The 72,089-nt window shown below is 43.2% G+C and overlaps 1 protein-coding gene across 1 annotated transcript; it reads left to right on the top strand.

Annotated features, from left to right (window-relative positions):
- Positions 1-18,982: 18,982 nt before the first annotated feature.
- On the top strand, positions 18,983-56,065 carry TNFSF11 (TNF superfamily member 11). The gene is made up of 5 exons (XM_047756387.1): positions 18,983-19,350; positions 26,256-26,423; positions 48,629-48,674; positions 48,760-48,858; positions 54,599-56,065. The coding sequence occupies exons 1-5, from the start codon at positions 19,120-19,122 to the stop codon at positions 55,018-55,020; spliced, it is 966 nt and encodes a 321-aa protein (XP_047612343.1). The 5' UTR covers positions 18,983-19,119; the 3' UTR covers positions 55,021-56,065.
- The last annotated feature ends 16,024 nt before the right edge of the window (positions 56,066-72,089 follow it).

The following is a 72,089-nucleotide window of genomic DNA, read 5'->3' as shown; positions in this document are numbered from 1 at the left end:
TATTCTGTTCCACTGTCTTTGTATGTACATTTATATATAATCATACTAGTTTTTTGGTTTAGTCAATAGAGTCTGTTTTCTCTTTTTTTTTTATTATTGAAAGAGGGATGGAGGAGTTCCCGTTATGGCGCAGTGCTAACGAATCTGACTAGGAACCATGAGGTTGCAGGTTTGATCCCTGGCCTCGCTCAGTGGGTTAAGGATCCAGTGTTGCCATGAGCTGTGGTGTAGGTCATAGACACGGCTCGGGTCCTGTGTTGCTGTGGCTGTGGGTATAGGCTGGCAGGCGTAGCTCCAATTTGACCCCTAGCCTGGGAACTTCTATATGCCGCGGGTGAGGCCCTAAAAAGCAGGGGGAAAAAAAAAAAGAAAGGAAGAAAAAAGAAAAGAAAAGAAAGAGGGTGGCAGCCTTCCAAAGGCCAGGGGGAAATACATCTGAGAGCAGCCTGTGATTTCCTGGGAGAATGGACTCCAAAGACTCCTCTGTCATAGTTGGAGAGCCTTAAAGTGTGCAAGCTTCTCCATCCAAGATAGATTAGAGATTCCTTGGGAGTCTAGAATCTTATCACTCCCCTGAGAGGAGCTTAAAGTTTAAAGAAGAATGGGGTCTGATGAGCAAGACTTGGAATCGTGCACTTTAAGATTATGAAAGGTTATGCGCTTTGAAGATGACGTTGGCGGCAGGAATATAAATTACAGCTTAAAAAGTCTTAACATTTTACCTTCTCACCTAATAATTCTTCTAGGCCGATAGCCTAGAGGTATAATATGGAAATCAGCAAAATATTCATCACCTCATCACATAGGAGAGCCAAAATCTGGAAACAGTTTTAAAGTCCAGCAATGGCAATGCCCAAAGAAATAATGGGGGTGTGGTCATTTAAGTGGAAAATAGGACACTTTGTTGTGTATGTGTTGATACCATGGATATTTTCTGTCCCCAAAGAATGAACTATTCCATTCCCGACTTGAAAAAAAAAAAAAAGCGATGTATTTAACGCTCCACCTCTGGAAGCCTCCTTCTTCCACCTTTGACTCTACACCCAAGACTTCAGTGATTCCATAGGCTGAGTCTATGTGATATACAGATAATCTGTCATTTAAACTCAAAAGCTTAGCGATGTATTTTTCATGCCACCAAGTCACTGTGGATGTGAAAAGACAAGACAACCAAGAAAAGAGGGTGAAACCTTCACTTACACAAGCTATTTATCAAGAGTAGTTATTGATATTTATAACAATATCAAGTTAAAAAAACAGGACACACGTGCATGTACAGTGCAATGTAAATAATATAAACATATTCATATGACCATATAGGATATTCCTGTGCTAAATTATCTACATGGAAGTCACTAGTGGGAGATGATGCGTGATTACTGTTTTCTTAATATTTTTATATGTTTTTTCACATAGTGCTTATTGCTCTCATACTAAAGCTGTATGATAAAATTGTTAAAAGTAACTAAATGACAGTGTGTTGAATTGCGTTAACTACAAAGGAGAGCATATTGATGGCTTTTTTTTTTTTTTTTGTTTGCTTTTCAGGGCCACACTCATGGCATAGGGAAGCTGCCAGGCTAGGGGTCGAATTGGAGCTGCAGCTGCTGGCCTGTGCCACAGTCACAATCACACCAGATCCCAGCCGCATCTATGACCTACATCTGTGATCCTTAACCCACTAGGCAAGGCCAGGGCTGGAACCCATGTCCTCATGGATACTAGTCAGGTTCTTAACCTGCTGAGCCACACTGAGAACTCCGAAAACATTTTTAAATGCTTGAAATGAGATCCTTGGGCAAAATGCATGGCTACTTTCTCCCTGAGGGTTATATGAGCAGTTCACTTTTCTCCCTGAAGGGTCAGTGGATCTGAGGGATGGGGAAATCTGGACCACTGATATCTCTCATGGTCTCGATATCTGTTAAATTACAGAGACAGAGCAAGGATAATTTCATGGCATAAAATGGCCATATTTTTTTTTTTTTCTGGCAAGTGCATTACCAGTGAGGTGGCTTGAGTACCTGTCCCAGGGGTCCAGCTCTATTCATATGTTCCCTGTCCCATTCAAGTCCCTTTTCCGTATAAGCCCCTATTATAGAGAGCGGAACCCTTGAGGCTGGAAGTCATCCATCTCTCCTGAGGCCTCTTCTGTATTGTGCAGTGCTAGGGGCTGATGGAGCCCATGACAGCTTCAGAGACCAAAGCCAGAGGCAGCTTAGGCTTCCTGACCTTGCAACTGGCTTTGACCTCCACTCTCAAACTCTGAGGTCCAGCTCGCTCAAGGATATAGTCCAGACTAGTATCGGCAGCAGGAGAGGGCTGAAGTCTCCTGTGCTGTGGTCTTCAGCCTTTGGGGTTCTCAAAATACAGCCAACTCTCTCATACAGTGCTGGGAACGGGATTACTAAGTAGCAAAAGAATCACGTGCTCATACTGGGCAAGAAAATAAAGACATCCTCAGAGTAAAATTAAAGTCCATATCATTCATTTCATTAATAATTTTGACTATGGCGGGGCAGGGGGTGGAAGAGAGTATTTTATGGAGCGGGCATTTTATTCCCATGGATCCTGACAAAATACTACATGGACCAGCAGCCTCAAGTAAGAGCGACTTTCTGTGGCAGCCTTGGTTTTCCGAAGGCCAACATGGGGAGAAGTGGCCTGAATTCAGAGAACCCCTCAGAGCTTCCTTGATCTCCCTGGGGACAGGTTGGATTCTGAAGATGTTTCCTGGGGCTCTTGGGCTCTTAAGACTAATGTATTCTGGGTGATGGGAAAAGAAGGAAAGAAGGGAGACAGGAAATGAATGAATTGCCATAACTTTCTTGCTGCCTTTTGGATAAAGGTATCCAGGGGAGGGAAAAAACTCCCATTTGGGGGCAAAGTGCTCTTTTGTTTCTTCTGGCTATGTGTTTGAGATTATAAAGGGAGGAGTTCTTGTTGTGGCTCAGCAGGTGAAGGATCTGTGAGGATGCAGGTTTGATTCCTGGCCTCGTTCAGTAGGTTAAGGATCCAGTGTCCCGGCGAGCTGTGGTGTAGGTCGCAGATGCAGCTGGGATCCCTCGTTGCTGTGGCTGTGGTGTAGGCTGGCAGCTGCAGCTCCAATTTGACCCCTAGCCTGGGAACCTCCATATGCCATGGGTGTGGCCATAAAAAGGGGGGGGGAAGAAGACTGTAAAGGAAAATACAAAGGCAAAGAAATCCTATCCTTACTAAGAAGTTTCTGGTCCTATAGAAATGGAGCTGGAAGAATCCTGTATTATTTGCTGGGGCTGCCATAACAAGGTACCATGGCCTCGGTGGCTTAGGTAACAGGAATACATTTTCTCCCAGTTCCAGAGTCTAGAAGTCTAAGGGCAGGGTGTCAGTAGGACTGGCTGGTTCCTTCTGAGGCTCTGACAGTGGGATCTGCTCCTGGACTCTCTCCTTGGCTGATAGGTGACCATCTTCTCTCTGTGTTTTTATATCATCTTCCCTTTATATGTATCTGTGTCCAAAATTCCTTTTTTTTTTTTTTAAGGGGCCCACCCGCCGCATATGGAGGTCCCCAGGCTAGGGGGCAAATCAGAGCTGTAGCTGCTGGTCTACACCACAGCCACAGCAATGCTGGATCCAAGGCGAGTCTGCGACCTACACCACAGCTCGTGGCAATGCTGGATCCTTAACCCACTGACCGAGGCCAGGGAGTGAACCCATGTCCTCATGGATACTAGTTGGGTTCGTCAGCCACTGAGCCACAATGGGAACTACCAAAATTTCTCTTCTTATAAGGACGCCAGTCATATCAGATGAGTCCACCCTAATGATTCTGTGTTAATTTAATTTCCTCTCTAAAGACCTTATCTCTAGATATGATCACATTCTGAGGTAACACGGGAGTTAGGGCTTCAAAGAATATGACTTTGGGGTGATACACCATAGAGCCCCAAACAAAGCCCATTCATTTTTGGCGATGGTACATTCTGATGTAGGAGTTTTTCTCAGTCTTTAGTGTCTACAGGTCTGGGGGCCTCCCCCCTTTATACTAGGGGGTAGGGGGGGAGAAAACCAGCCCAGCAGACACGCTGCACACAAGATTTCAATCTTAGAGCAGATACTGCATGAAACACCCACTCAAACCCAGCCTGGATTGGACCTGCTCCCTTTCTAAATGGAGCAGTTGCCGAAAAAGCAAAGTTTTCTGGTGAATCCAAAATAGTCTGAAACTATGAAGCCAGGGTAGTTGGGCTGTGTGGTGGAGCCCATTAATTATAGTGTGTCCTGACCTCGTTTATTTGTCTAAACTCTTCTTGGTGTTGTACAACTGCCCCCATTGCACATGAAGCAGCAAAGGTGTGAGAGCCCATGTTTCGACAGTCATCCCCTGTGGCTGCAGGTCTGTGGAGGGGAGATGCAGGGAGGCAGCCTGCATCTCACTGGGCTGGGGTCCTTCCTGAGTTCACCTGGGTCCCGTGGAGAAAGATGCTCCCGAGCACATCTGTGGGTTGCCTGGCGTGGTCTCCAGGACCGGCTGCCATCTTGCGTATCATGAGCCAAATGCTTGGCTGGTGAAACCCACGTGTTGGGAACAAGGAGGATGGGTGATGAGGTGAAAGAAACATAGATCCCTTCCTAAGTGCCTTTTGTCCCCATCCCAGACTGTGGTAAAAGAGAGCAAGGTCCAGCTGGCCAGCCTTGTTTGTTTAAGCTGTTGACTAATCCCTGAGTTCATGTGCTGAGCTGGTTCATGAAGTTCTTGCACTTTTATTATCCTTGGACTTTCAGCACAGTAAAAATGAAATAAGAAACGGGTGCCGTCTTTAAAAGAAACCTATGAGATTGAGGAAATTAAATGTTTGAAAGAAGAGATCCAAGGAATTCAAAGAAAATTTGCATTGACATTTTTTTGGGGACGGCTACTTGGTGCTGGGCATGGGGCTTGAACATGGAATTAGGGTAAAGTTGAATGTTCTTCTCAGCTCCATCAAGGACCCTTCTCACCTAGGCTGCCTCTAGAGTCATTGGGTCATACTGATCCTCGGTTTCCATGAAATGACAGTTTAAGTGCAAAATACTAAGGGGCATTTATAAATCAGAGTTAAAGAAAAGTGACTATAGATCTGTGGTTTCCAATATGGTAGCCACCAGTCTCAGTGGCTGGTGAGAAGCTGAGGAGCTGAGGAAATTCCCTTCCTCAGTTGCACTAGCCGTGTTTCAAGTGTGGCATAGCTACCTAATGGCTGCCATACTGGACAGCGTGAATCTAGAACATTCCGAATGGCAGAATGTTCTATTGGGAAGCACTGATATGGGCTCAAGGAAATATGGGCTCATACAGAATATCTTTCATTTCAAAACATTTTGCAAACCACTGCCTATGAAACCTGCAAGGGCCAGTTAAGATTTCAAATTTACATCTCAGGACTTGGAAACAACCTTAAAGATTACCCAGATTAACTACCATCTGATGATTAATCCATGCTACCACATTTTCACCAATCCTATGTCTATTTTGGGGTTGAAAATTCTGAGAATAGACATTTGCTTTTCAAGGGAGTGGACTTTATCAGTGAATTCCTCCTGAGTCCAAAATGGTTGGTGTATTCAAGACGAGGCTCTTAGAAATGCTAATTTTTCTTTGAAAATATTAAGCCCATATTCTTATTAAAATCTTTACAGGGAGTTCCCGTCGTGGCGCAGTGGTTAACGAATCCGACTAGGAACCATGAGGTTGCGGGTTCGGTCCCTGCCCTTGCTCAGTGGGTTAACGATCCGGCGTTGCCGTGAGCTGTGGTGTAGGTTGCAGACGCGGCTCGGATCCCGCGTTGCTGTGGCTCTGGTATAGGCCGGTGGCTACAGTTCCGATTCAACCCCTAGCCTGGGAACCTCCATATGCCGCGGGAGCAGCCCAAGAAATAGCAACAACAACAACAACAACAAAAGACAAAAAAAAAATCTTTACAGATGAGTCACAAATTTCATTACAATTGTGAATAGGAAGAATAAATGTCAAATGCAAATGTCAATGTCAAAAATAAAATGAGGTTGGAAGCTCCCTTTGTGGCTCAATGGTTAACGATCAGGACTAGGATCCACGAGGATGTTGGTTTGATCCCTGGCCTTGATCAGTGGGTTAAGCATCTGGCGTTGCTGTGATTGTGGTGTAGGCCGGCAGCTACAGCTCTGATTCCACCCCTGCTCTGGAAACTTCCATATGCCATGGGTGTGGTGCAGCCCTAAAAGAAAGCAAAAAATAAATTAAAAAACCTAAATAAAAAAATAAAATGAGGTTATGCTGTGATCTGCCCTGTGTCCTATGATACGCTGGTAATAATGTGAAAATTAGGTTTGGATGTATGAACACAGCCCAATGGATGACTTACTACTAAAAATGATTGTATACATTTCTCAGTAATTTTCCTTCTCAAAAATATTTTGCCGTGGGAAAAAATCAGTGAATCTTCCAGATTAAAAAAAAAATTGGTTTACCTTTGGCAACACCCACATCACAAGAAGAAAAAAAAAATCAAGCATGATAGGGCGTTCCCATTGTGGCGCATCAGAAACCAATCTGACTAGCATCCATGAGGATGTGGGTTCAATCCCTGGCCTTGATCAGTGGGTTAAGGATCCTGCATTGTTGTGGCTGTGGCATTGCAGGTGCAGCCCTAAACTCCCCCCCCCCCAAAAAAAGTGATGCGTGATAGACACATTTCCATAGAACATTTCTGCTTGAGTAAGCAGGGCATCCTGACACATTCAACTTTTTCTGAGGGTCTTGTCTTCAACCCTGTGGGCCTGAGCCTGGCCACTGCATCACTGAGGTCCCCCTGCTGCTCAAACCTGCAGCCCCTCGGCTGTGAGCACCTTCCATACTGAGTAACTCTTTCAACTCTGCCACTGCTCTCACCAATGTTTTTTTCTTTTTTGGTCTTTTTAGGGCCACACTTCAGCATATGGAGGTTCCCAGGCTAGGCGTTGAATCAGAGCTGCAGCCTCCAGCCAATGCCTCAGGCACAGCAATGCCGGATCTGAGCTACATCTGCAACCTAGTTCACAGCTCATGGCAACATTGGATCCTAAACCCACTGATCGAGGCCAGGAATCAAACCTGCATCCTCATGGATGCGAGTCGTATTCATTTCCGCTGAGCCACGACGGGAACGCCTCACCCGTCATTTCTAACTGCGCTTGGCTCTCTTTTACTAGACAGGAGATTTTATTGCTTCAGCTCTTCTCTATCTTTTCACACACACTGGATTTATCTTTAAAGATAAGAACCCGAAATGACTATTCCTCTAAGGGTCCTCATTACAGCCGCTAAATAAAGTGCATAGACCTTGGGACAGTTCTTTTCCCCAGTGCTGTTCGTTCCTCTTACCTCCAGTACTGCCTGATGTTGACAGAAATCTCACGGGCTGAAAAATGATGCTCTGTAGTATTCACAGCGATAATAAAAAAAAAAATTAAAAAAAAGGAGGACGAGGAGGAGGAGAGGCGGGAGGGGAAGAGAGGGAGAGAAATACGTAACTTGCATCTATCGAGCCATGATCTAACCACTGGGGCTATGTTTATTCATACTGAATTCATAACAACTCCATAAGGTACATTTTGCTTGGTTTCTTTTCCAAAGGAGTTAACCAAGGCCATAGAAACAGGCCATCCGGCTAGTAAGGGGCAAAGCCTGGATTTCATCACAGGACAGACGGCCCCAGTGTTACTATTGCTAACCATTTTGCTTTCCGATCGATTTTTCAAGTTTCCACGCTGTAAAAAAAATAAAATAAAATAAAATAAAATAAAATAAAATAAAATAAAATAAAATAAAATAAAATAAAATAAAATAAAATAAAAAGTTAAAAGGAGTTCCCGTCGGGGCGCAGTGGAAATGAATCTGACCAGGAACCATGAGGTTGTGGGTTCGATCCCTGGCCTCACTCAGTGGGTTAAGGATCCAGCATTGCTGTGAGCTGTGGTGTAGGCTGGCAGCTGTAGCTCCAATTTGACCCCTAGCCTGGGAACCTCCATATGCAGGGGGTGTGGCCTTAAAAAGCAAAATAAATAAATAAATAATAATAAAAATATATATATATATAAAGTGCATAGATTTTGGGACAGTCCTTGGCCATTTGTTCAGGCATTCAATACGTATTAGCTTAGGGAGTTCCCATTGTAGCTCATTGGTAATGAACCTGACTAGTATCTCTGAGGATGAAGGTTCAACCCCTGGGCTGGCTCAGTGGGTTAAGGATCCAGCGTTGCTGTGGCTGTGGTACAGGCCACCAGCTGCAGTTCCGATTCGACCCCTAGCCTGGAAACAAAACTATGTATTAGTTTGAACAAACTCCTCAGTACCTTTACTTTTCAGATGTTTTCGTCTAGTTTTTCTAGGAGGCTAAGAGTGCCTTGTTTGCACATGAGGGTGTAATATGTGTTTATTGTGGTGGTGGTGATATCTGCCATCCTGGTTATTTCTGAAATAATCAGTGTTTGCTCAAAAATATCATGCATATTTTGCATTTGCATTGCTACTTCGCTATTTTAAGATTTAAAAGAACTCACTTTCTTCAACCACCTTAATTAATGTGTGTGCCAGGCATTTTGCTAGGTGATGAGAATGAATGATGCGTGATAAAGATGCCATGTCCTCAAGGCTCTTACATCTACTGGGGAAGACCCTCGTATAAAGAGAGAAAAGTCACTATAATGAAGAAAGTGATGGGATAAAGGCGAGGAAGGTTCTGAGAAAAATCTAAGGTTTAGAGCAAGGGGAAAGCCTAAGAGGAGTTGTCACCTGCTCTGAGACTTGAAGGTTGAAGAAGAATTAAAGAAATAGAAGGTGGGGAGTTCCCGCTATGGCTCAGTGGAAACAAACCCTACCAGCGTCCATGAGGTTGTGGGTTTGATCCCTGGCCTTGCTCAGTGGGTTAAGGATCCAGTGTTGCCGTGAGCTGTGGTGTAGGTCACAGATGCAGTTTGGATCCTGCATGGCCATGGCTGCAGCTTAGGCCGGCAGGTGTAGTTCTGATTCAACCCCTATCCTGGGAATTTCCTTATGCCTTGGGTGGGGCCCTAAAAAGACAAGGAAAAAAAAAGAAAAGAAAAAAAAACCCTGAAAAAACCAGAAGGTGTACCTCAGACCTTCAAGTGCAAAGTCAAGTGCATCTACCTGGCCTTCCGCCAGGGTTCCCTCAGTGGACGGCATTGAGGGGCTACAGAAGATGGAACCGGGAGGATATTTACCTCCATCCTCTTCCTCACCCTCATCAGCCAGTCAGTCACCAAACCCAGTGCATATTCCACTTCCTAAGTGGCTTCGGAACCCATCACTTCTCTCTACCGGTTTTGTCACCATGTGGTCATATCTTGCCTGTAGTTGACAATGGTCTAAGTACCAGCCCCCAGCCTCAAGGCCTGCTCTGCCCATCATTCCCCACCACCCTCCCCTAAACGCACTCTCCACTCTGTAGCCAAAGTGCTTTCATGTGGAACTCTCCTATTGAATGCCCTTTGAATTCATTGATTCCATTTTTAATTTAAAAAAAGTGTGTTTTGGGGGGGTTTGTTTTTTGTCTTTTTAGGGCCATACCTGCAGCACATGGATGTTCCCAGGCTAGGGGTCAAATCAGAGCTGCAGCGTCCGGCCCATGCCACAACCACAGCAATGTTCTGTGACCTACACCACAGCTCATGGCAATGCCAGATCCTTAACCCACTGATCGAGGCCAGGGATCGAACCCGCGTCCTCATGGAGACTAGGTAGGTTCGTTACCATGGAGCCACGATAGGAACTCCTTGATTCCATTTCTTAAATGCAGTCTGCTATGTTGCTAATCTAATGAATTCTTAATTTCTGGTATTTTAGTTTTATTTTCTAGACTATCCATTTGATTATTTTTAAACCATCCTAGTTCTCTGCTGAAATTCTCTCTTTTCACTTACTTTATCTTTTCTTCTATTTTCTTTACCATACTAAAAGACTATATTTAAAGCCTTGCCTACTATTTTCAATTCATAAATCAACTGATGGTTGGCTTCTATTGGATGTATTTTTTCCTTTTAACGATGAACCACAGGTTTAGCTTCCTATCATGTCATATAAATTTTTTAAATTACGCACCAGACATTGTAGATAAGAGGATTGGTGTAGATATTTTGCAGTTAAGGTAAGGAGGACTTCAATCCAATCAGAAAGTGAGCTAGGCTGTAACTTTAATTAGTTTCTTTCTTTTTTTTTTTTTGTCTTCTAAGGTCACACCCGCAGCATGTGGAAGTTCCCAGGCTAGAGGTCAGATCGGAGCTGTAGCTGCCAGTCTACACCACAGCCCCAGCAACTCCAGATCTGAGCTGCATCTGTGACCTACACCACAGCTCACTGCAACGCCGGATCTTTAACCCACTGAGGGAGGTCAGGGATCAAACCCGCGTCCTCATGGACACTAGTCATGGTGGTTGCCACTGAGCCACAATGGGAACTCCTTAATTAGTTTCAGTACAAATTTTGTTCCAAATATCTTGAAGGCTATCCTTATTATTATTAGTGCTTATTATAAATTTTTCCAGCAGTATTCTTTATCATACAATGTGAGACTTTGGGGCGATTGCTCCCTACCTTCCCAACCCAGTCCCTAAGTTGCCCAGTACTCAGGAAAAGTCCCAGTTCTCGGAGAGAGGAAACCACCCGGGCATCCTGACCTCTGCCAGATTCCAATATGTCACATCTTTTCTGGTAGCAGGCTTGACCCTACACTTGCCTGTGTCTGCTTGGCAGGAAAGTGGCTATCTATTGATATTTTCCCCCAAGGAAGGTTTTTTTCATATAAAATTCAGCCTCTTTACAAAAAAAAAAAAAAAAAAGGAGTTCCCGTTGTGGAGCAGCAAAAACAAATCTGACTAGGAACCATGAGGTTGCAGGTTCAATTCCTGGCCTCGCTCAGTGGGTTAAGGATCCGGCGTTGCTCTGAGCTGTGGTATAGGTTGCAGATGCAGCTCAGATCCTGTGTTGCTGTGGCTGTGGTGTAGGCAGGCAGCAACAGCTCCGACTGGACCCCTAGCCTGAGAACTTCCATATGCCTCAGGTTCAGCCCTATAAATACAAAAAGACACACACACACAAAATTCCCTTTAGATTTCCTTTCATCATGTCCATCTTTGCAGCTTTTTGATACCTGTTTAAAAGGCATCTTTAAAAAAAAGTTTATGTGACTTTGGAGTTCTTGTGTCTCAAGTGGATTAAGGACCTGACATAGCCTCCGTGATGATTCAGGTTCAATCCCTGGTCTCACTTAGTGGGTTGAAGATCCGGCATTGCCTCAGGCTGCAGTGTAGGTTGAAGATGCAGCTTGGATCTGGTGTTGCTGTGGCTGTGGTGTAGGCTGGCTGCTGCAGCTCCGACTGGACTCCATTTCCTGGGAACTTCCATATGCCTCAGGTGCAGACCTAAAAAGAAAAAGTTGATCTGGCTTTGTCTATTGGTTATGGTGCTGGCGCTAGCAATGTCCTAAGATCTTCTACCCATAAATAAATAAAAGCAGAGTTACCTGAGTGGTTTTTTAAAGTCCCATTGCAGGGGAAAGTAATGCATATACTTTTCTCTTTGAATTTAAGTTTTCGTTCTTTTAGGGTGAAAGTGACATTTGTCTTAGAGTATAAGCTCTGTGGAGACAGTGATGAGTTCCTAGGCTCATCACTGGAGTTCAGGAAATGTTTGAATAAATTATCAGCACGAACAAAGACACAGGGGTTTGAAATAAATAGCGCAGTGCCTAGGGAAATATTAAATGATTCTCTATGTTCTAAAACTAGAACATTAAGGACAAAGCAGAGAGAGATGGAGGATGGGGCTAAAGATATAGATGGGGAAAAGGAAGAAGCGTTTGTAAAGAGCTCAGACTTTGAGTGATCATCGGCCACTGACTGGTTTCAAAAGGGAAATTGATACAGCCAGCAGCACAGGATAAATGGATCATTCTGGAAACAGGCTTTAGTAGGAGAAGACTGTTGACCAAAAGGACAATAGGGAAGCCATTTTTTGGAACTCCCCGCAAGAAAGGACAAAAGACTGATTTAGAGACAGGGAGGAGGGAACAAGTATTTGGGGAAGCTGGTGGCATCAGCAAATACCTTTGTCACTCTCTCACTCTCATGGCAAAGAAGAAAGCCCATAGGATGTGGGGACGGGAGGTGTGCCTGAAGCTTCAGGTCCTAAGGATTCAGTAGAGAAAGAGAAAAGCCCAGGCTAATTTCAGGACAAAATCATTTACAGCAACGAGTAGACCTAAGCATGAATAGACCCTGGAAAATCAGAACACACACTCGATCTCATGGTTTAATGAGAGGCTCTGGCCAGTGATTCCCCTGCATCCTGAGAGACAAATGGAATTGCCTGAAATTGCCAGCCCTGAGAGAATCCCATTGCCCTGCCTGAAGTCAGCCTCCTGGTGAGGAAGTACCTTCTACCTCTCACTTCCTGTTTGTTTTTCATTGCCTAGGACACCTCCCCTAACCCGACGTTGTACACAGGTGCCACGGGGACTCATACCAGTAGACACTGGTGCGAAGAGAAAGCTCAAAAGGTCAGATATCATGGAGTTCCCGCTGTGGCTCAGCAGCAGTGGACCCGACTAGTATCCATGAAGACTCGGGTCCCATCACTGGCCTTGCTCAGGGGATTAAGGATCTGGCATTGCAGCGAGCTGTGGTGTAGGTCACAGATGCAGCTTGGATCCTGCATTGCTGAGGCTGTGGTGTAGGCGAGCAACTATAGCTCAGATTCCACCCCTAGCCTGGGAACTTCCCTATGCCTCACGTATGGCCCTAAAAAGCAAAAAAAAAAAAAAAAAAAAGAAGTCAGGGGAGTTCCTATTATGGCTCAGCAGAAATGAATCTGACTAGCATCCATAAGGATGCAGGCTCAATCCCTGGCCTCACTCAGTGAGTTAAGGATCCGGCGTTGCCATGAGCTGTGGAGTAGGTCGCAGATGCCGCTCGGATCCTGCATTGCTGTGGCTGTGGCGTAGGCCGCAGCTGTAACTCCAATGGAACCCCTAGCCTGGAAACCTCCATATGCCTCGGGTGCGGCCCTAAAAAGACCAAAAAAAAAAAAAAAAAGTCAGATGTCATTGAAAGGATCTCAGAAGATTGAAAGAGGAATCCGGCCCAAGTAAACAGAACAGCTGCCTTACAGAGGGGGTTTAGCAAAGGAGTAGAGGTGAATTTTAAAATGATTGTAAGGAGACTTTTTAAGGAGACATAAGAAAGTGCTGTAAAAGATCAATTGGGGAGAAAAAAAAAAGATTTCTGAAAATAAAAATGCATTCTGCATTTTAAAATCCAACAGATGACCTGAATAACAGCACTGAAACTGCTGAAAATGAAATAACCATCTAGAGGATCAGATGAAAGAACATAATCATGGTGAAAAGCAAAAATAAAATAAATGGAAATTACCAGTTAAATGATAGGGATCATGAGAGACACACCTGGGAGACTTAATATGGTGAAAATAGGAATTTTAAAGTGGAGAAAAGAAGAAGAAAGAACAATAATCATATACTAATAATAATTTCCTGTGCAAAATTGGCAAGATTCAGAAATCATTTAGAAGATAAATACAGTATAGCTCTTTGATATCACTAATACCATTCGACTATGTTTTCAGAAACAACTCCAGTTTCTCTAATTAATGTCTGTATTTCCCCAAATTTTATTTAAAAGGTCTAATACTTCGGATGGTTTTATTTTAAGAATAAGTCTGATAGGCGTTCCCGTCATGGCTCAGCTGGAACGAATCCAACTAGCATCCGTGAGGACGCAGGTTTGATCCCTGGCCTCGATCGGTGGGTTAAGGATCCGGCGTTGCGGTGAGCTGTAGCGTAGGTTGCAGACGCGGCTCGGATCCTGTGTGGCTGTGACTGTGGTGTAGGCTGGTGGCTACAGCTCCGATTGGACCCCTAGCCTGGGAACCTCCATATGCTGTGGGAGCAGCCCTAAAAAGCAAAAGAAGAAAAGAAAAAGTTTGATCAAATTAATTAATTAAAAAGGACTTATCAAACATAGTTGCTTCCTGGAAAGCTGGGGGTAAAATTACATTAGATAGCCCCAACATTGTGCTTAGAATACACACGCAGCTGTGGACAGGGATACTTCCCTCATACTTGACCAAGATACTTTTTCCACCCCCACCTCTCATTCAGGATTTCCTGCGGTTTCATAATTTACCATTAGAAATGCACTTCTTTAGGTATAAGGCAGTATATTTTATTTTATTTTCTTGCTTTTTTAGGGCCACACCCGCAACATATGGAAGTTCCCAGGTTAGGGGCTGAATCAAGCTACAGCTGCCGGCTTACAAGCCACAGCAACGTGGGATCCAAGCCGGGTCTGTGACCTACACCACAGCTCCTGGCAATGCTGGATCCCCAACCCCCTGAGCGAGGCCAGGGATCCTCATGGATACAAGCCAGGTTCATTACTGCTGAGCCACGACAGGAACTCCAGCAAAATGCATTCTTCAGCGTCATCAGTACGAAAGAATACATAGCAATTTTATAATATCTCAGCTTGTCTTACCTTACCTAGCAAAAGGAATTCTGAAGGTGCAATTAAGAATCTTAGATGGGGATATTATCCTGATTACCCAGGTGAACCCAAGGTAATCACAAGAGTCTTTGTGACAGAGTGGCAACAGAGAGAAGTGACAGAGCTAGAGTCAGGGCAGCGTAGGTTAATGCAATCCCCTGGCTCAAGGGAAAGACATCTGATTCAGGCCTATATCCAGCCATGCCTGAATCCAGCCCTATTCCTACATTCTCCAACTACAGAACCAATAAATTGTCAATTGACTCCAAAGAATTCCATCTTCACATATAAGGGTTCTAGAAAAGACGGTTTGAGAAATAATGATTGAATCACTGTGTTGTTTACAGCTGAGTGTTGATGCAAACTTGAATTTTCAATTATGTTCTTGGTCTTAGTGTCTCTATTATTTACTAGATTATTATTATTATTAGTTTATTATTTTTAGTTTTAGGGTTTGGCTTAAGAATTTTATGATTTTGGTAACAACTGATATATTAATGTATTAATTGATATCTTAATATAGCAATCAATACATTAATATATTAACTGATATATTAATATCAATCGATATATTGATACACATATAAATATTAAGTTGGAGCTGCAGGTGCCAGCCTATGCCACAACCACATCAACTTGGGATCCAAGATCCAAGCCACGTCTGCAACCTACACCACAGTTCACGGCAACGCTGGATCCCCAATCCCCTGAGCGAGGCCAGGGATCAAACCCACAACTTCATGGACACTAGTCAGTGGCTGTGGCTGCACCACAACGGGAACTCCCTCATTTTTTAGTTAACACATATTTACGGTGTAACTATTATGTACCAGGCAACAATCTAGCAAATGGGGAGAGAGAGGTGAGTAATACAAAGTCCATGAATGAGTAGGGTTTGCATATTAATTGGAGAGTGAAAGGCTGATAAATGAATCTGTAAACTAAACGGCCAGAAACTTTCATTATCCTTGAAGAAGCAATCTGTGGGCTGACAGTAGAGTTTAACCCAGTCCGTGGATGTGGGAACACAGTTTGATGCCAGCTTTAGGGCACAAAAGGAAAATCCCTGCCACACAGTAGGAACATCACATCAGAACTCTGTAGAAATGTAATATGCATGAAGCAACGTGTCCCATACATGAAGCAACTGGGTTAAACATACCTGAACATGGTTCAGAGATTTGAGGGAACTACTTATAATCTGAGGATCAAGATGTCAAGGAATTAAAAAACATGTGTGAGGAATTCCCGTCCTGGCGCGGCGGAAATGAATCCGACTAGGAACCATGAGTTTGCGGGTTCGAACCCTGGCCTTGCTCAGTGGGTTAAGGATGCGGCGTTGCCATGAGCTGTGGTGTAGGTCGCAGACACAGCTCAGATCTGGAGTTGTTGTGGCTGTGGTGTAGGCCGGCGGCAACAGCTCCGAATGGACCCCTAGACTGGGAACCTCCATGTGCCGTAGGTGTGGCCCTCAAAAGACAAAAAGACAAAAAAAAAAAAAAAGAATGTGTGAAACACTGAGAAAGAATGGGAAGGACTATAGCAAAGTCACTGTGGATTTAGTTGTTATAACAGATAAAACAAAATTTTTTTAAAGTAAAATCACTGTGGGTTTAGATGTTATAACAGATAAATTTTTTTTGATCTTTGTAAAGATTTATGAAAAGGATGAAACATATTGTTTCCAAAAAGAAGAAAAAGAAGAGAAGGAAGACAACCCTTATTTCCTAAAGTTGACAAACAAAAATAGGAAGAGGCCCAGAATTGCAAGGCCTAGAAGATGAATGTTTGTTGTTTCTCTATTGGAAACTTGAAAATTGCTTTTTCCCTCTTTCCCCATCAGACTTGAGATAGATACACATATAAAAGCTAAAAGCTTTTTTTTAAATTTTTTTTTTTTATTTTTTAGGGCCGCACTCCTGGCATATGGAGGTTCCCAGGCTAAGGGTTGAATCAGAGCCGGCTTATACCACAGCTCTTGGCAATGCCAGATCCTCAACCCACTGAGTGAGGTCAGGGATTGAACCTGTGTCCTCATGCGTCCTAGTCAAATTCATTTCAGGTGAGACATGACAGGAACTCGTAAGAGCATTTTTAAATTTGAAGACATCATTTCATTTGTTTGGGTGGTTTTTGTTGTTATTGTTGTTTATTTTATTTCTTTCTTTTTAGAGCTGAACCAGAGGCATATGGAAGTTCCCAGGCTAAAGGTCAAATCAGAACTGCAGCTGCCGACCTACACCACAGCCACAGCAACGCCAGATCCTTAACCCACTGAGCAAGGCCAGGGGTAGGACCCGAATCCTCATGGATACTAGTAGGGTTCATTATCACTGAGCCACAATGGGAACTCCTGTTTGGGTGGTTTATTTATTTATTTATTTATATTTGTTGTTGTTGTTGTTGTTGTTATTGTTGTTGTTGCTGTTGCTATTTCTTGGGCCGCTCCCACGGCATATGGAGGTTCCCAGGCCAGAGCCACAGCAACTCGGGATCCGAGCCGCGTCTGCAACCTACACCACAGCTCACGGCAACGCCGGATCATTAACCCACTGAGCAAGGGCAGGGACCGAACCTGCAACCTCATGGTTCCTAGTCGGATTCGTTAACCACTGCGCCACGACGGGAACTCCTATTTATTTATTTTTTTAACTCAGCCTGATTATTCTTCCTTAAAGTGTGCTCAGGTCTAGGGGTTCAACTGAGAACACAAGCTTTAGGAACTCAGAGATGTGCATTTGTGAAAAATCCTCCTTATGGAAATGCCCTTTAGAGAACTATGCCGGAAGAAGACATAAAATTAAAATATATTAACAAAAAGTGAAAACATCCAACATTTTTATAGGTGTTTAAATAGGCTAGTACCTCCATTCTTTCTTGCTGAAGATGCATCAGAATCTGAGAGCAACATTTGTATTTTCATTTTCTTTTTTTATGTGTTTTTTTCTTTCTTCTTCTTTACTGCCATACCTGTGGCATATGAAAGTTCCCAGGCTAGGGGTCAAATCAGAGCCAAATCTGAGCTGCATTGGCAGACCTTCTCCAAAGCTTGCAGTAAGGCCTGATCTTTAACCCACTGAGCCAGGCCAGGGCTTCAACCCACATCCTCGCTGACACTAAGTTGGGTTCTTAACACACTGGGCCATAATGGGAACTCCCATGTTTTCATGTGCTTACCAAGGGGCAGGATTCTGAAGAGAGTCTTAAAAAGTCCTAGAAAGTTTTCCTTAGCAAGGAAACCAACACTTAACTCCACCTCAGCTTTGGGTAACCTCCTTCTTTTCTGATTGACAGCTGGATGAGCCCTCCTGGGTGGTCTACCTCTGTGCAGGCCCCTTTTATTTTTAGGACACTAAAGGAAAATAACTGCCCAGCAGTGGGACTGGCCTATGACCTAAGTCTCTGGGAATGTGATATATGGCCCTGTATGTGAAGTTACTGGCCCTCTTTCTGCACATTTTTTCTTTTCTTTCTTTCTTTTTCTTTGTTGTTGTTGTTTTAGAGCTAGGCCTATGGCATATGAAAGTTCCCAGGCCAGGGGTCCAATCTGAGCTAGCTGCTGGCCTATACCACAGCCACAGCAGTGTGGGATCCCAGCTGGGTCTGCAATCTACACTGAAGCTCACTGTCAACGCTGGATCCTTATCCCACTGAGCAAGGCCAGGGATCACACCTGCATTGTCATGGATCCTAGTGGGGTTTGTTAGCACTGAGCCACAACAGGGAACTCCTACAATTTCTTTTTTAAAGTCAGAGTTGGTGCCTAAAGGCTCCCTGCTGCCACATTCAAAATCTGCTTCACTCAAAGCCCCTTTGAGGCTGCCGTAACAGGGATTTGGAAGAGGGTTCTGGTTTTCTAAGCCTGCCAAAATATTTAATTCGGGACCTATATTTGGAACCATGAAGAAGGCTGTACCCTCAGGATCCCTGAGGATGTCGAGTGCTGGGAAAAAAAAAATTGGGGGGAATAAGGGGGAAGGAAGAGGAAGAGAGACAGTCAGGAAAGGTCTTCAGACATCACCAAGTTCAACTTTCTAAATCCTATGGGGAAACTGAGGCTCGGGGATGCGAACTGGGCCAGGACTGTCTGTGATGGTACCTTCATCCTTGACCAAGGCATCCATCTGCATCTCCCCCAGCCCACGTCTTGGACCTACGGAAAGGCAGCTGAGGACGGGCAAGTGGCTTCTGGAACCGCTGGAACAACCCACAGCCTCCTCTGAGGGCCCCGATGGGGAGGGAGGAGGCCTTTCTGTGAGAGTGAGCGAGGGAGGGCGAAAGGAAGGAAGGGGAGCCAGAGGTGGGAGTGGAAGAGGCAGCCTCGCCCGGGGCTGATTGGCTCCCGGGGCCAGCCCTCCCGAAGCGGTTTATAAGAGTTGGGGCGTCGGGGCGCCCTGCCCGCTCGCCCGCGCGCCCCAGGAGCAGCGCCCGGCTCTGAGCGCCGCACGTCGAGGCCCGCCTGGCCGCGCGCCGGCTCCGCGCCGCCTTTGGACTTGGCCGCGCGGGCGGACTGACCCCGGGAGGGAGGCGAGCGCCCGAGCCAGCGGGCCGAGCGCCATGCGCCGCGCCAGCCGAGACTACACCAAGTACCTGCGCGGCTCCGAGGAGATGGGCGGCGGCGGCTCCGGCGCCCCGCACGAGGGCACCCTGCACGCCCCGCCGCCGCCCGCGCCACCCGCACCGCACCAGCCCGCCGCCGCCTCCCGCTTCACGTTCATGGCCCTCCTGGGGCTGGGGCTGGGCCAGGTGGTGTGCAGCGTCGCCCTGTTCCTCTACTTCCGAGCGCAGGTGAGTGCTCGCCTTCCAGGGGCGCGCGGCCGGTGCGCACCCACCTTGATCCGCTGGCACTTGCAGGGGACAGAGTCTGGCTCCCCGCTTGGCTTCCCCGATCTCACCTATTCAGGAGGGGAAAGGGACTCTAAAGAGGGAGCGTCCGGCTCGGGGACAGCCCGGCGCGGGGCCCGGCGCGGTGGCCTCCGGTCCCCGCGCACGCACCCCGCCCCGCCGCGTGCGGAGGCTGGGCTCACCCAGCCTGGTGCGTTTGAATTTCCCCCGGCGAGACCGCATTGGCCGCTCACCTCTTCTGGAAATGATCGCACGCTTTGCTCCCCCTTCCATTTCCCACTCGGAGCAAAGAGTCAATTTGTGTCCATTTGGGAAGAAAACAACAGCAAACACCAAAACTGAGCGCTTTAAATTAGGCATCGACCCTTTCCCTTCCCACCACCATCAGGAGGATTTAGGTTCCCGGGGCTGGCCGCTTTGCACCGCCTCGAGGTGCGCGCAGGGCGGCAAGTCCTGTGCGCTGCGGGTAGACGCGGGAATGATGTCCAAGTCGCCAGATGGGCCGAGCGACACAGCGCGGCGAGAGAAGCCTGCTCTCAGGACGTGGGCTCGGCTCGCGCGGGGTGAAAGAAGAGAGAAGGGCCCACGTGCCTTCCCACCAAGGTGGGAGGAGGAAGAAAGCCAGGTGTGTGTCGAAGTGGAGAAGGTCTCTCCCCTGCCACAGCCTGGCGACAATCTAGCAAATAACCAAGCTTTTCAAAGATGAGGAACTGCAGCAAGATAGTAGAAGGGAAGGGGTAAATGTGTAACACTATGCTTTCTGGTGGTTTATGCTCTTGTGTTTTCTTGGAAATTGCAGTGCATTTGGTTGGATTCATTCGAATATTCTTGTCTGGTGCTGTGAACTCTTTCTCAAAGGAAGTGGGGGGCTGACTGTGCATTTTTTTTTTTTTTATGGGAAAAAAGAGTTGGGTTTGGACTTCACTGGTTTTCAGATTCAAAGACGATTACTAAACCAAACTGGGTGATCAAAACATGGCATTGCTTGGTTTCTATGGGATTTTGACATGTGTCAGAGTCTTGAACTAGTTAGTTGTAATCATAGGCTTTTTGTTAAATATGCATCACTGGCTAACTTGCGTTTTATAGAACTAGTTTGATTACCGAAACAAAGGTAGATACACTATGTGCGATACTTTAGGCAATTTGTATTTGCATATTAATAAAAATAATCTTTCCCTATTAAGATAAATTTTTTTTTCTAAAAATACAATTTTCGAATGATGTATTTGCAACATAAATGACACAAACCTATGTGAAAGTGATGAAACATTTTTCTTTCACTGCGAGGGATGCCGCAGTTAAGAACGCATGATTTATCTGTTTCTCATCCCGCATGTGGTTCGGTTCCCCCACCCACACCATTTAATGTTTGTATATCGAGGGCCTGCACTGCCCATGATGCTGTTAAGTGGTATGGAGTATAAGGCAAGAATCATTTATTCAACAGTGTCCACCATACAGTGGCCTGAGGCCAGATCATGAAGGGGCCTATAAAGAAAAAAAAAAAAAAAGACTTTCAACTCTTAGTCAAATAAGAGAGGAACGTTCAGAAAAGGAACATACATATGCTGGGAACCTCTCAATGCCTTCTGGCTATGGCATTTTCACAGAAGTAATGGTTAAGTGAGTATGCAGCCCTGAAAGAGCTGGTAGGGAGTGGATGAGTTCTAGGGACCAGGAACCATGGGCATCTGTGTGACTGTTCAGGAAAAGAATGACCTGCTGGGCTGTGGAAGAAGTTGTTCAGCTTCTTTGCAGAGATTCTCAATATGAATGTCAAACCTTCTGATGATCATTCCGCAGTCTTGGGGTCTCATGGGTAATGGTGGACTTTTCAACAAATTTTTTTCCCAAAGGAAACACGTAAGTTAGTAAACATAGCTAGAAATTTTTCATTTGGAGAATTTAATGTCATTGGATTTCTGGATACAGTTTTCCTAAATGAAGAGTGGGATTCTCCAAGACTTAGGCCAACATACATGAGCCATTACTCTGGACTCAACTTTTTATGGCATTTTTAAAAGGCCATCTCCTTCAGGACAGGAGTCATATTAGGAGCGATGTTTTCATAGGAAGATCCCATTAGATGTAGTTGTGGTGTTATTGACTACCCTTGGTACCTAAAGGAATACTGATCATTGAGAGATCCATATGGAAGTAGTTACAAATGCAATAAAATGTCTGGGGTTCATTTCCAAATAATAGGTGGGGAGTGGGCATAGGGAGGTGGCTGCTTAGAGATGAAACAAGGTTGGCCATGAACGAGTGATTGTTGTTGAAGCTTAGTGATCTGTACTTGGAGGTTCGCTCTGCAATTCTTTCTACCTGTACATATGCTGGGAACCTCTCAAAGTTTGACCTGACACTGACGTTACATTTCCACTTATATCAGCTCCTTTGGATTAGAACTTGGTACTGAATCAGAGATAGTTTTTTGATTTCCACTTAATTTGTGGGTCAACTCCTCGGCGTTTCTGAAGGTGTTTGAATTAGAATGAAATCATCTAATATCAAGTAACATGTTTACATTTTACAGTAAGAGAAAGAAAGAGTTTCGTTGTTTTTATTTAAAGTTGGGAGGGGGGAACTATGCAAATCCTCAAGAAAAGAAAAGGTTCAGTTTAGTTTTAAATGCATTTACAAGAATGCCCCAAAGCATGTAAAAATTAGAGTGACTTGAAAAAACCTCCCCTTCTCAACTTGTGTTTCAGGAGTTAAAAATGAATCAGCCTCTCAAATGTTTGCAGATCGCCAGTGCCTAGATTAAAAAAAAAAGGTACTAGATGCCCTGCAGACTGGCTTTTCCCCCACCAACCTTGCCAAAGAAAAACTTGCATGTGGCTTGTGCTATATAGTTACCACATAGTATTCATACTTTGGTTTACAAAGAAAAAAATAAACTCTTCCAAAAAGTTGCTTTTAAAATTTATGTGTGCTTAAAAAAAAAATCCATATACCATATTCAGAATTTAGAGTTTAGCTGTAAGATAAGCTTTTCAGAAACCTCAATTTCTGTTCCCTTTTAACTCCTTCCCCCAAACCCCAACCTCTCTGGGTTGTTTGTTACCCAAACAGGAGAACAGTTCCTACTGAAAATCTGATGCAGAGGTGTGTAGGCTGCCCACTTGAAAAAACAGAAAACAGAGTAACATAAATGTCAGGCATCCTGCTTCATTTAACCCTACGAATGACTCAGTTTCAAGGAAGTTCTTTTTTTAAAGAGCGATTTCCTTTCATATGAACTACATCATCTGATAAATCTATTTTTGAAATCCAGTTTAGATCAGATAATCACGCCTGCCTTGATATATTCAGTAATTTCTAGGTATGGTGAATTCATTTGAAACTCATTAGACTGTGATTTTTGGATGAGTTTCTATGTTCCGAGTGTAAGTTCCTTGAAGGTCAAGCCTGCCTGTTTTGCTCATTACCTTGTTTACAGCATCCAGCCTGGTGCCTGGCATGTTGAATTTACTGAAAAATCTTTTCAGATAATTTGCAACACTAGAAATATACCCATTTCTAATTTGTAATATGTAGATGGTCTCATTAGTAGCTAAAATAGATGCAAAAGTATAATTTTTCCATCATGCAAAGTACCTATTGTTGGGGAGGACGTTACATTTGTTTAGCTACTCCCTGAACACCATGAGGGTCTGGCACCAGCCCCACACCCTGCCCTACAGCTCCTGCAGCGTCAAGACCACAGGAGCAGATGAAGGGTTTGCCTGTGTGTGTGGCTGGCCTTGCACCCCAGCACCTCTACTCTGCCCTTTCTTCTGGTCTCCATTTTCAGAAATGGGGAGCATCAAGAGCACTGGAATAAGAAAGACAGTTGCTTGTAGGTTAAAAATAAATTTCTAAGATACATGCATCCCTGTGCTCGTAGCAGCCCTGTTCACACTAGCCAAGACATGGAAGCAACTTAAATGTCCATTGACAACTGACTGGATAGAGAAAATGTACATAGACACAATGGAATACTACTCAGCCATAAAGAAGAACAAAAGAATGCCATTTGCAGCAACACGGATGGACCTAGGGATTATCATACCAAGTGAAGTAAGTCAGAAAGAGAAAGACAAATACCACAATATCACTTATATGTGGAATCCAAAATATGGCACAAATGAACCTACCTATGAAACAGAAATGGATTCACAGATATAGAGAACACACTTGTAGTTGCCAAGGGGGAGGGAGTTGAGGGAGGGATGGGTTGGGAGTTTGGGATCAGCAGATGCAGACTATTATATACATGTAAAATTGAATCACTTTGCTGGGCACCAGGATATAACATGATATTCTAAATCAACATACTTCAGTAAAATAAATTTTGAAAAATAACAAAATATATTAAGTAACCCAAATAAGTGAGTATATCAAAATTAGTTATGCCATACTTTTGTTTAGGAACACAATAGGCGACGTTTTCTATATGTTTTAGCTGTAACATGACCTTCTGAAACAGCAGTTCTCACCTACGCATTAGAAACACTTGGGGAAAAAAAAAAGAAACACTTGGGGAGAGAGACTCACCTGACCCCTCTCCTTAGGAATGTTGATTAAACTGGCCAAGAGTGGGATCTGGGCATGGACATTTTTTAAGAGCGAAGAGACAAAAATCTTTGCATCCCATTTCTTTGCATCAAACCGTCAGCCATTATTGACCATCGCAGCATCTTTGTGCTCACTGGTATGACTTGTGAAAAAAATTTCAAATTGGTGTGCAAGGGAATGTGGAGACATTTTTAAGAGCAGACTATTGCCTTTTGTCCATTTAGTATTTGAAAGCATTGCTTCTCAAACACTAATGTGCATCAGAACCACTGGGATCTGGTTAGAGTGCAGATTCCCAGGCACTGTCCAGGGCGGGGCCTGAGCTTCTGTATTTCTAACAGGCTCCCGCTGAGCCTTCGACTCTACGGGTGCCTGACCTATCCTTTAATAGCGAGATTAGCAGGGATCTGCTGCCTCTGTTGATGGCACTTCGCTTGTCAGCAGGACTGGAGCTTAACCAGTGTTAGGGTCCCCAGGCATTTCTCCGCTAATACCACACTGTTCCTTTAGCTCAGCAGCTTTCTGGTGGGGAGCCAACCGAGGCCTTTGTATAATTCTTCCTTGAGGTCTGAACCCAACGACCCTTCATATCAGTTGCCCAAGTTTCTCTGGTTTTGTGGGAAACTTATTGGTAGAAGTGAGTTTTTGAAAAAAATGAAAAAAAAAAAGTATGGAATTGAAAGCTTGCCTTCTATAAAAACTCACATAGACTGATTTATACTAATTATTTTAAGTGATAAAAAAATATGGATCGCAAATAGTTTTGCTTCATAAGTGATATCTCTCCTGTGATTATAGAGAATCCTTATATTTTGCAAGAGTAAAATGATAAAATTTATATTAGGGGGTGTACATTTGTTAAAAGGCTCTCATTTCATTTTGAGCATCTCAAAAATGGATAGGGTACTTTCTAGTTGATTTCTGATGGCTGGTTAATAAACCTGCACATCTTCTGATGACTTTTAAAAAGATAATTAAGCTAGAGAATAAGAGACTCGGTATTAATTGACTGGGTCTTGGTTATTGCATACTTACGTAATTTTTCCTTTTTGCAATCTAGCCTGTACCTGCTAATAAGCAAATGCACGTGAAGTACCTTGGATTTTTTTGAGAGAAGAGGGCAATAAATTAAACCACTATTATTAAAACAATTAGAGAGCTAATTATCTCTACCTTTTACTTGGCAGTTGAAACCACAACAAAGTCTTAACAGAGCCCCAGGAGAAGCTGGCAGACAATTGTAAGAAAAGAGTAAGACTTAAAGAAATGCCTGTGCTGGCATCTGTTTTGACTAGATGGGGATATTTTGGGTGGGACAGTCCCCCACACTGCAAGAATTTTAGCATCTCCTCAGCATGTGTCCTCATGGCTTGCTCATACCAGGAGCCCTCCCCATCCCAAGGGACACCAAATGTCACCACGCACCTTCTCAGGCACCCCCCAGTGGATGCACCACTCCAGGTTAAGAAAACCCAGAGGTTCAACAAAAAGGGAGATTATGCTTCTGACTTCAGATTTTCTTTGGGGCTAGGAAAAGGATTTCTTTCTCCCTTCTTTGGCCAATTAAGATTCCCATTGAGGCGTTCCCATTGTGGCTCAATGGGTTAAGAACCTGACTAGGATCTGAAGATGCAGCTTGGATCCCTGGCCTCACTCAGTGGGTTAAGGATCCAGCATTGCCATAAGCTGCATTGTAGGTCACAGATGTGGCTCAGATCTGGCGTTGCTGTGGCTGTGGCGTAGGCTGGCAGCTCTAGCTCTGATTCAACCCCTAGCCCTGTGAACTTCCATATACTGCAGATGTGGCTGTATAAAAAAGGGAAAAAAAATACACATTGATTAGGGGAAAAGGCCAGGCAAACATGGTGGCTAAGCGATGTTAATTTCATCTAACGTCGTGTTTATTCCGTGATGTTAGGTTTCATGCCATGAGTATCCAAACGGCCTTCATAATCCCTAAAGTGCTGCATAGGACTTAAAGACAAAAAGCTTTCTCTCCCTGTCCTGAACACCTGTAATTTCTTTGATGCCTTTTTCTGCTCTGAGGACTTCTACATCGTCAGATGGTTTTGATCATTTCCCACGAATCACATGTGTACACATGTGTCGTGGATGATAGAAATGAATTAGAAGTGAATGTTTTCACCTCCTTGAGGATAACTGTATTAACTGTTAACTGCTGGGGACATAGGGACTCTTGCAAGAAGGAAATCTTTTGTCCTTCAGTCACACTTTATTAAATAGCAGCATGAGCACTGACATCCTCACGTTTTTATCCTCCTCAGATGGATCCTAATAGAATATCAGAAGATGACACTCACTGCATTAATAGAATTTTCCAACTCCATGAAAACACGGATTTGCAAGACACAACTCTGGAGAGTCAAGACTCAAAATTAATTCCTGATTCGTGTAAGAGAATTAAACAGGCCTTTCAAGCAGCTGTGCAAAAGGTGAGTCCACATGGAGGTGACATGTCAAGGGCCCTCACTGACTCTACTAAAACCCGCTAAGTGCTGTTGACTTTGTTCTTTTTTATTTTAATAATTTTTTCAAGAGCCAACGAGACTTCTTTTGAGGGATGAGCAGAATTCTTTTGCAGTTGCTGGTAGTTAATTATGGTGCCCAGAGATGTTGATGCAAATGTTTTTCTCTTTCCTTCCTTTCTTTTTCTTTCCTTCCTTCCACCACGTTCCCTCCCTCCCTTCTTCCCTCTCTTCCTTCTTCCCTTCCTTCCCCGCTGCCCCTTATTTTTGGAGGAGGGATTAAATTCACACTGGGACAAAGATGCTTTGAGGTTGTCAAGGAGTCAGTTTGCTAGTTTGAATCCCCTGCCTTAGAAACCATTCCCTCAGCTCTCAGGATTCTCTGCTAGCTGCTTCCTTTATATTTGAATTTGGGATGGTAGGATCCCCTGTTCCATATCTGTGGATCCAGATACAGATATCTGAGAATAACTGTAACTCATTCACTGTTGTTATCTGAGGTGAGGGAGTAAGCGGGTGGAGCAGGAATTGATGTGGTGGGTGAGATGGAAATTCTCTGTCCATTGGCTCATTCTCCAGGAGAGCTGGGTGAGAAGGGAGAAAGAAGATGGGAACAGGGGAGACCAATCACCTCTCTACACCGACAGTACCAATTGAGAAACACTGTAATAACTGCCTGTCTTGCTTTCCTGGATAAAGTCACTTGAGAATTCTGCAGCCTTAGAATTATTTACTTACTAACTCCACCAAGAACTGGGTAGAACCCTGTGACTCCAGCACGTGCATATCTGTACACATTGCCTACTTAAGTAAACATCTGTACACACTGCATAATTGTATGCACATCCGCATGGATTCTACTTGTCCATCCCAGCCTCAAGTTTGCAACTCCCTGGGCTATATCTCTGATCAGCTTAGAGTAAATTCTTAAGTTCTCAAATCCCTTAAATCCTAATTGAACTTAAATGTAATTAGTTTCCTTTTTAAAGATCCATACATAGGAACAGCATTTTTAAAAATGAGCATATGTGTTGGAGGTGGAGGTAGAGAGATAAAGCTGTATTGTGTAACCCTTGAAGTTGATATTTGCTATGTTTCATCAAGCTTAAGATACCACAATTTTCAACTTTATTATTTCATGCATGATAAAGATAGAAAAAATATTAACTAAAGAGTTAAACAGGATTGTCATAGATTCTGGCTGCATCTTAACTTGAGATGCTGAAATGTCATAAAAATGTGCATTATAGAATCAATGATGGATATATTGCTCTAGGATCTATACGAGCATATTGCTTGTAAATATTACATTTTCATTATAATTAGTGTGTAGGTGCTTAGTTTTATGCAGTAGATGCATATTTTAAAACGTGGCTTTAAATTTGATCTTTTGATCTTATGTTGTAATTTTTGAGTTAGAGCAATTCCACTAGTCTAATTCACTTTTTAATGTTCCATAATATTTTCTTTGCCTGCTTTTGTTAAGAGTTAAACTACGAAAAATAAGTAACTTCTGATTTTTTTTTATTACTATGGGAAGAAATTGGAAATTGAAGGACTGCTATCCTGTATTTATCTTCTGCTCACATTATCTTAATTCATATATGTATTATAGGAAAAACTGTGGCATGTGAAGTCAGATAGCCTTTTGTTTGATTCAGTGTGATCTGGCTAAAGTACTTAATATTCTTCCCTTTGGCATTCTCATCGTTATAAAGTGGAGCTCACAATACCTTCCTAGGGGGATGGTGGGTGATTTAAAACAATGGGTATATGTCTATGGTCATGCCACCCTTGAACATGCCCAATCTCATCTGACGTAATAGACGTAGAGGATCTAGGCACAGTACTGGAAATAGAGTATGTACTCAGTTAATGTTTGTTACTATTATCACTGTTATTGCTAGTATTACTAATTCACATCATTGTTGATGATTCAGTCAAAGACATATCTTTAAAGACAGAGCATGTTCGATCATTTTTCTAAGAGTACATCAAAACAATATGAGGGAGTTCCCATCGTGGCTCAGTGGAAATGAATCCGACTAGCATCCATGAGGATGCAGGTTCAATCCCTGGCCTCACTCAGTGGGTTAAGGATCCGGTGTTGGCTGTGAGCTGTGGTGCAGGCCACAGACACGGCTTGGATCCCATGTTGCTGTGGCTGTGGCTGTGGCCGGCAGCTATAACTCTGATTCGACCCCTAGCCTGGGAACTTCCATATGCTGTGGGTATGGCCCTAAAAAGCAAAAACAAAACAAAACAAAAAAACAAAAAAACAAACCCCCAAAAAACAAACCCCAAAACAAAAAGACAAAAACCAATATGACATTGCAGAAAACCAGAGTGTTTTTTTTTTTTTTTTAATCACCAGCAGCAATAAACATATTGAGTACATACTAGCCTTAGGCAACCTCTAGGTCTATTTAAGACCTGGAAGTAATTCTTTTATTAATACAATAATTTAGAATACAGAGAACATGTTCTTAAGGCATTTTAAGCTATACATTGAAGAACTGTGTATTAGTGGAGGAGAGAAACATAACATTTGCAAGATTCTCAATTTGAAATTATCATTAGAAGTCCTGAGCCGCAATTGAGGAAAAGGGGACTTCCTGAGCTGTGTGCATTGTGAAATCTAGTACTCAACTTGCTATTCTTTTTTTAAACTGAAGTGTAGTTGATTTATAATATTGTGTTAGGTTGTTCCCGTCGTGGCTTGGTGGTTACAAATCTGACTAGTATGCAGGTTTGATCCCTGGCCTCGCTCAGTGGGTTAAGGATCTGGCATTGCCATGAACTGTAGTGTAGGTTGCAGACGTGGCTCGGATCTGGCATTGCTGTGGCTGTGGTGTAGGCCACACCTAGAACTCCGATTTGACCCCTAGCCTGAGGACTTCCATATGCCTCAGGTCTGGCCCTAGAAAGCCAAAAAAACCAACCAAACAAAAAACAATAACAACAAAAAAACATACTCTATATATAGTTTCAGGTACACAACAACAGTGATTCGTTTTTTTTCATTCCATTGTAATAACCTATATTCCATTATAGGTTATATTCAACAAGATACTGAATATAATTCCCTGCTCTATACAGGGAATCCTTGTTGCTCATCTATTTTATGTATAGTAGTTTATATCTGTTGGTCTCATGCTCTTAACTCTCCCTTCTTCCCTCCCTTTCCCCTTTGGTGGCCATAAGTTTATTTTCTGTCTATGAGTCTGTTTCTGTTTTGTAGGTAGATTTCTTTGTACTATTTTCTAGATTCCATATATAGATGATATCAGATTTAAAAAGGAATGAGCAGATGCAAACTACAGCAGATGAAAACTATTTGTATAGAATGAATAAACAACAAGGTTCTACTGCATAGTACAGGGAACTATATTCAATATCCTGAGATCAACAGTAATGGAAATAATGTGTGTATGTATCTATTTTATACATATATCTTAATCCCTTTGCTGTATAGGGAGAAATTAACACAACATTGCAAATCAGCCCTGCTTAAATAAAATCAATTTTTTAAAAAAGGAATGAAATATGACCATCTGCAGCAACATGGATGGGCCCAGAAAATATTCTACCTAGAGAAGAAGTCAGACTGAGAGGACAAATTCTAACTCATTTTTTATTGTTTTGTTTTATTTTTATTAGTCTGCTTGTTTTTATCCCACCTCTCAAATACAGAATAATCTATCTATCAACAACATTTGCATGTACTAGAGGTAATCCATGAGGTCAAAACTGAAGCCCTAATTAAGGTCATTCTGCTTTGGTAAATGATTGCCTCCTAATTTCCTGTTTCGATTAACCCATATCGCATCTCCCTACGATGAAAAGAAGCTCAACTTTTCGTTTCATTGGTGTCCCCGTTCTTAAAAATTATGCTTTGGGTTTCTTCTGGAAGATGAAGTATGCAAGATAGGCCAAAACAATTTTGAAAATAAGTAATATGAAGAGGAACAGATACCATTAACATTTACTTATGAGGATATAAGGATGGTTGATCCGAGCAGGTTAAAGGAGAAAAACATTATCATCTCCCGGACACTGAGAAGTGATGGACAAAATTTTGCACTTATTTCTGATGTTTAAAATCCATTAGAAAATAGAATCTGAATATGTATAACTCATTTACTTTGATGAACCTGAAACTAACACAAAACTTTGTTAAGTCAGCTATACTCCAATAAAATTTATTTAAAAATTCCGTTAGAAAATAGAGTAGAAAATAGTTGGATTATTGATGTTCATCTAAGTAGTTCAAACTAAAAATTAGCATGATGAAAAATAGGAGCAGTTGTCTTAATATCATGAACATACTAATGATACCCACTGTCTCCATGTTCTCAAACATTGCTCAGCATGTGCTGTGATTACATATGAGAATAAAATCAAATATATAGAAGGCAGAATCTGCATGTGATATGATTGTATACTGGGGAAGATTCGAAGTAGCTGAAGGGCTACGAGCAAACTAAATCAGTTTGTAAAAGTTAGTAGTTACTAATCACTAGCTACTCCCATTTCAAACAATAATGAGAAAACATGAATGAAAGATTGCATCCTTCATTTTTCAAAAGCCTGAAAAAATTAGCTTAACAAGGAATGTACAAAGCATGGAAATAAAACTAGCAAACTCTACGGCAGCATTTAAAATAGGATTGGATAATGTAAAGACAGAACCACGCAAAGTCATAATCCATATGAGAGAACAAACGCTAGCATAGACCTCATTGTATGTGTGTGAATGTATGTGTGTGTATCATTTAATGTAAGATTAATTTTGGGGGGGAGGTTCCATCATGGCTCAGCAGTAACGAATCTGACTAGCATCCATGAGGATGCGAGTTTGAGAGTTTGATCCCTAGCCTCGCTCAGTGAGTTAAGGATCTGGTGTTGCCGTGAGTGGTAGTGTAGGTTGCAGAGGCGGCTCAGATCTGACGTTGCCGTGGCTGTGATGTAGGCCTAGCCTGGGAACTTCCATATGCCGAGGGCGTGGCCCCAGAAAGACAATAAATAAATAAATAAATAAATAAATAAATAAATAAATAATTTTGAATAAGTGGGCGTAGTTTGGATTATTCAGAATGGTACTGAGACAGTTTATTTGCTCTTTTTAAAAAGTGATAGCCTTACCTCATGTCCTAAGTGAAAACACATCTTAGAGAGAAGTGGGCAGTAGCTGCTCCCTGGCAAGCCCTCCCTTTCCGCTGTCTCCGTGGGCTTTCTGTCCCCATCTCCCCCATCAGAACTTCCCATTCATTGTCTCATTTCCTTGGAATTTTCTAAGTGACTGTCTAGAGAGCATGACAAGCCAATTTGTACTTAAAGGTGTTAATGAACCATCATGGCAGAATTTTCACTATTGTAGGAGCCTTTTGGGTGCCTCGGTGCCAAATGAGTAAGACCAATTATGAGAGATACAGTGCCTGGCAAGCCAGAAGAAGAAAGCTTGGTGGCAGACAAGAATAGTCAACTGCTTTTATTAAAGACACCTGGTTTTTTAGGTGTTCGTTTGTTTGTTTTTGGCCACACCCACAGCATGCGCAAGTTCCCAGGCTAGGGATCAAACCTGAGCCACAGCAGTGACAACGCTGCAACCTTAACCTGCGGAGCCACCAGGAAATTCAAGGACACACCGTTTTAATTACCCTAGTAGACTAACGTGACTCTCAGTACAGTGGAGTGGAGCTTTATTTTATTAATTTCACGTGTGTTTTTGTGTGCTACAGCATTTTACCTATTATTCACGGGTAAGGATATTACACACAGATAATTCTTTTAAAGAATAAGAAGCTGTCATAATATACCATTGTGTGTTTGGAGGTAGACGATGCCACTTCTTCCCCCAGATAAGAGGATCTTTATGAAAGAGATGAGCATTTATTCATAGCTTCTCATTAGAATCAAGCAATTTCATTAAATGCACTTACTCTGCTAGGCACTTGGCTATAATTTCTCCTATAACCAAGGATTTACTCTTCTCTTATTTTAGCCAAATAATGATTTGCCAAATGTGTTTTCCTGCGATGAGAATTACTGGTTGGATGTGACATTCTACACATCTTGCCAAAAGAATCAGATTCCTCATTTCTCTTGGCGATGCTAAAAATAGGATAGATGTATCAGGCATTTGTAAGTAGGTCTGTATCTTAGTTTTAGTTCTGATATAGATACAGGGTGAACCCGTAAAACAATTACATTTGTGGCTACAGTCTTTACTGAGAGATCTCCCCATCCAGCAGTAACAAATGCCAGACATAAGCACAATAGCACAATATCACATTATATGTGTGCAAAAAGTGGTGTTTACCCAGCCCATCTTTGGTCAGACAAGTAGTGCTATTCCCCCCACCCCCTTTTTTTTTTTGTTTGTGGCTGGGTTTTCTTGGCTTTTTTTCCCCTTTCGCACAGAACTCTGAAAGCCTCTTAGTGATCCAACCCTACCAACCACAATTTACAAAGTCTCTCATAACAGTCTATGACAATAAGGAAAACAGCAGGGCAAACATGGGGTCCGATTTATAAAGCAATTCTTGTTCCAGATTTGGCGGCCTCACCGGCCTCTGCCGACCCAAGGAGTGGTGTGGGGAGTTCAGGCCTGAGCAGGGGAACCTGGCCCTCAGACCTCCCGGCCAGTCACATGAAAAGCTGTCTGTTTGTATATTTATACAGCCTGAGCCCTGGGGTGGTGACTCTACCCGCTGTTACCACGCCCGGGTGTTGATTTCCCACTGGGCACTCATTTGTCAACCCAACTTCCTGAGACTTCCTTTTAAAAGTTTCTGGAAGGGTGATAGGGAGGAGAGAGGTCAATATGCCAAGCACAGCCCTCACCTTCCTCTCCAGAGTGGGGTGTTCAGTGCAGTCGGGTGATCCCCTAAGATATGGGAAAGAAGCTCATGGGTATGCATTTTTGACATTAGCTTTAAAGTATACTTGCAGAGTTCCCATTGTGGCTCAGCAGAAATGAATCTGACTGGTATCCGTGAGGAGGCAGGTTCGATCCCTGGCCTCACTCAGTGGGATAAGGATCCAGCATTGCCGTGAGCTGGGGTATAGGTTGCAGACGCTGCTCAGATCCTGCATGGCTGTGGCTGTGGTGTCGGCCAGCAGCTGTCGCTCCAATTTGACCCCTAGCCTGGGAACTTCCCTATGCCACAAGTTCCCTATGCGACCCTAAAAAAGCAAAAAAAAAAAAAAAAACCAGCGCATATTTGTGAATATTTTATTTTAAGGTACTTAATATACAGGCATGTTTTAATGTTAATACTGATATAAATACATGTGTAAGTTTGGGGAGCATTACAGTTTTTCCCCCAGAAATATTTAGAGATCGTGGAACAAAGCTACAGCCCCATCAGGACGAGGACTGCGGCCATCCCGCTCGCATTTGAGTGTATGACGCCTGATTTAGACTCAAGATTGAAGGAAAGAACAAGTAAATGACGGATGACTTCTTGAATTCCGTAAACGAATAGTTTTGAGCAAACATGGGTCATCAGCCAGCTCCTAAAGCCATCCAGCCTGTTGTAAGCCTGGTTCTCACCTGTTGGATGTCTTACCAATGTAATTGTGGATAATTATTAATATTATGGCCTGAAGCACTAGTGCCTCGGTACCATCACAGTGAATGTTAATTTCTGTTAAAAGTTTCCTTCATCCAGACTTCTCGCTTTAGTCATGATTTCTCCAGGTCTTTTTGCCTCTTCATAGCTGGTACGTGATAGAGAGCCAGGCCTAAAATGTGAACTAAAATCACAGCTCTGGCTTTTCTTCTTGTGATTTTATAAAACTCTCTAATTCCACCTCAGGCGATGAAAAGCCAGTGGTGACGAGATGACCGCCAAGCTGTGCTATTAGCATATTCTTGACTCAGCATTTCCTGGAGTCAGTACGTCTCTGGGCCTCCCAGGATTTAATTGCAAATGGGGAGTAGGAGTAGATTCATAATTACTGAACAATTAATTCTTACCTGGAATTCTTATTTTATTCCCTGGGGATCAGGTGGCCTCATCTCCCATAGGGTTCACACTATAAATGAAGCTGGCTCCTGATATTTAGAATGATGTACACAAAGTCACAACTTAGTGATCCTCAGTCACATATTCATTGTTATTTCCTATAGCCTATGCCGTTACAAACAGACCCATCACTCAGTGAACGAAGACAGAATCTTTTTCTCTCATATGCAGTGATATACAGTCCTGGGCTGGCAGGGAGGCACCTCCATCAACAGCTACCTTCCATCTCTGGATCCAAGTTGGTGTCTTCATATGTTGTCATTTCCAGATAGAGAAAAGGGAGAAGGAAAAAGTGAAGGCAGTGCCTGGAAGTTGGGACGTCATCACCTCTGGTAGCATCCTCTTGGCTGTAACTTGCTCCTAAGATGACACTTTGATGCAGCAAAGTAGGCTGCACATCGTAATCCCTAGCTGGGCGGCCCTTTGTACCAAAGCTTGAAGAAGGGGGTTGCCTATAATCATCAGAAAGAGGGGAGGATGGATTCTAGGGCACAATGCGTGGTCTCTGATATTCACTAAACCCTATTTAGCCAGGAAAGTAGGCTCACTCTATGAGCAAGGATTAACTCTATGGATGCAAAAGTCTATGAAAAATTGGAATGGTTAAGATTTTACTTTCTACAAGTTAAAGTACTTTAGGATTATTTAGATTCCGGAAGAGAGAGAAATTTCAAAGTAGATTTAATAGCATGCATCTTTTTGAGGGACTTTTAAAGGTTTTTTTTTTCTTTTTTTTTTTAAGTCATATGCATCTGTGATATTTGAGTAAACTTAGATTCTCACTTGCAGTTTTAAGTACGTTTTGTGGATTCAAGAACATTCGTTTAAAACCAGAAAGTTCATCAGTTTAGACAGTTGTTTTCTCTGTATGTAAAGATGATTCCTTAGAATCCCAACGTCTGTTATTACATAAGGTCTATTCCCATTTTTAAAATTAAAATACATAAGAAATCAATTAAAAATTGAGTAGCTCTTACGTGCTTATGAAATTATAATCACTGAAGTTGTTCTCTAGCTATTATTTCTTATTTGCTTTTTAGTTACACATACACACAACAAAAACAAGGGAAAAAATTAAGCCCCATTCATTATTTTGTTGCCTTTGTATGTGAGTATGTGTCTCAAGAAAGGTTCTTGAAAACCCACAAGATAACTTTGGGTTTCAGGGCACTGAGGTTCCCAAATCAAGATGTTAGTCATGTAAGTGGTTTTTCCAATGGGATTTCATCTCTGCTGTAACTGTTTTGGGAACTGCAATTCAATCAACCCCAATCATATCTAGCATTTATAAAAGCTGTCTTTATGGGGCAGCTTTGGGAAAGCTGAAGTATGACCCACAAAAGTTTCCTATAAAACAAGGCCATCCACGGCCTTTTGCCCAACAAAAGGCCATGTGCTGCCATTGGCTGCCATGTGCTGGATCTCAGGGGAGACCCAGGGCAAAAGGGAGGGGGGTTTGCAAGAAGGAAATGACCAGTGTTGTGATATTGTCAGAGGTGGGCTTATCTTCATGCTGGAAGTACTCCAGATGAAAGAAAAGATAGTCTGGCTTGACATTTTTGTTTTTATTTTATATCTTTTTAGGCCGACACCCATGGCATACGGAGGTTTGCAGTCTAGGGGGCAAATCAGAGCTATAGCTGCCTGCCTACCCCTACGCCACAGCCACACCAATGCCAGATCTGAGCCTTGTCTGAGACCTACACTACAGCTCAGGGCAATGCTGGATCCTTAACCCACTAAGCTACACCAGGGGTCGAACCTGCATCTTCATGGATACTAGCTGGGTTCATTACCACTGAGCCACGATGGGAACTTCCCAAACCTGCTTGAGCTTAAGAATCACTTGGGGACCTAGTTTAAAAGAGAAACAAAAGGCTTCCAAATCGGTTACAAAGATTCTGATCTGGTAGTTGAGGAGTCGACTTTGTGATTTGGGAAATCTTTTCTTGGAAGGGCTGGTCTGTCTTTAAAGGAAGGCTTTGGTGTGGGTACTGATAGAGCACCGGGACCAAAGAGGTGTTCTAAGCCTCCTAAGAAGCGGTGAGAGCCCCCAGAAGATGGGGAAGCTGCTGGTGCCTGAAATGACTATCTTTGAGAAGAAGGAGGCAGCCTGTGTGGTGTGGAGAAGATGGACTCTTGGAAGTTTCAGAGAACAGTCTTTATATCTGAGATGACCAGACAACAAATGTTGGCTTGAACTCTTTGAGATTCAGGGTCTGAGAGGTCAGTTCTCATGTAGCTTCCTCATCACTAGGGTTCTACCCTCGTTGTCAGTATTTGCCCTTTGAGGACACTAGGGGATGGTGGTGGTGGTAGCAGGAGTAAACATAATCATGATAATTATAAACTGTGAGGTCATATTCATCAGAAGCTTTTGGTGAACTCAGCATCTCTTCTCAGCCTCTAGACCTGCTTCTTATCTGACCTGCCCGTTCCAAGTGGATGACAATGCTGTCCTCTCCATCACCCCACACCAGAAGCCAGGAGATGGTCTCAGATGCTCACTCACCTACTTTCACTCCCAATCTGTGAATTCTACCTCCTTCCTAAACCTTCAAATACTTCTCTCTGTGCCACTACTATTGTCACATTAATACAGGTGTCACCATCACCATCACCATTTCTCGCCTGGACGACTGCAAATGGCCAACCCCTCCTACCTATACTGCCTCTGGTCTGTCCTCTCCGCAGCTGAGTGACCTCTAAAATGCAAATCCGACCATATCACTTACATTGCTGCTTAAGAAAATCCTTCAGTGGACCCTGTAGTCATCAGAATAAAGTCTGAGCTGCTGAACAGTTACTACAAAGTCTTCTGTGTTCTGGAACCCTCCTTCCAACCCCAGCCTCTCCAGTCTCATTACCTTATGAGACTTCTCTCTTTACGTTATGTCCTCCCCCAACCTCAGCTCATGCTCAGTGGCCCCACCTCGGTAGTGCTAGAAGTTCGCTAACCTGGCAGTGTCCTCCTTTGCCCTGTCCCCTGCCTCCCTGTTGTGACCATAGGCACAGTGGATATCTGTCCTGGACACGCAGCATCTTAGCATCCTGAAGGACGCCTGGCCCTAGCAGCCATTAGGGAGCTTTGTGGATCAGATGAATGCATGGATCAGATGGATGCATGGATGGACGGACGGACTGATGAATTACAGGTTCTTTGGGCATGTCCTTTATGTCCCATTCCAGGCTCTTCTTTGTGTACCGTTTTCTAATTGTCTTTCAAAATTGAGCTCAGGCATTAGTTCCCGAGGTTCCCCCAGTGTTGGCTGCCTGCCCACCTTTGGGGTGAGGAGCCCTCTTGTGCACACCTAGGGCTTCATAGCAATGACCTCAAGAGCCTGGGGTGGGTCTGACTCATTCCAGCTTTCCAAGGATGGAGACTGTGTGATGCTTGATTTCTCTACGCAGTGGCAGGTACCTAGTAAGCGCTCAGTAAGAATTTAAAGAACCAGTTTAATGACTACGTGAGTGACCTGTGCTCACCCCTGCTCTTGGGGTCATCGGGTGGTCGGTTGTTTGCCAGACACTTCACAGTACTGATGTCTGGAAAGGCTGGAGATCACTCTCAAGAGTGGTGCTTTTCCTGCTTCTTCCAGAAGGGAGCATCTTCCCTCTTTGGGGGCAGGAACACGATAGGGACTTTGAGGCGGGTGCACCCTCACCGGCCACCCCGCCTCCTCCCTCCCTGGCCTCACTGGTCCACAGTGGCTGTCCTGGTGCCTCTGTTCCACTTTGGGTTCCATTCCTAGCCTCCGAAATCCTTTGGACAGAGTCTGTGAGAGTCTGACTTTCTTCAGAGGAGATGAGGCTTTGTGAATGTCAGAAGCTCTGATTCACCTTTTTCCCCCGCTCCATGGCATATGGAGTTCCTGGGCCAGGGATCAGATCCGAGCCATAGCTGTTGCAGCGCCACATCTTTTAACCCACTGTGCCTGGCGGGGATCTGACCCACTGCCCCAGAGCTCCCAAGATGCCACCAATCCCTTTGTGCCACAGTGGGAACTCCAGATTACACTTTTTTTTTAACAAGTACCCTAGCGCAAGACATTTTAACATTGGGCTCTTTATGGAGACTAATATTGCTGTCATAAGGCTACTTTATGAAAACCCAAGGGGCCCTTTAACTATAGCAGAAACTTCCTCATTTAAACCATGAAGGTTAAACAATAAAAACTAATTTCCTATTCCCAGCGTAGCCATCGCCCTGCCAGGAGAGCATCCCTCTGCTTTAGGAAAACAAGGGCACGGTGGATAGAGTACATTATCTGTGCGCAAAGACATGTCTGTTCTGATCAGGAGACTGATTCTGGGAGAAATGAACGCCGGCTGACTGCACGTGGGGGGAGAGCAGGCCAGTCTGCATCTCGTACAGCTCTTCTCCAAGAATTGCGGCATGGCAGCTGATTCAGTGAGCAGAGGGGGCGATTGGGCGGTTGAGGCGGGGTAGATCCGTGAGGGCAGGGGATCCGTGTTGAGAAGACTTTGGCATTGAGAGAATTTTTTAAAATCAGGAGTTTATACAAAGAAATACATTTTAGGGATCAGAAGGTCAAGCTACACAGTCAAGGTGGAGATGGCTGTTACCTTCAGAATTAACGGGGTCTACGTCTTAACTGCTGTCACCCCTCTCCCTGGGCCCCGCCCATCTCCCCGGGCCCCGCCCATTCCCCCTCCCCCAGAGTCAGGGTGGGATGGAGCTGCCCTCTCCGTCCTGGTACCCTGTGAGGCTCTGCTCCAGGCAGGGTACCTGGGCTGAGAAGCACAGGTTCCACTAATACCTTTTTCATAACATGGACTTAGGTGATGGAGCCCCTAATGGCTGCTACTCTTAACGTTCTTTGAGGTGTTTTTGAACTGTCACCATTGACTCTATGCAGAACCAGCTGGGGGGACCTCCAGGCCCATCCGGGCGCATGTCAAGTGTCCCTTCACATCCTGTGGCTTAGAGGTTCCATGTGAGCTTTAGGGGAGGAGGAAAGCGAGGCTGAGGCATCTATTCTAATCCTGCCTCTTTAGTTGCCTCACAACACGTGGTGGCTGTTCTTTCTGTGCCTTGAGAGCCAGAAAGCTCATGGAAATAACATCTTTTCAATTAAAGATGGGCTGTTGATAAGATGGTGAGACGTCTTTCCCTGGGAGCAGTTGTACGCCACGTCTGCATGGATGGAGGGCAGGAGGCTTGCAGAGGGCAATGACTCTGAATGGTTCCATGTGGCTTGAATGTCCTTGAAACTGACAGCACTTATGGCTTGAACCCAGCCAGAACCCAGATTGGGACTTGAACCCACAGTTTTTACATTAGAATCACTCAGCTGGTGTCTGGACTTACTGAGGTTTAGGTTCTTTGTGCCTTGGCACGGAAAGAATTCAGCAAGAGACACTGATAGCAAGAAATAGATTTATGGAGCTTGGACGCTTGTGAGAGATGCGAGCAGGCAGGCAAGGAGGCTCTGCCCCGAGGATTAGGTGGGCTACAGTTTTATCATCCAAGGGGAGTGGGGGTGGGAGAAGACTGCCTCTTCCTCTTTCTTCAAGTAGTAGCCCCTCCTTGGTGGCCGGTAAGAGAGTATTTGACCCCATAAGGTCAAACGTGGACTGTCATGCTGCTTATTCAGGTCAGCAAAGAGTGGTCCTTAAACTCCTGCCCTTGTCTGAACTTGAATGCAAGCCTCACCCCACCCCCCACCCAATGACCTGAGGCACATCTCTCACCTCCACTAGGCTTTCTAGAGCAATTATTAACTTACAGTGATCGCCCAAAGTTCCCTAGGTTTCCCTCTCTATCTATGGTCCTTTAGTGGGACTTCTACAACTACCCGTACAACTATCCGACTCCATCCCTATCATCCTGAGGCTGTGTCCTCAGGGGTGATGGGATTAGGGGGTGCTGGAGAGGACTAGCAGTAGAGCCCAGAGTGGTATCCCTCCAGGTTGTGCAGGGCTTTATAAGCCCAGGTAAGGGATATAGACTTGATCCTGAAATGTGCAGTCGGCCCCTGGAGGGTTTTTAGAAGGGAAGGGGCTTCATTGAGAGATGAATGGACTAAGAAGATGTGGGATATATACGCAGGGGAATATTACTCATCATAAAGGGATGAAATAATGCCATTGGCAGCAACATGGATGGACCTAGAGATTATCATGCTAAGTGAAGTAAGCCAGACAGAGAAAGACAGATATCATCTGATATTCCTTATATGTGGAATTTAAAATATGACACGAATGAGCATAGCTACAAAACAGAAACAGGCTCTTGGACATAGAAAGCGAATTTATCATTGCCAAAGGGGAAAGGAGGGGGAGGGATAAAATAGGAATTTGGGATTAGCAGATACACAGTACTATATCTATATATAAAATAGATAATCAACAAGGATCTACTGTATAACACAGGGAACTCACTCAAAATCTTGTAATAAGCTATAATGGAAAATAATCTAAAAAGGAATATATATTATATATGCATGTATTATATATATATATATATTCCTGAGGCACTTTGCTGTACCCCTGAAACAAACACAATACTGTAAATCAGCTATACTTCAATAAATTAAAAAAAAAAACATAAAAGGAAAAGAAGGGACTTCCTCCCATGAGTATTTTATGATGCTCACTCTAGCAGCAATGGACCAGTATGAGCAAAGCAGGGGACTTGAAGTGGAGGTTGGAGGCTATTATTGTACACCTAATGAGAAATAATGAAAGCTTGAAGGAAGGCTGGGGATCTCAGGCTAGAGCGGAGGGGATGGATTTCAGAGCTATTTACAAGGTGGAAGTCTGCAGGATTTCTCTGCAGGAATAGGAAACTGGCTATTCATTTTCAGAAACAACCCCTGCGTGGCATTCATGTGCTAACTCGGCTGATGAATACACTCTTCTTGTAACTAGGTTGGAGAAGAATTACAGGAAGGGTATCATTAAGATGTTAAAATGAATGCATTACATATGTTAACAAGTGTATGAACCCTGTATTATATCTGGCAAACGGGGTGTTAAATCCTTGCTCAACCAGCCAGATGTCCCTACAGCTGCTGCTTGGGTTGCCGAGGGAGGCAGCCACCTGAGACCCCAGCTAGGAGCTGGTGCCAGTGGTTTCCAGAAGCATCTGGCTAGACAAATTGCTTCTCCTGTGCTCTGACTGACAGGTTCCGCAAGGATCACACAACGCACATCACAATACACAGGTGGGATTTTCATCTGATGAGCCCAGACTCTGGCAACTTGACCTTTTTCAGGGAATCTTTACAGCTGGGAGTGTCCTCAGTGGGAGCTCAAATCTGTTTAACATAGAAGATTTTGGAAGATCAAAAAAGAAAGAAAGAAAAAAAAACCCCAAAACCCTCACTGTCATCAGACAGACTAAGACCAATTTAATAACATTCACTCTTGAATTGGAATGCCATCAAATTCTTCTTTGGAGCTGTTATCCAGCTGCATTTGCAAAGGCTGGCTTAGTGTTTGTTGTAAATGTTTCAATTACCTGCAGCAAAATTCCCATCACTGGTCAAAAGAAGTCAATAGTACCAAGAGGGGGTTATATTTATTCTCACAGAGGAGACTCTCTGCTAAGTGGCTTTGCTGTATCAAGATTGAACCAGTTCTGGGGTGTCTCCCTCCCTCCTTCTGTTTGGCCAAATATTCTAAATGCTATTCTGGAAGGCTGTGCTCTTCAAGTTTTCCCCATCAGACTCCTGGGAATGGTACTTCTTGGATGTCGAGTTTAGGAGAAGTTGAAGAGAAGCAGTCTTAGAAACCACAGTTACACAATCACATTGATCTTTGGTGTACTCTCTTTGCTGGTGGAGAAATTGTGAAATCCCAACATTTTTCCTATGAGTGAAATAAAAAGTCAAAATTAAAAGAAAAAAATCATACTGGTTGTTTTCTTGTCTGTTCAAATGTATTCTGACAACAAAGATGGAAAAAAAAAAGTCAGTGCAGTCTAAATAGGAAAATACCACAAAGAGAAGATTTTCAAATGTTGTGAAATGTCCTCATCTCTATTGTTTTTAAGACTGGAGTTGGGGCGGAGAGCAGTTTCAAACCTGCGGAAGTCGGGCTGTGGCATCCCAGGCTTGTCAATGTTGGACAGTGTCCACTAGGTGGCAGTATGTCAGAGGATTTCTTTTATCCTTGACTTGGCAGTGATTTCTTTGGCCGGCTACCAGTAGTTTGGTTTTTTCTTTTTGTTCTGTTTTGAAAGGTTAAATGAAGCTACCATGATGTAGGTGCAAATTATGCTTATTTAAAAATGCATATATCCGTTGAAAAACCTACTTATTACAGTGTGACCATAAGTAAGTTCATTCATTCATGGGATTTTTCTTCGCACCTTATAGGTAATGATCCTAACAGTCGTGAGTAGTTTTTGGAAACCAGGGGGTAGTTCTTTTTGTCCTTGGGTGTAACAGATGCTAACTATGCTGTATTCTGAAAGGGCAGATGCCAGTCTTCCTGGGGAGCAGGACATGGGGTTCTTTTTAGTGGCTGCCAGCCAAGAGAAGATTGCACGGATGTTGTGTGCCAGCTTCCTCACTGGGGAAACTGATTCTGGCTTCTGCTGGAGGCTGTTTGCTGGGAGGTGTGTCAAAATGACTAGTACTTCTTTATGCAAACCTGTGGGCATTCTGATCGTGTAGACGACACATGACTGCATTGAAAGTGTATTCAAAGAGTTAACTGGGTTTTTTTTTTTTTAATTTACAGCTGAATTTAAAATAAGATAAAACACGTATAACATTGTTTATAACATTTTTAAAAAGTTCTCTTTCATCTGGATAATCAGTTCAGAGGAAAGGAGTTAGGATGTTCTTTGTAGTGTCTTTTTCCAAATTAGATGATCAGAACTTTCTGAATTCAAAGAAACCAGAAGCAACATCTGAATGATCAGTTTTGGGAATAAAGAACTCTGCAAATTTTAAAACACTTGAATTCATGCGACGGAAGAAGAGGACGCACGTGGATGAAAATATATGTCAATGCCAAGCTTAGGAAGTTAATGGAATTGTCAGCTGGGGTGAAGTTTGGGTATTCCTTGAGAAGGGTTTCCTATAATTCTGACAATTAAAAATATGAGGGGGCCATTCAAGAGAGAGTTGTGCTTGCTATGTACATAGCATAGTATCTGATCTTTGAGAAAAATGACCACACAGAGTGGCCCTGCTCTGTGGAGTGGCCCAGATGGAGTTACATTTGGAGATGTGAGACCTATGTGCCTAGTGGGACACTCATGGCTTAAAAGTTTGGGAGATTCATCAGCCAAGTTCTGAACAAGGCTTGGCCAGTTCTGAGGCTGCTGTTTCCTGAAGCCCCCAGGAATTCTGAGACCATATTTCCTGATGTTGAGGCTCCTGTCAGATCCCCGGACAAGATCAAGGAGGGCCTTCTTTCAGAGTTACAAGAAGGGAACCATAATCTAGGGATTTCTTGACAGGTGTAGAGAGAAAGGGAAAAAAAAAAAAAAGAAAAAAGACCTTCCCTCTCCCCACTGAGGTCTCCAGTCAGGCGCCTGTGAATTAGACTGACAGAGGACAATGTAATAAGAAAAAAGCATACCAATTTATTTAATGTAAGTTTTATGTGACACATAAAGAAATGAAGACCCACAGCAACAATTAAGCTGAGTGGTTTTTATATTCGGTTTGATGGAGAGCAGAAAGGTGCGGAAAGATACAGAAAGATGGGATGAGGAGTTCCCGTTGTGGCTCAGCACTAACGAACCCAACTAGTATCCACGAGGACTCAGGTTCCATCCCTGGCCTCCCTCAGTGGGTTAAGGATCCGGCATTGCCATGAGACATTATGCAGGGTGAAGATGTATTGTGGATCCAGCATTACTGTGGCTGTGGTGTAGGCCAGCAGCTGCAGCTCTGATTTGACCCCTAGCCTGGGGACTTCCCTATGCCTTGGTGTCACGGTAAAAGACAGAAAAAAAAAAAAAAAAAAAAAAAAGAAGAAGAAGGAGGGGAGGTCCCGTTGTGGCGCAGTGGTTAACGAATCCGACTAGGAACCATGAGGTTGAGGGTTCGGTCCCTGCCCTTGCTCAGTGGGTTAACGATCCAGCATTGCCATGAGCTGTGGTGTAGGTTGCAGACGCGGCTTGGGTCCCGCGTTGCTGTGGCTCTGGCATAGGCTGGCAACTACAGCTCCGATTCGACCCCTAGCCTGGGAACCTCCATATGCCGCAGGGGAGCGGCCCAAGAAATGGCAAAAAGACAAAAAAAAAACAAAAAAGGAGGAGGAGGAAGGAAGGAAGATGGGAGAAGACAGGATGGCACAGGGTTGGAGTTAAAGGTGGTAAACAGGAAACTCAGCCAGGCCTGTTCCTTCAGATTCCTCTGGGTGTCCTTCCATCTCGAGAGATAAAGATGGTCCTTTCTTCCGGTGGGGAAGGTGCCTCTCACAGGAGGGCCTATAACCTACTTCCGGTGAGGAGAAAGCCAGGCAGTCCTTCCGGCATCTGTCATTTCTCAAAATCCTTGGCTAACCTATTCCATCCATATGCCAAAGCACTGGGGGTAGCAGGTCCTGAACCCCCTCACAGGCTATTGGACACTTTTCTTTCAAATATACCCCTTCTAGGAGTACATCTGATGATTGCATCTTATGACGGGGTGGGCTTATAGCTCTAGAAAAGGGGTGGGAAGGCACGGACCCAAGTTTCAGAGTTATCAGGGGCATCCAGTTCTCTCTTGGCCTCCATCTTCCCGTCTGAAACAAGTAGTTACCTGGCCTCTGATTCTAATAGGATCCAAGAGAATAATCTAAGGGGAAATAGGTTGTTGGCTGCAAATGGAAGGGATTGTTTAATTTTCATTACGTGGAATATAAGTTGTGAGAATATAGTAAATCTATGACTAAATAGAGCTGTCACCAAAGAACCATTCATGGAAACAAGGTATAGTAACGAGTGATAATGTTTCTCAACGCCTGCTGCATGTTAGAATCACCTGGGGAGATTCTTGTAAAAAACTACCACGTCAATATCAGACTAATTATTAATTAGACTGGCTGGCGTTGGGCCAGGGCACCCTAAAACTGTAGTCTTAGAAGAATAATTCATGGTTGATATCTGAGCACATAAATAGCAATGATCTTAGAGTTCAAAAGATTAGGGGTGGGGTAGGGCCAGAAGAACCGATATTAAGAATACATTTTTCTGTAGCCTGAGTCTATAGACACATCATGTACTTTGCTTTTCATGTGGAAACTTCCCTATGGGGTTTCCAGGAATTGCGATTCTTGGATGCCCAACAATATATAACATGAAAGCAACATTACCTTATGGGGTCTTGAGCTTGAGTTTTAATTCATCCTGGGTCATGACAGACTTTTATTTTTCCAAGCAGACGTTGAAAGTGCTTCTGAATGGCGCTGGTTATTGAATTTTCTTGGCATGAAAAGATTCTGTGACAGCGCTGACCCAGCAGCTGCTGATTAAATGGGCAGAAGTTCATTCCCAGGTGGGAGAGCTTTTTCCCTGCCCACTTAATCAGTGACTTTGTTGCTTCTCTGGCCTGGTCTCAAGCTTCAGGAAAATCTCAGATTTGCCCATCTCTGAAAGATTTTGAAAGGCGAGAGGGGTTGCTCTTCTCCCGCGTTGGAAATGCAAATTCTCAGGCCCCGCCCTGGACGGAGTGGATCAGAAACTCTTTTGTTTCAACCAGCTCTCTAGGAGATCGCGCTGCTTGCTCAAGTCTGAGAACCAGTGAGCAGGCACAAAGGCTCTTTCCTTGTTTTTCTCAATGATAAGCATGCTTCTCTCAACAGAAAAGCACCAAACAGGCATCTGTAGGCATAGATTGTACTTTGCTTTGCTTCCTTCTTCTCCCCACCCCCTCCTTCCTCCTGTTGATGACGCAGATCAATGCTACAGGGGAAATGAGGGGTACCTTTCAATTTCTGAATTACTCTGTCATCCAGTTCCTATTCCTGTTCAATCTTTTGATAGTAATCAGATAAAGATGCATTATATATATGTATATAAAGGTAGAAAAATTTACAAAGTATAAATATATATTGTATCACAAACATATAAAACTATCTACAATGTATATGTACATTGTATATATATATATATCCATTACAAATGTATATATACAATGAATAAAGATACATCATATATACATTATATATAATATATATATATATTTACAAAGGTAAAAGATATACAATGTATAAAGATACCCTGGGTGTATACATAAATGTATAAAGATATACACAATATATATAATAGGTACATTGTACATAAATGTATAAAGATATACACAATGTATAATATGTACACTGTGCATATATAAATCTGCTGGGACTGCGGGGAAGACCAAACCAGGAAATTTCAGAAATCAGGGTACCACTGGGAATCCAAAGATTGTGATGAATTCGGCATTGTGGCTCAGCGGAGACGAATCTGACTAGCATCTATGAGGACGCAGGTTCGATCCCTGGCCTTGCTCAGTGGATTAAGGATCTAGCGTTGCCGTGAGCCGTGGTGTAGGTTGCAGACACGTCTCGGATCCCGTGTTGCTGTGGCTGTGGTGTAGGCCCGCAGCCACAGCTCTGATTTGACCCCTAGCCTGGGAACCTCCATGTGCCTCGGGTGCGGCCCTAAGAAGACAAAACAAAACAAAACAAAACTAAAGATTGTGAGAAAAGACTTGGGAGACTGACAGTCAGCAGGGGAGAGAAATGACTCTTAAATGGAGTGGGGAGAAGCATGAAGCCTGGTAAGGGCCACTGCATTGTACAAACCCCAAGGAACCAGTGACTATTTGCCTAGAAATTTCCTGCAGAGGTGCTCCCAGAGCTGTGCAGGGCAGTGCTCTGAGTCAAGGCAAGGTAGGAGGTAGCCCTGGGTGAGGCTCTAAGCTTCCTTCTAAAAGTCAGCCACACTGTGAATTCTTTAAGACAAATGGAAGACAGCTGTGCTGTGTCCTCCAAGGGTCCTTAAAAATAGAATAGATTCTCATCTCTCTTGGGCGTCTGAAGGCAGGAGAAGAATCAGTATAATTTTATCACTAGAACCTTTCCAACTGTTAACAGTTGAGGCTGTACTATCACCTCTTACCTGTCTACCCATCATCTATCTCAAAGCCTCTGTCTCTAGACAAAGAACTTGGGCTCTCTGGTTCCTCATGCAAACATCATGGTGGTGGGGGGGTGGTAATTAGCATGGATGGTCACCCTAAGAAACAGAGAAATTAGGACTCGCTCCAGAGTGTTTCTAGTATTTAGATGAAGGGGTTTACCAGACCCTCTGCTAAGTGCCTTCAGGCATGATTTCATGGAATCGCCCAGCTGCCTATGATATGGGTGCTGTTAACATCCTCAGTACACGTAGAAGACTGAGCAGGGATTTACCTGAAGCCAAAGCCCGAAGTTTCACCCACCTCACTTTCCGATTTAATGGTAGCAGTAATGGTCTTGACTGAGGTGGGCCTGCAATTATCCATTGGATGCTCCATTGTCAGGGCCCAAATTGAGATAGACAGTTCCCTATGCCCTTTATGTGCTTGTATTCTTTCTTTTTCTGGTGTGTGCTTCTAAACTTCTATTTGTGGCAATATTTTAAGTTAATTATTGGTAATCTAAAAGCTCTTAGACTGCCATATAGTACTTTAAATACACCGTGACTTTTTTAAGTAAAAAATTAACCGCTGGGACTAGGCATCTTTCTCTTTCTTATGGGCTGAGCTTCAGTGTTGTAACAGGAATTCACTAATGAAACAGACATAAAAAGAGCCTCCCTAAAGATTTAGGAGGGTCATATATTCTATGGTAATTGTTATTTTCCTAGTTAACTTCATCTCTATTTGTGTACCTGCTACAAATGTTTAATTATGTTTGGTGATTCTGTGTTTTATAATGTACATTGTCTTTTATTTTCTCTTACTGTCCAAAGTATTTTGTCAGTATGTGTGCAGTCTACTTTTTAGGTACAGCAACACAATCCTTTGGGGGTGAACTTCCCTTGATAGCTATTTAGCACATCAAAAAATTCTACTGCCTGTGTATGTACTTCTGGCATATTTTGAAGGGAAGTGGATGAATTTATCGTCTGCCCAACAGTCCTGAATTCTTAACTGCTTTATCAAAAGGGTGAGTGTATAAATAAGATTGTTTTTTTCATTTCAGGAAATGCAGCACATTGTTAAATCACAACACATCAGAGCAGAAAAAGGTAAGCATGCATCTGTATGGCTATTCAAAAACCCCTATGGCCACTGTTCTTTGGGCTAATATGGCTTCTCTCCTCTCCTCTCCAGCCATGGTGGAAGGTTCATGGTTAGATCTGAGCAGAAGGAATAAGCCTGAGACTCAGCCCTTTGCCCACCTCACGATTAACGCCACAGACATCCCATCCGGTAAGTTCTATTTGCATCCAGCTGAAAAATATTTCAAGAGTCATTTATCAGCCCATCTGAATACGCAAACCTATTCTTGGCCTGTTACCCAAATTCTGAGAGCCCTTAGCTCCTAAACCGGAAGAAGGATTATTGAGTGGGTCATCCACGTCATCATGGGAACAGAGATTCTTAGGTGTGCCAGCATGGACACCGTCACTAGATTCATGTTCAGACCGGCCGGGTGAGTTTATCCGAAACGACTGCTGGTTGAGGCGGCATAACTAGGAAGCACAATCCCTTGTTATACTCATTTCTATTTATTCCATCTATTTATTTATACATCCCCATCGATGACTGACCTGTGGATTCCTCCAAGGAGTCATATACTCAACCATCTCTCACAGAGGTCCAGAGAGGAGCTCAGCAGAGTGATCTTTCAGAGGCAGGAGTCCTTTAAATTTAGAATTTAGCTCAATGGACTAGAGACCTGATTATCTTTTGGAAATGAGCAAACCCAGAGCTCTTTGCTCGCATCTACCGAAGGCTCCAGAGATTCCCTACATAATCCCCTTTGGTGATTTCCCATTGAGGTAGGTGCACATGAAAAAGATTATCAAGAGGAGTTCCCCTCGTGGCTCAGTGGTTAACGAACCTGACTAGTAACCATGAGGTTGCAGGTTCGATCCCTGGCCTTACTTAGTGGGTTAAGGATCTGGTGTTGCCATGAGCTGTGGTGTAGGTCGCAAATGTGGCCTGGATCCTGCGGTGCTGTGGCTGTGAACTTTGATTCGACCCCTAGGCTGGGAACTTTCATAAGCCGCAGGTGCAGCCCTAAAAGGCAAAAAAAAAAAAAAATTGCAAAGAATATTATGATAGAGTGATGACTTCACATTATTGCTATTATTGTTTACCATTTACCAAACACACACTATGTATCAAGGCATTTTGCTCTGTATTCATCATTTCTGATTCTTACTACAACCCTGCAAGGTAGTGATTATCATTCAGATTTTGCAAACAGAGAAACCAAGGTTCACCCAGTGTAAATAACTGATAGAGGTTACAAACACAGCAGCAGGATTAGAAGTTGAATTCCACTCTAGTTGATTCCCAAGCCCGTGTGTTTTATCTTATAGGTTATCACATAAGTACCTTGTAGACAGTTGGCTTTTTCAGAAGGAAATAAACTCTTATGTTCCTTTTTTCCTATAATTAGTAGATAAATTTTTTTTTTTTGGTCTTTTTAGGGCCGTACCCATAGCATATGGAGGTTCCCAGGCTAGGGGTCAAACCTGAGCTGTAGCTGCTGGCCTACACCACAGCCACAGCAACAGGGGATCTGAGCCGCATCTGCAACCTACACCACAGGTCACTGCAACGTCGGATCTTTAACTCACTGAGTGAAGCCAGGGATTGAACCCGCAGCCTCATGGATACTAGTCGGGTTTGTTAACCACTGAGACACGATCGGAACTCCTAATGTGGTTTTAATAGCAGAGCATCTTAAGTCTGAATGCCTGGGTTTGAGGCCCCGCTGTAATGCTGATTGGCTGGGTGACCTTGGGAATGGTATCAGTATCTACTTTATGGGACAGCCATGAAGATTTAACAAGGTCACATACTAAGATGCTTACACAGATGCACTCAGTGAATGTAATTTATTATTACTATCTGAGTTCAATTAAATACTTACACATATTCTAATTTTCTTCCCAAACTGATTCAAAGCAAGTTTTTCTTTGAGTTAAAAAAAAAAAAATCCAAGTTGGAGTTCCTGTCATGACTCAGTGGAAATGAATCTGACCAGCATCATGAGGAACAGGTTCGATCCCTGGCCTCACTCGGTGGGTTAAGGATCTAGCGTTGCCGTGAGCTGTGGTATAGATCGCAGACGCGGCTCAGAGCCTGAGTTAATGTGGCTGTGGCATAAGCCAGCAGCTACTTCTCCAATTCAACCCCTGGCCTGGGAACTTCCATAAGCCACAGGTGCAGCCAAACAAAACAAAACAAGACAACCCCCCCCCCCCAGTTTTAATAAACAGTTCTGAAACCATATAGTTCATAGTACACCATATGTACTCTGTGGTACACAGTATGGGCCACAAAGGAATTTTTCTCAACTGCAGACATAGAAAGTGAGAAACCAATCTTTGATTTCTAGAAGATTTTTCTAACCTGTCCTGTCCCAGATCCTCGCTTCATAAACAAATTTTCTGTGTGTGTTTGTGTGCACACACGCGCACATGCGTGTGCCTCATGGTGGAACTAATTTTTCTGAGTGGAAAGCTATTTTACATGTTAGCAAAGGCAACCAAATTAATACCGAGCTCTCAGCTGTGTGTGCTGTGAAGGCACGCTGCATTTATCTTTTCAGTTCATTTTAAATGGCCTATGATAAATATTGCATTAGACTGTGTGCCAAAGTCTATTTGGCAATAGCAAGCATGTTTTAGTTATAAAGCTCTCTCTCCAGACACCTAGGACCAAATCATTGCCAAAAACAAGGCAAAACTCCGGTTATTTTCTGATCGTTAGTGAGCTTGAGACAGACGGAAAGGAGTTCGTGTATGCTTCTATTTAGGAAAATAGAATCTGCTTCTCTAGCTTGGCCAGTGACCCCTTGAGTCCATTTATCTCCCAGTTTGGGCCAGTAATGGTTACTTCAAAGGAAGATGGGTTTCATTTTGCATGTTCATTTGGGGCCTCTGTTTCATACTTATTTGTACTTGTTTACACGTAAGAAAGAAACCAGAACCTGCCTTATATTGACTATATTTCAAAGGCTCCTAAATAAAATGCATTGGGGAGTATTTCATGGTTTTCTTATAGGCAGTGCTTAAGCTAAATATTTGGAGAGGCTTCTTCTCTAAAATCTAATAGCAGGGACCCTAGGGGCTGGGGAGGCTGGGGAGGCTGGCTGAAGGTCATCTAGTGATGGAAGCCCTGGCTCACCATGTGAGGTCCTCCAACCTGCTGAGGGCGCTGTTCTCATCTTTTCTACCACTACTGTCTATTCATGAGCCTCTAATTCACACTGATGGTTTTTCTCCCTTCTCCTCTGTATGCTGTGTGTGTTCCATTCCCTGCTGGAAGAGTCTCCTTTGTTCACGATACTCTCCCTTTTCCCAGCCCATCATATTTGACCCACATCGTCCCTGTCCTCTGACTCCTTTCTCTCACTGGGCTGAGCTCTCCTGATCGCCATTAATTTTTGCACCTTCCTCTTGGCAGTTGCTTTAATTGAGCTTCAACTATGTGCTATATGGCATGCAGAAGTGAGAACGTTCTATTTTTCATTTTTTGTGCCTGTTTCCTTACTTTCTACACTACCAAGTGATAAGTGCCTTGAGGCTATGGTGCTTGGTATAATTCTTAATTATGGGTAGAGTGAATGCCCATAGAAGCACCATTCAGACGTTTACTGAATAACAAAACTGATCAGAAAATGGATAAAGACAGACGTTTCTTAGTAGGAAATAAGGACATCCCTTCCACTGACTTGAACTAATAGTGGGAATGACATGCAGTCAAGGTTTCCATCTTTTCCCCTCTCGCTTTCGTATTCCTTCCCTGCCTTCCCAGACTGTATCTTTGAGCCCTCGATCTAATGCTGGCAGATCCATCCAGTTGAGAGGGTAGACTTCGCCTTAGTCATTCCGCTATCTGTTAAGACCCATCATGAGAGATAAACTGTAAGACCAGTAATTGATTGGCGAAAGGACTAAATGCAAGAGTAGGGTAAGGAGGAGGTAAACGTGGGATGGCTGAAGACAGGAAACATCTTGAGTTTTGTTAGCTTTGTCAATGGATTAGGTGGCTGGTTACCAGTCTGGAGAAATTATGAGTGTTTATGAGGATGTGATAAACAGAGGCTCATAGGCTCATTTTGACTCACTTGGGATCCTTGAGTGATATTTATATTTGGGATGCATTAATCTGGGATGACAACCTGAGGTAGGACATCCTGGGTGTGTGTTGTGCTGGGACCTGGAAGCAGCAGTGCCTATGATGCTTCTCAGGCTCTCTTTAGCGCCCTCCTGTGGATAAGATGTGCAGGTCAGAAAATCTGTCCTATCCCTGGACAGAGGGATTGGAACCACGGTATTTTTCACCTTTGCAGATCTGTCTAATGGTGGGTTGTCCCACAGTAGCTCGGACCCCACTGCATTTTTTTCTTCCCCTACCACCTGGTTGTTTCTTGGAACAGCCTGGTATTGGGGTCTCCAGACCATATCCTAGCTGCCCAGTGGCCCTCCAAAGACCATAGAACATTCTCGTGGCTCGTTAGAGAAAGATGTAGGTGCTCAAGTCTCTCCAGGATTCAGGCCAGTCTTGAAAGGTAGCTAGTATGGGCTTCTGATTCTACAAGGCTCTCCCAAGGACCCATGCCAATCAACGTGTTGTCAGGCCCAATGGATCAGTGGAATCCATTTTAAGTCTAAGTTCTATGGGTTGATTTCTCTTGGTGACAAGCAGCAAAGAACTTCTCCTTGGCTTCAGGAAAAAAGCCTAGTTAAATACACTGAAGACCCAAAATATTCAAAGCATACTGCTGAGTTAGAGGATTTTCTAGAAACTTCTGCTGCACCAAAAACAGTGGCATGAAGACTGGTTGTCACATTCCAGGTGCGAGAAGGAGCTAAAAGAGAACTCTGGTTAAGCAGGAGAGGTGTTAGCATCCTTCAGTCACAAAGGATTGCATAAAGTTGTGAAGCTGGGGAGTGCAGAGCCAAGAATATATACCTTGTGGACTCCTCTGGGGGCAGCTTTTCAGTCATGCAAACTTGGGAGGCATTTGGGCTATTGGAGGAGGGGAAAATCAATGATGATGAGAACAGAGTTTAAGAGTTTTTGGTCTAAGTTGCTGTGACCTAGATTTTCAGTTCCATCTACATCTCTCTCTCTCCATGAAGTAAAAAACAAGGTGAGGTCATGGATACTTCCTGTACTAGTTTCTTGCTTTCTTGTTTCAACCACCTTCGGCTGATTCTCTTCCTTCAACCTTGAATGACTTTTATGCTTCTGCTGGCTGAATCCTATTCCTCCTCTAAGTTTAGGCTCAGTAGCCCAACAAAGTCATTCTTAATCCCTCTTGGAGGAAGCCATCTCTTTCCTTTGAATTCCCATTGCAATATTTGCACCTTTCTTATCAGGACCCACACCTTGCTTCCTATCTGGACATATATCATCTTTATCCCTCATGTACTGTAGGTTCCTTGAGGGCTGGAAAAATGAGATTTTGTTTTTGTATCCTCTCAGATGCCTAGCAGAGAACACAAGTGTGTCTTAATGTATTTGTACTCCCTTTTAGAAAATAAATTCTGAGCAGTGATTCTCCCATTGGAACAATGACTGTTACAGTAAGTTTTTCTCCAACCTCATAGAGTTGTGAGGATGTCCTTCTCATTGAAAGGGTGGGTTTTTTGTTTGTTTTGCTTGTTTTAGGGTTTTTTAGTCTTTTAAGTTTTTTACAGTTTTATTAAAGTATAATTGATTTACAACATGGCAATAATTTCTGCTGTACAACAAAGTGATTCAGTTATACATACACACACATCCATTCTTTTTCAGATTCTTTTCCCGTATAGATGATCACAGAATATTGGGCAGAGTTCTCTGTGTTATACAGCAGGTCCCCATTGGCCAGTCACTCCACATACCTCAGTGTGCATATGCCAGTCCCAAATCTCCCATCCATCCTGCCCCCTCACCTGTCTGAAGGGGTGGGTTTTAAATCACTTGCCTCTCCTTTCCTCAGGTTCCCACAAAGTGAGTCTGTCCTGCTGGTATCATGACCGAGGTTGGGCCAAGATCTCCAACATGACTTTCAGCAACGGGAAACTAATAGTCAACCAAGACGGCTTTTATTACCTGTATGCCAACATCTGCTTTCGACATCACGAAACTTCAGGAAACCTCGATGCGAAGTATCTTCAGCTGATGGTGTATGTCACCAAAACCAGCATCAAAATCCCGAGTTCTCACACTCTGATGAAAGGAGGAAGCACCAAATACTGGTCGGGGAATTCTGAATTCCATTTTTACTCCATAAACGTTGGAGGATTTTTTAAGCTACGATCTGGCGAGGAAATCAGCATTGAGGTATCCAACCCTTCACTTCTGGATCCAGACCAAGACGCCACGTACTTTGGGGCTTTTAAAGTTCGAGATATAGACTGAGCCCCATTTTGTGGAGTTGTTTTCATGTATTTCCTAAGATGCATAGACAACTTTCTTTAAAACAAGCCAAGAAAGATGTATATAGGTGTGTGAGACTACTAAGCGGTATGGCCCCCAGGGTACCAGAAGACCCTCCCCATGCCTTTGAACTCTGTAGAGAGCAGATGTATTTACAGCCAATGGAAGGGTTTTCTTACGCAGTGGTTTTTCAATTTTGTAATGAATTCCAAGAATTAAAGCAGATTGGAGCAGTTAGGTTGTCTTTAGGAATAACCATGTTTGGCCTATGGGAGGGGTTAATTCTCTGGCTCTAGCCTGTGGCGATGTGCCACCCCCATGTGGCTGAAGTGGAGAAGGTGTCATCTAATTGCAGACTGATGACCATCTGAAGGGTTAAATTCTTTTGAGTTGTTACATCATGCTGGAACCTGCAAATAAATACTTTTTCTAATGAGGAGAGAAAAATAATATGTATTTTTATAGAATATCTAAAGTTATATTTCAGATGTAATGTTTTCTGTGCAAAGTATTGTAAATTATATTTGTGCTATAGTATTTGATTCAAAATATTTAAAAAATGTCTTGCTATTGACATATTTAATGTTTTAAATGTACAGACGTATTTAACTGGTGCACTTTGTAAATCCCCTGGGGAAAACTTGCAGCTACAGGAAAAAAAAAATGTTTGCTAATATGAACTGTGTTATATTTCTTCATTCTCCTTAACTTAATAGATTTTTCAGACTTGTCAAGTCTGTGCAAAAAAATTAAAAAGGATGCCTTGAATACTAAGCAGAATGCTGGCCACCAGGTGCCTTTCAAATTTAGAAGCTAATTGACTTTAGAAAGCTGACATTGCCAAAAGGATACATAATGGGCTACTGGGATCTGTCAAGAGTATTTATATAATTATTGAACAGGTGTTTTTTTTCTACAAGTGCTGCAAATTGTAAAAAATTTTTAATGGAAAAGTTAGCAGTGGCTTACAGCAAAAAAATTCCATTTTTAATTTAGGGAAGTCATTTTATATTATACAATAAAAACATTGCCTTTGAATGTTATTTTTTTTTTGGTATGAAAATAAATTTATAAGAAAACCTGCCTTGTGATTTTTGTGCTTCTCTTTTATGTCTCTCTTGTTCTGCGATCCCGTTCTCTCCAATATGGTAATGTGGCTTCTATCTTTCCAAAGGTTACTGGGAGACATGCAGATTTAATTAAAAATTAGGAACAGGTTCAATTAAATTAATGAGCCTCGGAATTTGAAAAATAATTTACAAGGGATTCATATGCAAGAAGGTAGCCAGATAGAACACAGAGGCTTCAGGACTCAAAAAAAAAAAAAAAAAAAAGAGAGAAAAAAGTTTGTTATGCTTGTGTTGTGAGAAAAAGGGGTGCTCTATACAAGTTCAAAATGCCCCACAGGACAATCATGTGACCTGGAGGAGACCCTGTACCTCACGTCCCTTACTGGTGAGGAAGCATTAAGAGAGGATGGAGGCTCCTCCTGCTAGAAATTTGTGTGGGGAGCCATCTAACCCATGGTGATCGCTCTATGTGAGAGACAGAGAGAGGGAAGAAAACCAGCTGCTTGGGAAGTCACAGGAAGCTATAATTTAAGGCACTTGCCATCTGTGGATAAATGTTTCTTGATGGTTGTGACAAGATGGAAGGAGAAAGGAAACAGCAAATGTTACAAAGAAGAAATTGTAAATTTCAAATGGCAGGTCTTTGAAGGGAGGACTTGGATCATTGATCAACATACACCTACTTTCAAACTATCAGTAAATCTGTGGTAGACTGATAGAAAATAGCATTTCAGTGTTACAGATCCCAATGGCTAGGCCCAATTTTTCTTGGTTTAAGGAAAAATTAATTTCGAGGGCAGCTGGAGAATTTCTCCACTCTCCACTGACACAAAATCTTGTTATATGGAGCCTTATTAGCTACCCTGGCTCCTAGGATATGATTCTGTCGCTTCAAAACACGAATCGCATTTATCCATTTGTTTGTTTCATACACATTGTTTTTTCTTCTTTTATTTATTTCATTTTTTAACGTATTATTGAAGTAGCGTTGACTTAACGATGTTGCGATAATTTCTGCTGTATAACAAAGTGATTCAGTTATACATATACACACATCCATTCTTTTTCAGATTCTTTTCCCAAATTTCAGATATTTTTTTCCAAGATTATCACAGAATATTGGGTAGAGTTCCCTATGCTATATACCAGGTCCCCGTTGGCCAATCGTTCCATCTACCACAGTGGGTGCTCATTATTGAGCACTAATGACGTGCAGGGCACTGTGCCAGGCACTGGGGATACAATGGCACTCTTCTTGCCCCTGCCCAGCAAGAGTATGGTGAACTCCGGGGTACAGCCACCTAGAGGGTGCTGTGGGAATAGAGAAAGGGACACTGAACCCAATCTTGGGAATCAGAGAAGGTCTAAAAGTCAGTCTGGATAGAAGGTGGGCTGGAATGGCTCCAAAAGTGGATATAGAGTCTCCATTTCCCCCTTTTAACTTAGAGGCAACTAACTTACAACTCGAAGATGCACTAAAACCCAAGGTGTAGGGATTGAAAAAACCTGGAATCTAGTAAGAAAATACACGGTAGCAGTGGACAGCCTAGAGATCTAACATGGTGGATGGTCTTGCATATCCTTATCTACTATGAGGAAATGTTGGTGTGAACTGGCCTGCGCCTTGAAGGTGTCAAGTGTAGCAAGTAGAGAGGCTAGGAGGTTTGGGAAAGGCTTGTTCCCTTTTCTGGTGATGCTCATGGCTTTTCAGGCTCTGAAGAGCAGGATCCACTCAACTCTTCCCATTCACATGCTACTTTTTACTCTTGTTTTTTCTTCTCACTCACCCCCTTTTCCACTTCCACTCCTAAATATTTTAATCTTTCGCTTTTCAGTTTTCCCCAATCCCCAGCTCTTGCCCTAGAGGACCACTGAGTTTCTCTAATGGCCCTGGGGGATGAGAAGCTGCTGCATCCGACGGACATGAAACCAGATCATGTCAGCACTCAGCAAAGTGCAGTAAATATTGAGGGGTGACAAAATGCCAGGAAAACCAACACAGACTGGATGCTATGACAAATGGAATGGTTTGCTCATTTTAACTACGCCATTTCAATCTTCTTCCCAACACATGCCTCATCTGAAGCAAGGGAAACATGCCAAATTTGAAGTCCTCTGTCTTCTTGAGTCACTTTTCACAAGGCTACCAGACCCATGCATCCTAGCATCTTCCCAAAATACTACGTGTGTAGCTCTTGTTAGTGAAGATGCTCTTCCTGCCTTTCCTCCTGCTTCCTTCTGTCTCATTCGCCCTCATCCTGCCATTCCAGAGAACTAGCCAGAGAAGACCCTTTTCCCCAGTAACTTAGGTGGGACCCTAAGAACCTTACAGTTCTTCCTCTCTCTCTGGGTCTGATTATCGATGCAGCTAGAGATTACACTTAGGACATTTTAGGAACCCAACTTTGATGCAACTTGCATTTCCACATTTAGCCTGTGGAGTCATTTGGGGGCACTGCAAGCATGTGTTGGCTTCATGTTTGGCTTCTGTTAATCAATTCCCTGGCTTCCTTGCTATGAAATTGAAATATGTTTCCCAGTAGCTGCATTTATAAATGCTAATTAGTTATTGATTCCCATTATTATGATTTAGCCGGGTGTCACTTTGTACACTAAAAGCTTTGTACACAGTGAGTCTTAGATGTTAGGTATGAAACAGAAATCTATCCTTCCGATTAATAACGCTTTCGTGATACTGCTACTCTTCTGTTCTTGCCATTTAAAAATTCCATTTTTTAATCATCTGCCCTTAACTCCCCTCTCCTTTGTTGACTGACTTTTCTGTTGGTACTGCATCTTGACCAGTGCTCTGTCTATTTGCAATGACAAGTTCTTTGATGGTATCAGATGTGGACCAGTTATAACATTATTCATGTCACTACTGGCTTTCAATATCTGTAGAGAAATCCTGGAGAATCTTCTGTTTTGAAAATTCAAAGAGGTTAGCAAAGGAATGAGTTAGAAGTTAGTTATTCCATGAGTAGCACCCAGAGCTAAGAACCTGGGGATCAGGACTGATCTTGGAGACAGTAAGTTCTCCTGAAAAAAGTTAATAGATATTTCCATCTCCCTGATCAGGGTCTTAAAATCATGAAATGTCATTTTTGGGGGCAAAATCCTTTTTTTTCCCCTTTTCCTATGGAATCTGAAGAAGGTGGGTGGCATTAGAGCATCTCATGAGACACGAACGTCTTTTGGAAGAACGATCACAGATATGGACCTCAGCAAGAAGCAGGGTTGGAATCTGAGCTCTGCTGCCTGGTAACCCTGGGCAGGTGGTCACCATTTGGATTTCAGTTTCCTGCCTTGTAAAGGAGGAGTCTCCCTGTCTCTGTTAAGAATTGTGAGGTTAGGCAATGGGGGAGCTCAAATAGGAGCCACCATTTTGTCTTTTTAGGGTGTACCTGCGGCATATGGAGGTTCCCAGGCTAGGGGTCTAATCAGAGCTACAGCTGCCGGCCTATGCCACAGCCACAGCAATGCCAGATCCGAGCTGTGTCTGCGACCTACACCACAGCTCACGTCAACACCGGATCCTTAACCCACTGAGGGAGGCCAGGGATCGAGCCTGCATCCTCATGGATGCTAGTCAGATTTGTTTCGGCCATGACCTCAGAAAGGAGATGCTGGTAGGAGGTGGCGTCCTTGAACCTTCTCTGGGTGGGGAAATCTATGCCCAGGACACTTGCTCAGGTTTATTGTATTCGAATTTCGAAGGAAGGCGTTCCCTGGTGGCCCAGCAGTTAAGAATTCGTCATTGTCACTGCTGTGGCTCACGTTTGATCCTTGGCCCAGGAACTTCCACATACCATGGGCGTGGTGAAAAAAAATTTTTTTAGAAGGAAAATGTACTAGACTCTAATAGGTACAAGGAGAGGAGTTCACACACAACTTGAGGAGAAGCACAAGAGAGCACTGCCCACAGAGCATCAGGTTTACACTAGAACAAGAAGCAGGACCTGCCATCTCCTTCACATCTACAAAAATCACCAACACGGGTGGCCCATATTCCAAAAGACAAGTCCCATCCACGTTCAACCCAAACTCCCCAGACCTGTGACTGGCACGGAGACAGATCCCAGAGCAGAGAGACGAATGTGAGGATGTTGCTGTGTTAGGGAGATGGGATTATGGATATTTCCTTCTTTTCAAAATTCCTTCCCTGACTATTGTTATACCACCATTGAATTCAACCATAAAGAGCAAGAAAGCTGATCTTCTCAATAGAGAAATGACATTGAAGCTTTTGGCACTAAATGAATCTAGAGTCCCATGATGGCATATATATATATTATAATATGTATACATATAATAGATAATAATGCATGTATTATAAATAGGCCTTGCAGGTAAAAAAAAAGAATATAGATATTGACAGAGATATAGATATATATAGGTTATAGGTTATTATGGGATATTGAGTGTAGTTCCTTGTGCTATATAGTAGGTCCTTGCTGTTTACCTATCAGATAGCCAGTAGTGTGTATATGCTAATCCCAAACTGCTAACGTATCCCTCCCCCACTATCTCCTTTGGTAACCATAGTTTGTTTTCTATATTTTTAAGTCTTCTTCTGTTTTGTCGAGAGGTTCACTTGTATTTTTTTAGAGCCCACACATCAGTGATAGCATATTTGTCTTTCCCTGTCCGACTTACTTTACTTAATATGATCGTCTCCAGGTCCACAGGCCTGTGTACCTTTCAAATGCAAGCTGGATGCTTCGGGAAGGGTATTTCAGAATGAGAAGAAGGGACTTCTCTCCAGGGTGCTGTTCCTCTCTGTTTACAGCCTTCCACTTAGACTGGGATTGGAATTAGGGGCTAACAGGCCCTGCAGGAACCAGGCTTAGCATCCAACCTTCCATCGCTCCCTCCTAACACGTGTTTTTTCACCATCCTCCTGATTTTAGAAGACGAGGTGAGCAAGCAGGACAGTTTCAAAGCAGAATCGTCTCCTGAATGTGTTAAACAAACCCCAGAGGCTCCACATGAATTTTTTAAAGATGACGACTTGTTCACCTTTTTTCTGCCCTCAACAAGGGACTGAGCTTGACAGACAGAGACAAGGTAACTGAAATGTCCCCTTAGCGGGCAAGCTGCTTGGGTAAGATGGAAAGATGGCATCCTTGTGGCATGGCTGTTTACTAAGGTGCATGGGAGTTTTTTTAAACTAGATCGTGAAAAGGAACCGAGCAAGTCAGCTGAAGGTTTTTGTTTGTGACATAATAAGGATCAGTGATCAAGGATATTTTTTTTTGCCCAACAGACACTGTGATGTTTCAAAATCTAGAAATTCTTATTTAAGCCTGAAATATTGGCCTAACCCTGCAAGCTCCAGTGTCCAGAGAGCATTTATGGGCCTGAAAAAGAGGGTTAAGTTTCTGGCCCAACAGCACTGCAAAAATCTGTCTTTTCTGTCGGTAAGAGCTGTCTAAAGGGAGGAAAACAGGCAAACCTGGGAGAAAGCCTTACCTGTGCTTGACAACAAAATCCTTTGAAATTTGTTGTATACTGTTAATATGATAGGCTTTATCTATTTAAGGAGTTCTCATTGTGGTACAGTGGAAACTAACCTGACTAGTTTATCCATGAGGTTGCGGGTTTGATCCCTGGCTTCACTCATGGGTTAAGGATCTGGCATTGCCGTGAGCTGTGGTGTAGGTCACAGGTGTGGCTCAGATTTGGCTTTGCTGTGGCTGTGGTGTAGGCTGGCAGCTGCAGCTCCAATTCAACCCCTAGCCTGGGAACTTCCATATGCTGTGGGTGTGGACCTAAAAAGCAAACAAACAAACAAACAAAAAATTATTTAAAAAAAAAAACAGTCATATGACATAATCTTGTTTCTCTAGGGACTTAGAGAGCTCTTCTGTGGCTATTGGTGTCCCTGAAAAGAGTGAGTCATTCAAAGCCCTGGGTCTATCAGAATATGGGTTCTGACCCATACGGAACAGACCAATTTAGTCTGCTTTAAATGTTGAGAGTTCAAATGTTGGGCAGACGTGGCAAAAGGAATACGTTGTGATACAGATTGAATCGTGTCATAATTTCTGAAGTCAGTCAGGCCGGTTACACAACTGGACCTTTTGGGCATCAAGCACCTGTCTTGAAGTCTTAACCACTTTGGTACCATCTCCCAAACAGAAGTCATTTCTGGGGAAGATTTTAGGCATCCATGGGATCAATTTGCGTGCTGATCTCTATGTTGACCCAGATTTTCAAATTAATTCTACTTTTTTTTTGTCTTTTTTTGGGCCGCACTCACGGCATATGGAGGTTCCCAGGCTTAGGGGTTGAATGGGAGCTGTAGCCACTGGCCTACGCCACAGCCACAGCAATGCCAGATCCCAGCCGAATCTGAGATCTACATCACAGCTCATGGCAACGCCAGATCCTTAACCAACTGGGCAAGGGCAGGGATCGAACCTGCAACCTAATGGTTCCTAGTTGGATTTGTTTCTGCTGAGCCATGACGGGAACTCCTAATTCTACTTTGATTTGACATTGCAAGTGGTTCTTCTCCTGCTGAGCTCCGGTTTCTCATGCCAGATGCTGAGCTCATCTCTTCCCACCTTTGCCTTTTCTAAAGTAGAAGAGAAAGGCGGAAAGGCAGAAAGGGAGTGCAGTTTAATCAGCATTTCGATGGATCACTTTCTCTTTCCTACAGGCAAAGTAAAAATGTCCTTGAAGTAGCAATGAATTCAGGTCTCAGGACCAAATCCATCTTCTTCTCCCCATCCCCCACCCCCGCAGCTCACACTTTTCTACTTTCTGCTCTCAGCCTGGGGGAGCTGATCAGCTTCACTGTGAAAAGGAGGAGAGTCTATGAAAATGTCAGCCTAGATAATTCTTCTCTATTTCTTTTTCCAGACAAGAACCCCCCCCCCCCATCTAAAGTCCTCATAGCCTAGGGTGTCTAGAATTTGATAAGAAATACTGAACAAAATTGAAACCAATTTTTAGAAAAGTAAAAAGTCTCAGAGAGGCTCTCCCAGAGATATGTATATTACGGAAGAAAGAAAATCCCCCAATAAAATGAATGGCTCAGAAGGAGAGGCATTTCAGATAGCAAGAGTTGGTTAGAAGAGTGATAGTGTGTGTGTGTGTGTGTGTGTGTGTGTGTGTGAGTGTGAGAGAGAGAGAGAGAGAGAGAGAGAGAGAGAGTATTGTGTCCATGTATATTTGGGAGGTATAACTCAGGATGCTTTGATATGTAACAGAAAACCCCAACTCAAAGTAACTTAAACAAGCCATGGGGGAATTAGGAAATTTGCTTTCTTCCATAACAAGAAATCCAGTGGTCAATCAAGCTTCAGGAATAGTATGTCAAGACTCCAGATCTGCTTCCTACTGTTCCCTTTGATCTGTTCTCTTTCATATGTTGGCTTCACCTTCTTGGTGTTAGCAAAATGGTCACAGCAGTTCCAGGCATCAAATATGGGCACAGCAATGTTCAGAGGAAAAAAAAAATAAGCACAACTGGCCCAGGCTCAGCCACTCGAGGGGATCCCAGTGGAAAAGAGAGTGAGGTTTGCAAGTCTCACAAACTGGCTTCTTGTCAGAAGCCAGATGAGAGCAGAGGGAGCTACATGCTTAGCTTCCAGAAAACCATACTGATAAGGCTTCTTATGTCACTTGGGTGTACAGAAAGCACAATGGAAGATTTCTCTGCAGCAAAACCTAATGAGCACTAATCCATGCACAGCAGTGTGACCTTCACCTGAACCCTCCATCCATGCTTACTTAGCTTATAAGGAATGTTTTCAGGCTGGATTTCCAGCCTGCACACATTTTTCTGAAATCCAAAATTCCCCTTCCATTTCCTGCTCTGGCCAATACGCTGAGGAAATGTTCTGTTCTTTTAACATGAACTTGATAGAGGCTTGTTCTTCCAAACGTGTTTGGCTGCTCAACATGTGAGATCCGTCGTCATTTTGAGTTTTGAGATGACCTAACAATTGCTTTGGATCAACTGAACAACTGTCTCAAAAGACCACAAAAATTGGTCTTTTAGATGATGGAGAAATATGCTTCAACTGAGCAACAGTCGATTTTTGTGTCAGCAAGCTGATGCGGCCACACCCCAGTCTGTTCTTCCTACCCAACCCTGCCCCCCAATTCCCTTTCCTTCCTCCATCGGCAGGACGGTTTTCTAAAACACAGTCACAATCATGTCGCTTATCTGTCCCAAGGCTGTACATCATTCCTCAAAGCCAACAGATTAAGTGCCAAGTATCCCCTGGCATCAACCTCCTCTTTGCAAGCTTTTCTCCCAAAATCTCTGTCCCCTGGCCTCCACATGCTATGCCCCAGTCACACCAAACAAAATACCACCTGTCACCTCGCTGACCACACATACCCTCCAAACCTCTGTGTATGTGCCTCCTGCTCTGGGCAGACTTTCCCCCTTTCCACCCCATATCTGCCCCTGTCCTCAAAGATACAGCTTCAACCCCCGCCCTTCTATATGAAGCTTTCGTTACTCTCATGGCCACAGCTAGTTGTCCCGTTTCTGGGGTCCCGTGGCATTTTGGCTTAGTGCTCAAAGGTTAAATTGTAATTATACACTTACTGTTTGTTCCCTTCACTAGGGTGGGGAATTTTTTTTTTTTTTGGTCTTTTTAGGGCCACACCCACAGCAATATTGGAGGTTCCCCAGCTAGGGGTCAAATCAGAGGTGTAGCTGCCAGCCTCCACCACAGCCACAGTAACGTGGGATCCAAGCCACATCTGCAACCTACACAATAGCTCACGGTAACACTGGACCCTTAACCCACTGAGCGAGACCAGGGATCAAACCTGCATCCTCAGGGATGCTAGTCAGATTCATTTCTGCTGAGCCATGACAGGAACTCTGGAGACCATTTTTTTGTTTGTTTGTCCTTTTGCCCACGGCATATGAAGGTTCCCAGGCTAGGGGTTGAATCGGAGCTGTAGCTGCTGGCCTACACCAGAGCCACAGTAACTCGGGCTCCGAACCGCATCTGCGACCAACACCACAGCTCACGGCAATGCTGGATCCTTAACCCACTGAGCAAGGCCAGGGATCGAACCCGCAACCTCATGGTTCCTAGTCGGATTCGTTAACCACTGAGCCACAATGGGAACTCCCTGGGTACTGTTTTTTATTCATCCTTGTGGACACGGTACCCAGTCCAGTGACCAGCAACTAGGGGCTGTCCAAGGAATATTTAATGAGAGAGGGAGGGAAAGAAGAAATGAAAGAATGAGGGAAAGAAGGAAGGAAGGAAAGAAGAAGGGGGCAGAGGAAGGGAGGGAGGAAGGAAGGAAGGAATCAAGAAGAAAGGAAGCTGGAGTTCCCACTGTGGTGCAGGGGAAACGAATCCGACTAGTAACCATGAGGTTGTGGGTTTGATTCCTGGCCTTGCTCAGTGGGCTAAGGATCAGGCGTTGCCATGAGCTGTGGTGTATGGCTAGGATCACAGATATGGCTAGGATCCTGCATTGCTTGGTTGCTGTGGCTTTGGTGAAGGCCAGCAGCTGTAGCTCTGCTTCATCCCCGAGGCAAGGGGAGCTTCAGCAACTTGATCAAGGGCATACGGTAAGTGGCAGAGTCCGAATTCAAATCCAGGCAGTTATATTCCACAGACCCCTGGTCAACACTGTATGATACACAATAGAAGAGGTCAGGTGTACACTGTACACTGTCTTCCATTTTCTGTCCATATCCCGTCTAAACACTGGGCAGCAGAAGTTCCTGAGAGCTACATGCAGTCATTACCTTTATTTATTTATTGACATATTTGTTTTTGGCTGCACCCACGGCATACAGAATTTCCCAGGTCAGAGATAGAATCTGAGCCGCAGTTGTGACCTACACTGCAGAGACAATGCCAGATCCTTAACCTGCTGTGCCGCAGCAGGAACTCCCAGCCATTACCTTTAGACAGGTGAGGTCAGGTGGGAACTGGGCTTCAATATCCCTTATGAGGTCCTCTAGTCAAGGCCCCCAGGGACCCGAAGTGGGGGGAAGGCTGGATTTGGAATTTGAATTTAGTCACAAGATCTGGCTCCCGCCTTGGCCCTGCCATTGGATAGTTCTGTGACCCTGAATAAGCCATTTCCCCTCTCCCACTGTCACATTTCCTCATTACTGAAATGAAGATACTAATACTCTAAGTGATGAATGTTATCTTTGTGACTGTGGAATTGAGGGGACAGAGAAAGAGTGAACATGCCCCCTGTCCCCCTTCACGACCGGGACAAGCAGGAAGAGTGGCAGCAACCAGCCAGAGGAAGCGAGCACTCAGACAGCAACCCTCTGACCACCGGCAGTACCGAGGCAATAAATAACACGGTGGACTGTGCGAGAAGGCTGCACAGGGGATAGGAACTTCCTGCCCAAAACGACGATAGGGAAGTTGCTCTCCTCTCTCCCCTCGCTGTGCCTGCTGGGGGCAGAGGCCAAGAGCCAAGCATGGGCTTCTCCTCCCTCCCCAACACCACCCCCACGATCTGGTTGCCATCAGGGTGGTGGGTACAGTGATGTCTGCTGAGGCTGGGGAGCAGATGGAGGAGGAGAGGGGAGGGGATGAGGACAGGTAGGGCCACAGGTGAGCTGACACTCCAAGCTCCGGCTCCACTGTCCTATCAGGCTTTGGTTGTAGAGCAAAGTAATTACAAGGTAAAATTACTATGAACTTTAAGTCAGCACTGGCAGAGCCTGAAACCCCTCGGTTGCAGGGGCCTTGAGGACTGCACTGGTCTTGGGCTCTGTGCAGCTCAGAGCTGGTGTGCGGGACTCTGCAGCAAGGCCAGGAGGGCTGGCGAAGGAGGCGCGCTTGGCTCTGCCCCGATGTCTTCTAAAGGCAATGGAAAAACCAGGGTGTGAAAACACAAAGGAACATTTATTAGGCTCCCTGCCTCTGATCCAGGGGTTCAGCCTCCTCTGTGCTCCTTTTAGGGAGACCAAGGGTGATCTTTCTTTGCATTGGTTTTTGCTGACCACCAGCTATTGGGAGGAGAGTTTGGACACTGATGTTCTAGGGCCGAAGTGGTTGTGCTAAGTGAACAAAAACACTAATAAATCCTACTTTCCAGGAGTTCCCATCGTGGCGCAGCAGAAACGAATCCGACTAGGAACCATGATGTTGTGGGTTTGATCCCTGGCCTCGAACAGCGGGTTAAGGATCCCATGTTGCCATGAGCTGTGGTACAGGTTGCAGACACGGCTTGGATCTGGCGTTGTTGTGGCTGTGGTGTAGGCTGGCAGCTGTAGCTCTGATTGAACCCCTGGCCTGGGGACCTCCATGTGCTGCGGGTGAGGCCCTGAAAAAAAAAAAAAGCAATCAATCGATCAGTCCGTCCTGCTTTTCACACTGGGGTCACACACTGGTTTTAGGGAGCGATTTACATCCATCTATATTTGTCATCAAGGCTTCCAGTGGAGAAGTAACATTATTCACATGTCACCATCCGACATGCATTTTATGAGACGTAGGACCGCTAAAAACATCACCCTCCAGCCAGCTTTAACTCCTCTGCTGCCACACAATTGCTGCTAACTTCACCTTCAGGGAGTGCCCTGTTTAGATGGGGACTTTTTTTTTTTTTCTGCATTTGTTAAAAATGACTCCTCAAAGTAACTTGCTATAGCAATAGGATGCATTATTCCAGATAAAAGAATCAACTTCTGACTATAAAATGCAGCCAGCGATATATAATATGAAAGCACAGATATACAGCATCTTGCAAAAGATGCCATGGCTGTAACAGAAGGATTCCTCATATAGTTTGAATTTTGTAAACATTGCCTAAGAGGACATTTCTTAAGCGTTGTTTATCTAAAATTGTAATGTTGGCCCTGGAATATACTAATTAAACTTCTAGTTAATTATTAGATTTTGGGGAGGTTTCATTTAATTTTTTCCAGATTTATCAGGATATTGACATAACATACAGACACATACAGTGTATGACATGCTGATTTCATACATGTATATATTGCAAAATGGCTACTAGAATATTTAAAATTAACATTATTCTTTGGATGATTTGAATTTATTTTTAAAATGTTTTAAAAAATTATTATTATTATTATTATTATTATTATTATTTTTGTCTTTTTGTCTTTTTCTAGGGCTGCCCCCATGGTATACGGAGGTTCCCAGGCTAGGGGTTGAATCGGAGCTGTAGCTGCCCGCCTGAACCAGAGCCACAGCAACTCGGAATCCGAGCTGCGTCTGCGACCTACACCCCATCTCACGGCAACGCCGGATCCTTAACCCACTGAGCAAGGCCAAGGATTGAACCCGAAACCTCATGGTTCCTAGTTGGATTTGTTAACCCCTGAGCCATGACGGGGACTCCCGATTTGAATTTCTTAAAAAATATGCAGTCAAAATGCATCAAGTTCCTCAAAAAGAGAACATATCCTTTGACAGAGAAATTCTATCCTAGGAATCAGAATGGGAGAGAATCATACATGTCAAAAGATGTTTACCAAAAAAGCATACTTACAAGTGCCAAATACAGACAATTACTTAGTTGTCCAACAGGAGAATGATTACATAAATGATGGTTTTAGGAAAAATAGTGTAGACTCAAGATTAAGAATGAACTTTGGAGTCAGTCAGGTCTGGGTTGGAAATCCAGATCTTTGACTTAATAACATTGTGAGCTGCAGCAAATTAGTTTTCTCATCTAAGGTATTCATTAGCTGTGGCTAAATTAAAAAGTGCCCCCAAGCTCAGTGGCTTAAGACAGCAATCATTAATTATCGTGGCTTCCACATGTGCAGGTTGGCGGTGGGTGGACTGAGGGAGGCTGGGGTGGGCGCCTCTGCTCACTGCACGTCCCCATGTCTGGTGGGTGCCCTGCCCTACGTGTTCCTCATCCTCCTCTCTGATCCTAGTGGGATCGACAAGCGCGCTCTTACGTGGCGATAGAAGAGCCACAAGAGGAAAATGTGAAGATACATAAGACAACATCACATTGTAATTTCTATGTCATTCTACTGGCTAAAGCAATCACACTAACCAAACCTTAGGTCAAGGAGTAAAACTAATCACACAGTAAAGAATATGACTGTACGGCAGGAATTCTCCACTTTGGTGCTTCTGGCCTTTGGGGCTAAATAATTATTTCTTATGGGGGGATGTCCGATGAATCACTGAATGTTCAGCAGCATCTCTGGCCTCTCTGTACTAGACGCTCCTCCATAATTGTGACAACGAAAAATGTCTCCAGACATTGCCAAGTGTTCCCTAAATGGCAAAACTGGTCCTGGTCGAGAACCACTATTCTGTAGGGAGAGGTAAACAGTTAGGTACCATCATGAGATCCTCTCTTGTGAGGATTATAATATTGACCTTATATTGATTTCAGAGGATTAAAGTCAATTGCTGCTTACTAGTCACCATAGCCGAGACCTGGAAGCAACCTAAGTGTCCGTGGATAGATGAATAGATAAAAAAGATGTGTGAGATTATATATATATATAGGAATACTACTCAACCATGAAAAGAGTTAAATAGTGCCATTTGCAGTACTGTGGATGGACCTATATTTGTTTTTTGTTTTTTTGTGTGTGTTTTGGACACATCTGTGGCAAGTGGAAGTTCCTGGGTCAGGGATCGAACCCACACTATAGCAGTGACCCAAGCTGATACAGTGACAATGTGTGATCTTTAATCCTCTGTGCCACACAGGAACTCCCTGGACGGACCTATAGATCATCATACTAAGTGAGTTACGTCAGAAAGAGAAAGACAAATATCATATGATATCACTTATATGTGGAATCTAAAACATGACAAAAAATGAATGTATCCATGAAACAGAAACAGACTCATAAGCATAGAGAAGAGAGTTATGGTTACCAGGGTTGTGGAGGATGGATTGAGAATTTGGGGTTAGTAGATGCAAACTAGTATACAGAAAATGGATAAACCAAAAGGACCTACTACATAGTATGGTATCCTGTGATACATATATATGTTCACATACATACATATATATATATATATATATATATATATCTGAATCACTTTGCTGTGTAGTAGAAATTAACATGACATTGTAAATCAACTATACTTCAACAAAGTAATTTTTTTTTTTCTTTTTAGGTCCGCACCTGCGGCATATGGAAGTTTCCAGGCTAGGGGTTGAATCGGAGCTGCAGCTGCCAGCCAACACCACAGCCACAGCAATGCCAGATATGAACCACATCTGTGACCTACGCCACAGCTCAAGGCAACACCGGATTCTTAACCCACTGAGGGAGGCCAGGGATCGAACCTGAAACCTCATGGATCCTAGTTGGATTCGTTAACCTCTGAACCATGGAGAGAACTCCCCAATAAAGTAAATTTTTAAAAAAAGAAATAAAAGACAAAATTGAATGATCCATTCACAAGGCCCAACATAGCACTAGGAGGAACTTCATGTGAGGGAAAAAACTTAATTACTGTTATTTTAGTATGTTTAATAAATGTTGACTTCTATTATGTAGCCATAAAATGATAGATATAATAGCTATATATATATAATGTATAATTAAATATAGCCATGTAACATAGCCATAAAATGTAGTCATTAAAAATTACATTTTTGAAAGATTTTTAATATCATGGGAAAGTGTATAAATATGTTTTGAAGTGAAGAAAACAGGTTATAAAATGATATATAAATCAAGAAAACAAGTCTGTAGGAGTTCCAGTTGTAGCTCAGCTCAGTTGTAATGGATACGACCAGTATCCGTGAGGACGTGGGTTCAATCCCTGGCCTTGCTCAGTGGGTTAAGGGTCCAGCATTGTTGTGAGCTGTGGTGTAGGTTTCAGATGAGGTTCATATCTTGTGTTGCTGCAGCTATGGTGTAGGCTGGCAGCTATAGCTCTGACCCAGACCCCTAGTCTGGGAACTTCCATATGCCCGGTGTGGCTCTAAAAGAAAAAAAAAAAAAAAGCAAAAGAAAACAAGTTTGTAAATAACATAAATATAAAGTAATTAGATAAAGAATAGGTAAATATACAATAAACTGTTAAAATGTGATTTTTCTATTGTGATGTAATTAGGGATGATTCTCATTTTCTTTATATTTTTGTTTTCACCCCCGATTTCTCCCAATAAGATTGTGATTAGTTTTTAAATTAGAAAATAAGTTTTTTATGCAAATGAACGTAGTTTAAACTTTGTTTAAGGTGCTCCAAACTGACTCATCACCTCCCCAAGTATTTTATTAAAACATGGAGAACCCTCTGAAATTCATTCTATTTACCTTGGTCTTTCAGAAAATGTATTGTTATAGATGGTCAGCAAATATTCGTGGATGATAATTTTACTTCTTCAGTAACAACCATGTCTAAAGGCAAGAATGTATGAAATTGGGGGAGATTTTTTCACCTTCGTTCATTTTCTTTAACTGAAGTATAACTGACTTCAATTAAAGTATAATGTTATAGTAATTTCAAGTATACAACATAAATGATAATATTTATATATATTACGAGATGATCACCATGCTAAGTCTAGCTACCAGCTGTCACTGTTTAAAGTTATTATAATATTATTGACTATACTCCATATTCTTTACATCACCATGAATTATTTATTTTATATCTGGAAGTTTGTGCCTCTTAATCCCCTTCACTTAGTTTGTCTATCCTCTACTCCCCAACTCTTCTTCTGTCTGGCAACCACCAGTTTGTACTCTCTATCTATGAAGCTGCTTCTGTTTTGTTTTTTAGATTTCTCATTTAAGTGAAATTATTCCATATTTGTCTTTTCTGACTTATTTCATTTAGCATAATACTCTTTAGGTCTATTCATGTTGTCACAAATGACAAGATCTCATTCTTTTTTATAGTTGAGTAATATTCCATTGTACATATAAGTATCAAATATCCTTTATCCATTAATCTACCGATGGATACTTTCATTGTTTTCAAACCTTGAGTACTATAAATAACGCTGCAGTAAACATAGGGGTGCATGTATCTTTTTGAATTATAGTGTTTCTGTTTT

The sequence above is a fragment of the Phacochoerus africanus genome, chromosome 13 (assembly GCF_016906955.1).
Source record: "Phacochoerus africanus isolate WHEZ1 chromosome 13, ROS_Pafr_v1, whole genome shotgun sequence".
In the NCBI taxonomy this organism is placed as follows: domain Eukaryota; kingdom Metazoa; phylum Chordata; class Mammalia; order Artiodactyla; family Suidae; genus Phacochoerus; species Phacochoerus africanus.
This window is presented reverse-complemented; position numbering and strand designations above follow the sequence as displayed.

Bases quoted from the DNA above. Each gene is read 5' to 3' on its own strand.
- TNFSF11 (XM_047756387.1), top strand. From the start codon at position 19,120: ATGCGCCGCGCCAGCCGAGACTACACCAAGTACCTGCGCGGCTCCGAG. The intron at 19,351-26,255 runs GTGAGTGCTCGC...TATCCTCCTCAG, and splicing joins TCCTCTACTTCCGAGCGCAG to ATGGATCCTAATAGAATATC. The intron at 26,424-48,628 runs GTGAGTCCACAT...TTTTCATTTCAG, and splicing joins TTCAAGCAGCTGTGCAAAAG to GAAATGCAGCACATTGTTAA.